This window comes from Leptodactylus fuscus, chromosome 6 (genome assembly GCF_031893055.1).
Source record: "Leptodactylus fuscus isolate aLepFus1 chromosome 6, aLepFus1.hap2, whole genome shotgun sequence".
In the NCBI taxonomy this organism is placed as follows: Eukaryota; Metazoa; Chordata; class Amphibia; order Anura; family Leptodactylidae; genus Leptodactylus; species Leptodactylus fuscus.
The window spans coordinates 132,741,088-132,813,176 of NC_134270.1; the positions used below are offsets into that span (position 1 = coordinate 132,741,088).

General features: G+C 44.0%; 1 protein-coding gene across 4 annotated transcripts; it reads right to left on the bottom strand.

Moving 5' to 3' along the window:
* Positions 1-1,989: 1,989 nt before the first annotated feature.
* Positions 1,990-29,946, bottom strand: SLC16A5 (solute carrier family 16 member 5). 4 transcript variants are annotated; one of them, XM_075277230.1, is made up of 7 exons: positions 29,777-29,946; positions 28,596-28,629; positions 21,764-21,950; positions 19,374-19,597; positions 10,081-10,224; positions 5,013-5,822; positions 1,990-4,510 (listed from the first exon to the last, which is right to left on the bottom strand). In XM_075277230.1, exons 4-7 carry the CDS (start codon positions 19,558-19,560, stop codon positions 4,287-4,289), a joined length of 1,365 nt encoding a protein of 454 aa, XP_075133331.1. In that variant the 5' UTR covers positions 19,561-19,597; positions 21,764-21,950; positions 28,596-28,629; positions 29,777-29,946; the 3' UTR covers positions 1,990-4,286. The 4 variants fall into 4 exon arrangements, with proteins under 4 accessions (XP_075133331.1, XP_075133332.1, XP_075133330.1 ...); XM_075277231.1 differs by lacking the exon at positions 28,596-28,629 and having other exon boundaries at positions 29,809-29,946; XM_075277229.1 differs by lacking the exon at positions 28,596-28,629.
* Between the last annotated feature and the right edge of the window lie 42,143 nt (positions 29,947-72,089).

The window sequence follows — 72,089 nt, forward strand, 5'->3', positions numbered from 1 at the left end:
TATGTATAGCTCTGCTGTAGTATCACATAGCTACAAATTATACCAGGTGCAGTATTTTTCCAGAATTTTTGGCATTCTCTATGGCATGTAAATCCAAGCATGCACATATCACCTTCAGCGGATCTTTAGTCATCCAATGTATGTTGTGACTATAAACATCATTTCTCAAGGACGAAAATCTGTTTGCAGCAGAAACATCATAAACCATAAGATCCTGTGACGTTCCGTTAAAGTCTACCTCAAGGCCGCTGTGAAAGAAGAGGTGTACGTACATGAACGTGTCTATTAATTCATTACACCCCACTAGTTTTGGACCGGATCCTCTGCAGTGATGGTGCATTTCACTGACCGCATGTTACCACTGTAGTCAGTGATCGTTGTAACATCCATGTGTGGGGCAAGACATGACGTCAATAGAGTATTAGAACAGAAGACCTGGACCAGAGAGCCGTGACTGTGATAGCAGGGCCTAGGACAGGTGATTATGGCTTCCTTTGTTATTTTAACTCTGCCCCTGCCTCTCGTTGATTTTCACACTTGGGTCAGAAAACCCCTTTAATTAAATGGATCCCCTCATCATATGTCCAGAATCAGCTGCTGAGTAATATGTACAGTACAATAGTTCAACTGTGAAGGTTGTAAATATATGATCACGAAAAACATTGTTATCCTAAGGGAGCGTTCACACTACCGTCAGTGTCCCACAGCTAGTGTCCGCTGCTAATGTCCGTGCAAAATCACGGCCGCAAAATAGCGCCGCGTATACGATCCACGCTCCCATTGAAATCAATGGGAGCGTATATGGCCCGCAAAAGCTCCCGCGGTGTCTACATGCCAAATTATGAGCCAAAATACATCATGTGAACCCAGCCTTAGTGGAAAAACCAGTTAGGCTGTTGTGGAGCATGAACAGATAAAATGCAATTAACCCCGAGCCCTTACACATTTAGTGACTGGGGGTGGATGGAGGTCAGAGCTAAGCCGAAGCTGTATACTAGGCTATATGTATATGCTGAATGTACGCATGGGATTGTGAAGATTGAGGCTGCAAAGACATTCCTGTGTGTTATGGGCTTTTGACAGTGTACCAGACATCATGACAAGATGGCCTCTATATTGTGCTCAGGTGTAGGCCTGAACATGTGGACACAGGGAGATTATACAGGGTTTCCCATGAGAGCATGGGAGGACCTGGCACACCCACAGAAGTGACATCACAGAACCCACATGGCAAGAAGTCACTCCCACAGGAAATGACATCGCATAAACCACACGGCAAGAAGCTACATCACTTCCTGGAGGTAGTACCCTGGAGCTGATGTCACAGGAGGCGGATACCTCGACCAACCAATCAGAGCTTGCTGTTTACTTCCTGCATGCGAATATAAAATCCTGCACATTCTGTAATAAAGGTCTCTTCGTGTGCACTGCTCAGACTAAGAAAGAGATTCTTATACCAAACATTTCTCATGTGGTATGAAATTTCAAAGTTAGCAACTTAGTCTTTGCATTTGGCCAGCCATTGTCACTCACAAGTTAGCTGCTGAACAGGTGACCAAAAAGGCCCTGTTTCTCACACAACCATTATAAGGGTTATATTCACACCTACATAATTCGGCGCCTTTAGTGAGTGGGATTGATTGTGACAATCTGCCACCGCTCCTGACGTGTGTTTTAGTAAATACTTGTATTTGCCGTAAAAGAACAATTCTGGAGGATGTTTTCTTACTATGTTGCACATTTCCTTTGTTATTCTTCTTAGAAATTTAGTAGATTGGCAACTTGGTGTTACCATTTGGGAGGCCCTAAACAGTCTGACATTGTCCAGTCAGTGCTGATGGCGTCAGACTGTATAAGGCACACCCCTTTGACAAGAACAGAGCCAGTGTCAGCACCCGGCTAAAGAGGGCAAGTACTGTGGCACAGTGATTGACAATGTCTGTAAAGCGCTGCAGAATATGTTGGCGCTATATAAGGAAACAAAATAAATAATAATCTCATATTTTTTAATATTTGTTTTCATAAAGATGACAAATTAAAGTGCATTACAATTGTATTGAAGTCTTAATCATTGGTCATTACATGAGCATATATAACATTCATTGTCTACATTCATCCACCACCAGCAGTATCTTTGGTAATCATTGTGAAACCATGGCAGCGGTATACAGTATTGTATTCTAACAATGACTGTGAGGATACGCAAACACAATACATCCTTCATTTTAATACATAAGTTTGATCTCCAGGTGGGAGCATATAGGTTATTATACTGTACGTGTCTCATACCCACGTCCAACTCTCATTGTTCACTCCAAAGAGTTGGCACAAAGAGCCGACTCGTTCGAAGATGACACTTCACTACTCAGGAGAGTTGCCCATTCTACCTAGACTATGAGGGGTCACACCTTTTTGCGGGAGGCTTCTGACATTGGCATATTCCACATTATGGACCACCATCAAACAGGGCACTGTTGCTGGTCTTGAGCTTACGGGGACAAAAAGCCAAAAAGAAAAACAGACCTGGAAAATCTCAGGACATGTACACTAGTGAGTCGAACAGGCACTCCTACAATTGTATTGTATTGCCTGACCACTCCATTGATACGGAAGTGCGAGGTACCCTTGTTTTCATGATCCTGTGAATAGGCAATAAATGGTATTGGTGGGCAAACCCCTTAAGCCGTGTTCCATGTATATTATATGACATTTATTATATACAAGAATAAATTAATTTAAATAACAGTTGTATTTCAGATTGAGATTATCCAGAACTACAAAATTGATGGGCTATCCTTTGGATGGACAGTCCATATCAGATTGGTGATCAGATCTGATCAGCAGAGGTGCTGAGAAATTGACCTGTTTTGATACAAAAGCCCATGTCTAAGGCTTGATCATCAATTTTGTAGTCACTGTTAACCCCATTAAGCGCTTTTTCAAAAAATATAAATCACTAATTTTGAATAAATTATCCGGTATTAAATTAATTTTCATCTATTTTGAGTCCTGTGTTGTAATACGGTGCTTTTTGCTGATTTGGTATTATTAAAGAGGTTGTCTGGGTAAAATTCCCATTTTCAAGCACCCTGTTAGTGTTCGTTCTATCTTCAGTTAGCCCAAGTGGACTTAAAAATGGCATCTCTGTAGGACCTGGCACATTTGGTGTTACATGGACAGCCCATTGGTACCATGCAATCCTTCATTTTACCTGCGGAGGCACTGCAGAAAAATTGGACTCTTGCTCCAAAGTTTCCCTAAGCTTATTTTTGAACATAAAGGTAAAAAAAATAGTATTGTAAAATATACTGCATATACTCTATGCTGTATTATATAACCAACACAATATTTTTATCTTTACAATAGAGGTAATTGGTTTTATCATTCTCACTAAAGTTAATTTACTTCAGGTTTACAGTACTTTGCAGTACTTTCTGGCTATGATAGTAACAGTTTAACACTGTGATATTTGTAATATTAAAGTGACCCTCTACACTTCCTTTCACTAAGCCTCATTGCACTTAGTATACATATGGCAAATACCTTATGGTTCGTATTTCTCTGTAAGGGTTTAGTTATCTGTACTATATGATTATTCTGCCCTTGCTATAATAGAAATCAGCTCTCCATATACCTCTCCTCTCCATATACTTCTTTGTGAGCCTGTGCGTACTTGTGCGTATTCATAGCAGCCAATCAGAGGAAGCAGAACTGCAGGGGGCGGGAGCAACAGTATGAACCAATGATGAGACAGAGGTGTGTCTCAGACTATGTCGGACATCTTGTAGGCACTGTAGCTAAGCTGTAGTCACAGATCACAGCTCTGCTGCCATAGAGGATAGTTAAAAACCAGTCGAGAAGCAAGATCTAAAAAAAATAAATAGTGGGCATGATCCCCTTTAGGTACTGACTTACATTTAAGTTATGAGCTCTTGACTGGACAGTCACTCTAAATAAAATAAAATACCTATGTTATCTCAGCTTATAGCACTGTATGGATTTGATCCATTTTATCCACTTGACAGTCGTCCCCAATGATAACCCAAAGAGTTACCCATTCTACATCTTGCCGCTCACTTGCATAGTTTTGGTTCTGCAATTCTACTTTGGTAAAACAAACATATTAGCTACCTGAGAGAACAACCTTTGCTTCAAGGCATTTCACGGTGCAGACCTGCAAACTGTGCAGTGCATAGATTTCAAGGATACGTCTACCGTCACAGACATCGAGGTCTATATTGGCCTGGTAGAATCCTTTTGGTGGGTCATTCTTTATGAATGGTCACTCATATTATAAAATCCTCTTGTACTGTTGGTGGGCGATAAATAATATTTTGGCGGTCAGCAGTCTCAGCAGTATCATTTTGGTTATAAATGTTCTTTTTTTTCTTTGCTTCTCTTCTGTCAAGTATGTAAGATGCCGAACACATAAAAAGTCCAGATAAGGTCACAGCAACGGAGCTGAAGTAGAAAACTAGATTATATTGACCAGTGATGTCTACCAGAAAACCTGTCAGAAGAAAACAGAAGAGACCACTGCATTAATAAAAGGTATGAATGGATATATTGGGGGGGGATAGGTGGAGTTCTTCAAGGGGCTGTCCAGGAATTGAAGCAACTTGTGTGAAGGCTGGGAGAGGTATAAAAAAAAAAAAGCTTGAACAGACATCATTTTAATTTTATACCTCCACCGGCTTCTAGATATGTTTGCCAATTCCTGGGCATCCCCTTTAAGCTAACCTTGTTGAATTTTGGAATACAGCGCCATACATTTTGTCGTGGCTAGAGATGGTACTGCAGCTTACTTATCTCTTTCAATTGAATGGAACAGAACTACGTATTGTACCAGGCACAGCCACTACAGATTTCTACGGAGCCAGAGGCTGCTCAAGCCCAAGGGTCCCTTCAGTCCGTTAATTGGCAAAGATACCAGAAGTTTGGCCTCCACCCGTCTTATACTGGCCATTAATATTACACCCTTTAATGTGATATTCACATGTAATTTTACCTACCTGCCAGTGGTGGTCCCAACAAGATTGTAATACTTTCCAGTATGGTAAAAAGTCCAAAAGCTCCAGGGAATCGCTTCATGCCAACTATATCCATCAGTACTTGAAATACAAGGGATCCAATAACACTCATGGAGATGCTATACAGGACGCAATAAATAATAAGGGACGGAAAGGACGCAGATGCTGCACACACCAGGTTGCTAAGTCCGTTCGCGATGACTGCCCCACTAAACAGGTAAATCAGCTTGCCAGAGAATTTCTGCTGCTGGGACACAAGTCCAGACACTGGACGTGCAAAAATATTAATGAAACCAATGAGTGAGAGCAGAAGTGCAGCTGTAGATTCATCTATGCCATTGCTGGTAGCATATGGTACCAAATAGAAAAGAGGCAAAATAAAGCCTAAAACCATCCAAGAGACACCTATTGTATAAATCAGGTATGGTCTATGCCGGAGAAGTAGATCAAAAGCCATGTATCTCTGTAGGCCTTTCCCACCTTCCATCTCCTCAGCACCGCTAGTGACTCCATTGGCTGATGAGGATCCATTCTTAGTAGGGGCTGATGGTAGAGCTTTAACCGGTCGCATCATAGCTCCACATACGCAGCAGTTGAGTAACACTCCACCAAAGATCATAAAGGAGCCTCTCCATCCAAAGGCCTCCAAGAGGTGTTGGGACGCAATGGGCCAGAGAGCCATGCCTATTGAGGCCCCAGCAGAGGCCAGAGAATTGGCCAAAGTCCGACGTTTCACAAAGTAGTAACCAAGTACTGTGATTCCTGCTTGGAAGGAAAAACAGAGTCCCAAGCCTGTGTGAAAAACAGAATATTTTATTATTTATAGTGCTTCGGAAAAGTTTGGAAACTATACAGACTATTTGGGTCATTTTCACATTTGTGATAAAATGCTCAGATAAACCAATGTAAAGAAGAATCGGAACACTCTAAATAGTGTCCTTCCATCTACAGTATATTAGGTGTGATTCGCATGAACAAGTAAGCCAGTTTTGCCTCTGGAACAACTGGATGATTTTGCATCTGGGTGGAGGTTCATTTACCCATGGTAGGGACAGACATGGAGACTGTTGAAAACAACTGTCACACCACTGGGACCCCATGATCCCATGTCCACAGCCTGAATGGGGGCAATCGTTGGTGCTGCAGCTTCATTCATAGTCTACGGAGGTGAGGAAGGTGGTTGAGGGTTGTACTTAGCGATCTTTGTCTATCTCATAGCGACTTAATGGAGGGCCAACGTGCAGTAATGACCGTCACACCAGTCAAACAGGGACATGGATCTTCTATTTTTATGATCAGTAGAGATCCCCACAGCAAAATAATTCTTGTTATGATTGGACAACCCCATTAAAGGGAATCTACCACCTCCCTCAAGTATATTCAACTGTCACCACCATAATAGAGAGAACATTCCAGTGATAAACAATATACCATTATTATGTATTTCACTTTTGTAGATTTGGAGAAAAACTGTGAAGTCTCATGCAAATTAGGCAGTTGGTGCACTGGGGGCGGGGCATCAGCCCTGGGAGCACTGAATTTGCTGCTCTACTAGAATGGGTGACGTCATAGTAGTGGGAGGATCAACAGGATGGTGCACTCAGAAGATGGTAGGGATCTGAGTCACAAGAGAACTGCTCCAGAGGGCTGAAGCTCCACCCCCAATGCACCAACTGCCTCATTTGCATAAGAAGTCAAAGATAATTTTCCAAACAGAGATATAACAAAGATATGCAGTTTATCACTGGAATGTGCTCTGTAATGTGGTGGTAGGAGTTAAATATACTTGTGGGAGGTGATAGACCCTCTTTAAGGTCTTCTAGCAGAGGTGTTTAATGTAGTTTATAGGCCCCAATACAATGTCTATATATTGTGAGAAGGTGACAGGCAGAGTGCTGGAGTCCAGATATATCAGCCCCAGGTATCTGACGTATGTGAGGTCCAGGGCGGATCTGGAGTAGGCCTGAGCCCAGGTGTAGATCCTTGGCTCATTACTGGGCCAGAAAAGGCTGCAGATCCTGCATTACAGGGCAGTTCCATGGAGTGAAAGGAGGTGTGTGGGTCTGTCTTGTAACCCTGAGTCCGGTGAGACTATATTGTGCTTGGTTTGTTCATGTGGCTGGTAGTAAGCCACATGTATAGTTAGGTTAACATCACTGTTTAGTTAGTCGCTCAGATGATCAGGATTTTATTTTGTTCTTGCCTGAAGTTAAGGCTGTATTTAATTTTGCTCAAGATTTATTTATTTTTCTGTTTTTTTCTACATAAACCAGTTTGCTGTATACAGTCCTATGAAAAAGTTTGGGCACCCCTATTAATCTTAATCATTTTTAGTTCTAAATATTTTGGTGTTTGCAACAGCCATTTCAGTTTGATATATCTAATAACTGATGGACACAGTAATATTTCAGGATTGAAATGAGGTTTATTGTACTAACAGAAAATGCGCAATATGCATTAAACCAAAATTTGACCGGTGCAAAAGTATGGGCACCCTTATAATTTTATTGATTTGAATACTCCTAACTACTTTTTACTGACTTACTGAAGCACAAAATTGGTTTTGTAACCTCAGTGAGCTTTGAACTTCATAGCCAGGTGTATCCAATCATGAGAAAAGGTATTTAAGGTGGCCAATTGCAAGTTGTTCTACTATTTGAATCTCCTCTGAAGAGTGGCATCATGGGCTACTCAAAACAACTCTCAAATGATCTGAAAACAAAGATTGTTCAACATAGTTGTTCAGCGGAAGGATACAAAAAGCTGTCTCAGAGATTTAACCTGTCAGTTTCCACTGTGAGGAACATAGTAAGGAAATGGAAGACCACAGGGACAGTTCTTGTTAAGCCCAGAAGTGGCAGGCCAAGAAAAATATCAGAAAGGCAGAGAAGAAGAATGGTGAGAACAGTCAAGGACAATCCACAGACCACCTCCAAAGAGCTGCAGCATCATCTTGCTGCAGATGGTGTCACTGTGCATCGGTCAACTATACAGCGCACTTTGCACAAATAGAAGCTGTATGGGAGAGTGATGAGAAAGAAGCCGTTTCTGCACGTACGCCACAAATAGAGTTGCCTGAGGTATGAAAAAGCACATTTGGACAAGGCAGCTTCATTTTGGAAACAAAAATTGAGTTGTTTGGTTATAAAAAAAGGCGTTATGCATGGCGTCCAAAAAGAAACAGCATTCCAAGAAAAACACTTGCTACCCACTGTAAAATTTGGTGGAGGTTCCATCATGCTTTGGGGCTGTGTGGCCAATGCCGGCACCGGGAATCTTGTTAAAGTTGAGAGTCGCATGGATTCCACTCAGTATCAGCAGATTCTTGAGAATAATGTTCAAGAATCAGTGACGAAGTTGAAGTTACGCCAGGGATGGATATTTCAGCAAGACAATGATCCAAAACACCGCTCCAAATCCTCAGGCATTCATGCAGAGGAACAATTACAATGTTCTGGAATGGCCATCCCAGTCCCCAGACCTGAATATCATTGAACATCTGTGGGATGATTTGAAGCGGGCTGTCCATGCTCGGCGACCATCTAACTTAACTGAACTTGAATTGTTTGTCCAAAATACCTTTATCCAGGATCCAGGAACTGATTAAAAGCTACAGGAAGCGACTAGAGGCTGTTATCTTTGCAAAAGGAGGATGTACTAAATATTAATGTCACTTTTCTGTTGAGGTGCCCATACTTTTGCACCGGTCAAATTTTGGTTTAATGCATATTGCGCATTTTCTGTTAGTACAATAAACCTCATTTCAATCCTGAAATATTACTGTGTCCATCAGTTATTAGATATATCAAACTGAAATAGCTGTTGCAAATACCAAAATATTTAGAACTAAAAATGATTAAGATTAATAGGGGTGCCCAAACTTTTTCATAGGACTGTATTTTGTGTCTGTCTTGACTGTTCGGGTCCACACCACTGCTTCTACCTAGCTAACTTTTCCACAATACCTACTGGGTGCCATTATAACTCTGGTCCTATTATGTGGCCCCTCTATATCTTTATTCCCGCCTGCCATGTCCCATAAACATTACTGATGAATTCTGGTGACACAATAGTACGCTGGCAGTTAGACAGCAGAGTTACATTCATTTCTGGCTTGGATTAATGTTCATCCGTCCTGCTTCATTTCACAGGGTATGGTGTAGCTTTCACAGCTTATTGAAGCTCCAGGAATACAGACAGTCTCACAGGAATACTGCTTCTCCTTAGGGGAATACAGCAGGTAGGTAGGAGGACAGCGTACAGGAGAGAACAAGCAAATGGCTGATGGAAGACACCGGTCTCTGGGGTGCAATTTACATGGCTAGTAAGTTAACCTGACAAGTTTTTCTTTTATCGCTATAGATTCAATATCATGTGCTGATAAATGTCATTATCTCAGTTTATTGCAGCCCGAGCGCACCTTTTTTTTTGCTACAGAGCTTCGCAGTGTGCATGACGGCTTAGCCTATGTTCACATGGTGGAATTTGTACAAGCTGAAAAAAATTCAGCTTTAGGAATTTGAAGCTGCATCTTTCTCCTTGACCAAATTTTACCGGGGAATTCACTGTGGAATTTGCAAATTCCGCACCAGCCAGGCAGAATTTTTCAACCTCACATGGGAGTTATCAAGCGGAATCCACCTGACAATTGAGCATGACGATTAGCTGAAAATATAAAAAAATCTGAATCCTATTAGTGGTGGTGTGAATCTCGGCGCCCCTGCTGATCAGCTGAGTTTGTGTGAAGCTTTGTCCCACTATACGTTGTAGTGGCTGTGCAGAGTATTGAAGATTTAGATGAGCTGGACAAAGCAGCAATAGTCTGTACAGCCAATGCTCTGTACACAACATACAGTGTAAAGAATGAAGAGAAAAGTGTTTTTTTTTAGCACAATTGGTGTGGGTGCCAAGTGTTGGACCCACACTGACCTGATTCTGACATCCTATCCTAATAAGAGACTATCAATACTGTGAACCCACAAAATCCCTCTAATTTTGTACAAAAAGTAAATCTCATAGTGGAAACCTTCCATTATGAAACACAACTCACCTCCAATAAGGCCAGCGCTTAGGTACAGGTGAATGATAGTCTGAGAGAAGGAGCTGGTGACCATCCCAATTCCACATAGGAGACCACCAATCATTACTGCTACCCTGCAGCCAAATCTTTCTACCATAATGCTGCATAATGGACCTGTATGAGAAGAAAATAGCAAGAAAATAATCAAGACATTGGTGATAGAGACGTCAAAACTATATATTAAAGACTGCGTGCAAGATATACGCCTGTAAAAAACGGATTAGATTTTCTGGCTTAATATCCTAATTAAAGGATTTTTTCATGGAGGATTACATAGAGGCCTTCTTAAATTCTACCCGATCCCTCTAATACCACCTTGTGTAATCCCCCAAGGAATGTGCAATAAAATATCTGTGTAATTATGTTTCCCTCCATAAACTGTATTAAAGGGAACTGGTCACATTGGACACACATCTATTTTTGTAGGACAACGCTCAGTATAACCTGTCATTTATACTTTTCTATCTCTGCTCAATTTGGGTTTAGGACTCCAGTGGGCGGGCCTACCTAGTCTTCCCTATACAGCTTCTATACAGTTTTTCCCTACACAATGGGGTTTTCAGATAGCATCATGAAAAGGGTTGTCCATTATTTTTTTCTAATATCTGACTGGTGGGTCCCTATGACACGGTCCCTGACACGGTCCCTATGTAGATCAGCTGTTTGGAGGATCCTCAATAAGAAGAGAGCTGCAGTAGCCGCACCCTGCCCCTATGTAGCAGGAGAATATTACAAGGCCCTTTAAATAAATGCAGTTTATAGGGCCACATCCCACAATGCAATGGCAGAGGCAAATGTATTTATCAGATGGGCAACGTAAATGCAAATGCGTACCTCCCTGCTCCTGGCAGCAGCAACAGGATAAAGCATTGCCACATAGCTTATGTTTGCTCTGTTTTTTTAACCCTTACAACCAAGCCTTAGGGGTTGTCAGAGAATACACATTATGAGTGCATTCAGACTACGTAACGCCGGGCGTGTATGAGAGCCGTACACGCCGGCATTACGGCAGACTGCCGAACACTTCCCATTCACTTCAATGGGAGCGCTCGTAAACGCCGCTGTTACGAGCGCTCCCATTGAAGTGAATGGGAAGTGTTCGGCAGTCTGCCGTAATGCCGGCGTGTACGGCTCTCATACACGCCCGGCGTTACGTAGTCTGAATGCACCCTATGGGTACATTCACACTGAGTAAACGCTAGCTTATTCTGAACGTAAAACACGTTCAGAATAAGCGGCGTCTAAAGCAGCTCCATTCATTTCTATGGGAGCGGGGATACGAGCGCTCCCCATAGAAATGAATGGGCTGCTTCTTTCACTCCGTGCAGTCCCATTGAAGTGAATGGGGAGTGCCGGCGTGTACGCTCCGGCATGAGCAGAGCTTGCCGTATACGCCGGCACTCCCCATTCACTTCAATGGGACTGCACGGAGTGAAAGAAGCAGCCCATTCATTTCTATGGGGAGCGCTCGTATCCCCGCTCCCATAGAAATGAATGGAGCTGCTTTAGACGCCGCTTATTCTGAACGTGTTTTATGTTCAGAATAAGCTAGCGTTTACTCAGTGTGAATGTACCCTATTACTGCTTTTTTTACAGTGTTTTCTTGCTGCAATTTGCTAAGTATCGCCTGAGCCTTTGACTGTTTCTGTAACTCATCTAGTTGTGGTTGGGAGAAGTGGCCACATAATAATAATAATAATAATAATGATAATACATTTTATTTATATAGCGCCAACATATTCTGCAGCACTGTACAATTTGTGGGGTTCATGTACAGATAAAAAGATACATTACAGAGAAATAGTCAGTTCACACAATGGGACTGAGGGCCCATTTCCGTAGGTGTAATTGACATGCTCTGATTTACAAAACTGCAGCGGTTTTGGAAATTTCTTCGTGTCCATTGTGTGTATTTTTCCACAGTGTGTGGAAGGGTTTGACTTTGTCAAATGTAAAACGCCACGTTTTTTTCAATTGGCGTTTCTGGCATGGCCAAACCGCATTGTTTACGCCACCTGGGCCCGTGGCCTAAAAGGGATTTCATAGAATATGATAGGCCATCAACATGGGATCAGTGGAGGGGTTCTGACACCTGGGATCCCACACAGATCATCTGGTTCCAGTGTTTGGAAGTGCACTGTGGCCACTTCACTGTATACTGTGCTGTACTTTAGGGTGCATTCACACAGAGTAATGTGGCACTGATTCTGGCACGATAATTCGGGTAAGAATCAGCGCTGCAAAACAGAATCCCATTGACTTCAATGGGTTCCGTTTAACGCTGGTAACACATTGAAATCAATGGGTTAAAAAGCCTCCCATTGATTTCAATGTGTTACGCGCGTTAAAAGGAACCCATTAAAGTCAATGGGATTCTGTTTTGCAGCGCTGATTGTTATGCAAGTTATCATGCCAGAAACAGCGCCGCGTTACTCTGTGTGAATGCCCCCTTACATAGGAGCTTTGCTTGGTATTGCAGCTCAGCCCCATTTACTGATTCAGACTGAGTCCCCACATTGTGGAAATGCAGCTTATTTTGTTGCAGATTTTGTTGCAGTTTTTTGAGCCAACGTCAAGAGTGTTACAAAAACTATGGCATATACTAAACCTTTTAAGGCTAAGGCCCCGCGGGTTCTTTGTGCAGCGCTTTTAAGAGAAAGTTCACAGAGTTTTCCTCTGCGGACTTTCTCTTAACATTATATCTACAGGAAAGCCGCCGGCGTTTCTGTAGACATAATTGACATTCTGCGATTTGCAAAGCTGCAACAGCTTTGCAAATCACAGTGTGTCCGCCCTGCGATTTCTTCCGCAAAGTGGGCATGGGATTTGCCTGAATCCCATCCCCTTTGCTTGCACTTGCAACGTCTCTGCTGCGGGCAAATCGCGGCGTTTATGTCCCGTGGGGCCCCTGCCCCATTTTACACATTTTGCTACTATATATTCTGACTGCTCCATTTCTCCTGTCTTGTATAGCAGATGAGATATAGTCCTGGCGTACGATCCACATGATATTTGCTTTTCAGTTGTTTGTGTGCTGTCAGCTAAGGTTATGTGGATATTAAAGCCATTCTTTATCTGGTTTTTAAAGGACATTTCTCACACAAAAAAAAAAAAAATTCTGGGAAAGATAAGTTCCTGAGCTGGCATCTTTTATAATTTAAAACGTACATGTTTGTGACCATTGCATCTAAAATAATGAAGCTACTTGGGAAATTGTGTTGAAATTTGCAGTTTACAGCTACTATGCACAACTTTGTGTCTCTGTGAATTCACACTACAGATTTCTTGCAAACATAATAACATACATTATGTAGGTTAGCAAGACGTAGGGAGCAGTTAGAAGTGAGTTTGACAGGATCAGACTACACAAAATGTGTTTGTAGTGTGTTACCCTGGAGACAATTTGGACCTTTAGGAATATAATGATAGGTTCTTTTTAATTCATAGGCAAAGTTGTTTTCCTTTGTAATTTAGATGGGTTAGAGCTATAAAAAATATATTTACATGTAATGATATTTGTGAAGGTGAACATACCCTACAACTATACCAGTGCTACTAGATCACAAAGGGGTCAGTCCAAATTGTGGGGCGAAAGCAACATTTGTGTACACTATAAAGATATTGGAAGTAGATATACAGTTCTGTCTGGAAACCCATGGACTGCATGGCATATGTAATTAGTAGAGATAAAGTCCTCATTCCCTGGGGCCTATTCCCTCTAAGGGGGTAACTGAAAGGGATGTGACGGCTTGTTAACCCTTATACATGTTAAAGGAGGGGTACACGTGGAACATCCCCTAGGGATTTAGGTGTCTTTCCCACCTTTTTTACTGACCAGTGGAAGCCAAAGGGACAAACATTTGCCCTGTGTCAGGTTAATGGATCCATATAGATGCTTACTGTGTACATCAGGAACCATTCCGAGTGTGCAGCCGTACACGCGAGCACTTCCCATTCACTTCAATGGGAGTGCTCGTAGAGAAAAAAGCAGCCCATTCATTTCAATGGGGAGCACTCGTATGCCGGTTCCCTTTGAAATTAATGGGATCTGCTTTATACGCGCTGATTCTGAACGTGTTTTAATGTTCAGAATCAGTCAGCGTGTCTGTAGTTTGAAGGGGCCCTTGTATATCATTGTTTCCCCCTACGCCCAACAGCAGCACAACTGGGGTAATCCTGCCCCTATGAGCTGTTAGGACAGGTGGAATATTTAATTACCTAACAGCAATTAACCCCTATAAGAGGTCAGAGGACCAACTCCCCTTTGTGTTTTTTTCTGTCCTGTGGGACAGGACAGGTGGACGGGGGAGAGGTGCTTTGGCCTCCTATAGGGGTCCCCTCTCCCCCCCTAAAGATTGTACCTTGCTGCGTGGCTCTCTCCCTGCGCCGGTCCGGGTTCCCTGCTGGAGCAAGTGGGTGTCACCTGATGGTCCCCGGGATCTTCTGCTTCCAGTATCCTGGGTGATGACCATTGTATCTAATCCTCCGCTCTGCAGGCGGCATCGCGGACGTCCGGGCGCTGCAGGTTCCGGCAGGTAGGATCCTTTTGTCTGCCGGCGGGGGCTGGGAACTACTTCTCAGTTCCCAGGTTCCGTGGACTGCTTCCGGGGAAACCACGCATGCGCAGGCCGCGCGACTAAGGTATGTGCCGCGGCAGGCTGCGCAGGATCATAGGAAACAATGAACAGCAGGTAAGCAACTGCTGTTAGTGTGTCTTCCCTCCCCCCCCCCGCTTGCTCGAAGGGGGGGCGAGTTGTTATGAAATTAGGTGGAGCTCGGACCCAGGTGAAGGGGGCGTGGCTCCTCCCCTGTCCCTCCCCCAGCCGACCTATTTAAACCCCCCCTCCACCACAGTATGGTACCTGTCGCTCCGGTTGCAGGTACTTCTGAAGCATTGCTGCCTCAGGAGAAGCTCAAGAGCTGGAAGTTCAACTGCGTGTTATCAAGGTTGGTGGTGGTGGTGCTGGGGGGAGGGGCTGCTGCTGTTGTGGCTACTGTTGTTGCTGAGGTCCGGATTTTCTGTTTTATGCTGCTTCTTTCCTCCTAGTATGTCCTCCTCATCCTCTTCCACCCTCCCTCGGAGGAAAACCACTGCGAAGAGGAGACATCTGTCTTGTGCCCGATGTAATATCCCCCTCCCTGACGCCTGTGAATACAGGTACTGCCAGGGATGTAGAGCGCCTCCCTCCGAAGCTACCCCAATCAGAGAGATGGTCTCCTGGGTTAAGGACTTTGTGTCCCAGTCCATGAGGAAAGTGGATGAGACCATTTCCCACCTCGCCAAGAGGCCTCGGTTGGAGCCTTCTGAGCCCTCCCTCCCGCCCCTAGAACGCCTTCACATCGGGGAGGTTGAGTCTTCAGAGGAAGACCCGGTGGTGGTGGAGAAGGAGGTGTTTCCCCTCGAAAAGATGGGTAGACTTTTCAGAGTCCTCAGATCATGTGATCGGGAGGCAGGGGAAGGGCCAAGCAGGAGGGCAAAGTCCTTTAAAGCTAGTGCGGACCTGGTCCAGGTAATGGAAGGCGAGTGGAGGCGTCCCGAGAAAGCATTTACACCTTCCGCTAGGTTCAGGGCACTTTTTCCTATATCTGAGTCCCAGCAGGGGGCCTGGGGACCACCGCCAAAAGTAGACGTGGCAGTTGCCAAACTATCCTGCCGCACAGTCCTGCCAGCCGAGGACGGCTCAAGTCTGCAGGACCCGTTGGACCGCCGCGTAGAGGGGTCCCTGAGGCGGGCATACTCTGTCGCCTCGTCGCAGGCCTCCGTGGCCATATCGGTTAATGAGGTGGTCTCTGCCCTACAGGCCGAACTATCTTCCCTTGCTAGGGATATAGACACGGGGGTCCACCGGGACGACCTCCTATCGGCTATGTCCGATATTAATTTATTGGTGGACCACTTGGCTGAATCCTCCAGGTCGCAACTAAGACTCGCCTCCAAATCTATGGCCCTCACCACTGTGGCCAGGCGACCGTTGTGGGTTAAACCATGGAGGGTGGACAACTCCTCCAGACTAGGGCTTTGTACCCTGCCCTTTGAGCCCGGTAGGCTCTTTGGCAAAGCCCTGGACAAAATCATGGAGGATCTGGCGGACACTAAAACTAAAAATCTGCCGCAGCCGCCAGAAAGGAGAAGAACTGCCTTTCGAGGCCGAGGGTCCTCCACCAGAGGTTTCAGGGGGCGTGGACGCTCCGCTCCCCAGGGCCGAGGTAGAGGACGCGGTACTTTCCGTGACCGTAAGAAGGATCCCTGACCCATTAGTGGTCTGCCATCCTGGGAGAAAGCGGGCCCGTCCATCTAGGGCCCCGACGCAAAGGTCCCAGGGTCCTTGGCTACATCTAGGCTCCACCGGCCGAGAGAACATCTTGCCCTTTTTAGGGCCCCAAACAACTTCATCTTTGAGTACCCGTCCAGAAGGATCTCCCTCCAGGCTTCGTGGTTTCCAGAATCTTGGGCGAAGGACTCAGGTTCATCTTCGACATAGACCGCTTCCGTCTCGGGATGCGGCTTCCTTAGGGAACCTTCAGGCCAGGTACACTCGCAGGATCTCTCATAGCTCGGCCCAGGACCTTAGATCAATGGGACGAACACCCAGATGGAAAACCTTGTCTTCAAGTTTCCACCCTCCCAGATGGCAGAATTTCAGCCTCCCCTATCTCCAGGGGAGTAGTATCCACGGGTCTTCCCCCAGCTCCCTAGTAGGGCTGGGGAGCCCTTTAGGGGGACAGAAGGCCTCTCAGAGCCAGGATCAAAGAAGACCCGTTAAGATTTTTCACGATTCCATCAAATCGAATCCAGTTCCGGGGATTCACCAGGGACTCTCCTACCTGGAGGCACCTTCTCTATGTCAAGAAGCTGCGAGTCCGGAATCGCTGTCCCTAGGGACTAAAAGAGCCTATCCAGTGAACCATCAGTGCCCGGCCATGATTGGCCCGGCAGACCCATCTTCACGATGGCAGGTCCTCGGTCAGGTTTACCTAGACCCTGTTGACCACAGATGCCTCCCGGTCCAGGGGAGCTCATCTGGGGGAGACCCTGGTACAGAGCACCTGGCGTTACCTGAAGAGAACGCGCTTACCCAGCTGGCAAGAAATTACCAGAGCTCAGGTGAAGCTTCTGACGTGGACTCCACAAATTCGGGAGTAAAGAACCAGGACGGACAGCCTGTTCACAGCCGTTTACGGTCATCCCGGACAGAGGACGAGAACCCTCTCCACGTCACCAGACGCCAGGATCCTCATCTATTTGGATCTATGTATTCCCCAGCGGCCAGCGGTTCAAATTCCAGGTTACAGTCGGTGGGACTGACTCACCAAAATGCGGAGGACCTTAGCCAGGTCATCCCCAGACCAGGATGCTCTCCACTATCCTATCAAAGGATGAGGTCTCCCCGAGGTGGATCTGATGGCCACCTCAAACGGCGCTGCAATATAGGAACGTCGCTCCCCAGTTCGGGAAGACAATCCTCCAGCGCTGTATGCTCTGTCAATACCAGGGAGGATCAGACGGAAGTGCGTCTACCCTCGTCAACTGAGGATTCGGAAGGTATTGACAAAACGCAGGCAGAACCGGAACTTGGCAAGGAAATCGCCATTCTGGTTAAAAAGGGCATGGTTCACCGTCCTCACTCTCATGAGACGGAGGAACACCTGGAGGCTTCCACCAGTGTAAACTCTGGTAACCCGGAACAGCCGGCCCTATCAAGGCCTGAACAGATGCAACCTCACTGCCTGGAGGTCAGCCAGCCTTTAGCTGGCAGAAGAGGATTATCCCAGGGAGTGCTAAGAACTTTGGCGCACTCAAGAGCAGAGTCAACTAACCAGAGCTACCAGAGGGTCGCCCGAATCTTTCAGAACTGGTGTTCGAGTAACCAGCGCGACCCTGATAGGAATGCAGTCTTGGAGTTCCTACAAGACGGCCTGGAGAAGGGGCTAGCACCTGCTACCTTGAAAGTCCAAGTCTCAGCTCTGTCCGCACTCCTGGAGACCCGGCTAGCACTAGATCCTCTGATTAAGCAATTTTTAAGAGGGGCTACTAGACTCCGTCCTCAGGTGCAGCCACCGGTCCCGATCTGGGACCTGGCCGCAGTTTTGCAAGGGCTCTGTGCGCCCCCCTTTGAGCCCCTATCTGAGGTGGATTTGAAGTACCTAGCATACAAGATAACTTTCCTGTTGGCAATAACCTCCGCCAAGAGGGTTGGTGAGCTACAAGCCCTAGCGGCCTCTGAGCCATTTATAACCTTCTTTCCAGACAGAGTGCAACTGAGGTTTGTCCCAGGATTCTTGCCAAAGGTACCCACGCCTCAGAATGTTAACCAGGCAATCGTCTTACCAGCGTTTTTTCCCTCTCCCACCTCTGAGTGGGAGGAAAGGATGCACAAGTTGGACTTGGTGAGAGCATTGCAGATTTATCTAGAGCGGACTGCGTCCTTTCGGAAGTCAGAGAATTTGCTGATCAATGTGTTTGGCCACACCAAAGGGACCAAAGCATCCAAACCAACTCTATCAAGATGGATTAGAGAAGCCATTATCTGCTCCCTACGTGCTCAGGACCTCCCGGTACCAGACCTTATCCGTGCCCATGCCACCCGAGCAGTGGCGACATCATGGGCCGAGAGACGTTTTCTTTCCTTGGAACAGATATGTGCAGCGGCTTCTTGGAGTTCTCAGCTAACTTTCGCCAAACATTATAGACTTGAGTGGCGAACAAGGGAGTCCACAGCATTTGGACATTCGGTATTGGCATCAGCTTGCCAGAATCACCCGCCCTAAGGGAAAGCGATACTTGCTAAATCCCCAGTTGTGCTGCTGTTGGGCGTAGGGGGAACGAAAGATTGTGAATGACAATCTGTTTTCCCTTAGCCCAAACAGCAGCACAAGGCTCCCTCCCTATGCTGTAATTGTACTATTTGTTTGGATGTCATATTACTTCTGTTAAATAGATGTCTAAAACTTTACTTGCTACTAACACAAAGGGGAGTTGGTCCTCTGACCTCTTATAGGGGTTAATTGCTGTTAGGTAATTAAATATTCCACCTGTCCTAACAGCTCATAGGGGCAGGATTACCCCAGTTGTGCTGCTGTTTGGGCTAAGGGAAAACAGATTGTCATTCACAATCCTTCGATATCACTGATATGTTGTGAACAGGGTCTAATGCTCAAATAATGTTAATATAATACGGTTCTTATGTACATAAAAACATATGTTTTGTACTAGGAAACAAAACTGTCCACATGTTTGTATCAGATGTGTATGAGATGCCTACCTCCAGCATGCAGTACTGCTGTAATAATGGATGGAAACCAGGAGGTCTCTGTGTTGGATGCCTGGAAGGAGTTCTGGAGATCTGTATAAAACACTCCAATGCAGGACGGAAACCCAAGAGTTAATCCGTTCGTTAGCATAGAAGCCACCAGCACCCCCCATGACCATGGCCCATCGGGGGTCTCCATTCTGAGTCTTCCCACGGGCGTCTCCCTATGGTGTAATCTGCACAATGAAAGAAGTTGTGTGTTAATCCATACCTGTTGTAAAACCATATGGTTCCTATTTTCACCAACACACTCACATATTTAGTAATACAATTGCAGGCTATAAGGCATCTGAAAAGAACCTAAGAGACAAGTGTCTGATCGCTGAGACTCCAATTCTAGTCTATGTGTCCTTGAATATTACAGGCAGAACACAGATGCCATCCTTTTTTATGGACCCAGAGACATAAATTTTTTTTAAAGATCAATCTTCTTTATGCAGACATGATAAATTGGTCAACAACCGAAAGAACATGACTGTAGACAAATAAAATCGTGTGCTATCTGTGAATAACACAGACATTACATATCTGGATAAAATGTACATATAGTAGTTGGGCCCTTACAGTCAGATTTCTGCCGTGGATCTGCAATGTCCACATCGGCACCAGGATTTATCCTATTCAATGGGGCTGATCTGCATCCGGATAATTCATGTCGGTGCTCGATGTGTGAATCTGTACCATGTTCTATGGAATTACTGCTAATGTATATCGGATTGTCATGGACGGGGAGTATTCCAGACTGATAAGCATCATGACGTTGAGTGTACATGTGTATGTGAAGAATGCTGCTATGTACTATATACTGACAGGCAGGTACCCTAAGATAATGTACAATATATAAATACTGTACACTGTAATAATGTATATGGGTTTATTTCATTCTATGTACAAGGCAGTTAAGATTCTTTATTAGGAAATGCTCCCATTATAAAACCTGAATCCAAAACTTGTAGAACAGTATAGGATGCTGCTGCTAATCTCCATGAAATTACAGTGGGTTCATTCATTCATATCAATGAGCACAAAGTATGGTAGGGCTCACTGTACTGCATTGCCCACAAGCCAAAAACTTTGAGTATATTTAAGACTATGCACCTGATGCAGTTACTATACACAAGCCTATGACCAGTGACTCAAAGCCACAGCACTTCCATACCGCCGCAATTCATGAGAAATATCCATATGTTGTCATAAGGTGAAATTGTATTTATAAGTAGTAGTACAGAATCCTCAGATTTATATAGAAATATATACTTAACTCATTTATTCATTTATGCTGTTATGTGATTGTATATATAAGGTATAACATTATTTCTGGTGATTATATATCTTATATTTCACATTACACTCTCCCCCCTCTGTATCTACATCTGTAGTTTGCATTACTCTATGAGCTGGTGGGTGGACACTAGCTATCATACACTGCTGCACACAGTGAGTAGAGGAGAATCTGCAACATAACTGTCTAGAAACAGCCAAATAATACATACAGTATACAGAGACGTACTGACATGAATAAAGTACTTTGGTTGTGATAAAATGTTTCTATTCAGCTCCAACATCAATCTAAACATCTTATTTCCTGCCCCCTCCCCTCTCCATAGACTCCTACAAAGATGAATCATTAGTCACGTGACCTTAATTCCATCTAGCGATGGATAAAGTAGTGACTGTTACAGTTAAAGTCACATCAGTAGAGGGCGAGGACATGGAAACAGCAGAAAGACATTTCTCTCTGATAGGATATATTACAAAGTTTCTTACAATCGCCTTTACTATTCCTTACAAGTTTGTTGAAGACACAGTGTCTATTCAGTTTTGTGCTCTTTCTATGCTTAGGAGTCTAATAGCCTTCCCTCTATGTGCAAAGAGAATTAGCAGTGAATCCCTGAGAAAATACATCACCTATAATGTTAGAAAATCCACAAAACAGTGAAGCAGAATAAGTATCACATCATTCATTGTGCATGTACTTACACCAGACATAGGATTGACACAACAGTACAGTATCTGCAACTTCAAGGCTAACAGACACATCCCATGATAAAAGTGAAGACAAATAGGAACTTGCGTAAAAACCTCCGCCTTGTCATGCTGACAGCTTCCACATGTACAGAGCAGCGATAGACAGCACTTGAAATACAGGTCTACCTATTACATTCCTTCCTTACTTCCTCCTCGCTCTGGTGTGTATTAAACACAGTTACCTCTTATACAGTGACTCACACACTTCTTACGACTGGATCTCCTTCTCTTTCCCTTCTTCCCTCCCTCTCCTCATTGCCGCCGTACACAGTCCACAAATACACTCTTACTGTAATTACTATAGGCAGTAGTACCTTGTGTGTCATGCCCAGGTCACCTATAGCTATGAAGCCACGGCTGAAGCCTTCCTCTTCTCTGCTATTTCTGTGATAACTGTTCTCCTCCCTCACCAGGACACACCTGTATGTCTCAGTATGACATCTCCTCCCCCTTCACCTGGATATTAGGGACACCTGGCGTCAGGTAACCGTGACACAGCATCTGCAAGGCACAAGGACATGCAATGCGTTACATGAAGTATCGGGTGCGGCATGATGGGCATCACCTCTCACACACTGCCGTCAGCTGGATGGAGAAACAGTCATTTATTCTACGTACCTGTTATTACCTGTTTTATATTTACACAAACTCTATACAAGAATAGCACATGTAGTGCGGCCAAGAAAAATTTCCATTGTGCCCTACTTTTTTATTGGGTGGTAAATGCATCAGGCCATATTCTCAGATGTAGCTGACACTGACATCTACAACAAATGCTTTCCATTATGAATAAACCTCTTAGGCCTGGTGCACCTCTGCTGATCTGGGAGTCCGCTTGGGGACCCCCCAAATGGGATACCGAACACATTAAAAAGTGGTTAGCTAAGAAACCACACGGACCCTATAGACTATAATGGGGCTCGTGTGGCTTCCGCATGAAACATGTGCAGAGAAAAGTCGTACTTACAGTACTTTTCTCTCTGCATGATTCATGTGGACACCGAGTGGAAACCACACAGACCCCATTATAGTCTATAGGGTCCGTGTGGTTTCTTAGCTAAGAGCTTTTTAATGTATTTGGTATTCAGTTCGGGGGGGTCTCCAAGTGGACTCTCAAACGGAATACTGAACGCAGATGTGAACCGGGCCTTAGAAGAACCAACACGGATGTAAAGTGTTATGCAAAAGTTTTAGGCATGTGTGGAAAAACTGTTGCAAAGTAAGAGTGCTTTTAAAGCTAGACATCAATATTTGGTGTGACCTTTGCCCTTTGCTTTCCATCAGTTCTTCTCGGTACACTTGTCTACAGTTTTTGAAGGAACTCGGCAGGGAAGTTGTTCCAAACATCTTGGAGAACTAAGCTCAGATCTTCTGTGGCTATAGGCTTCATCACTTCCAGGACTCTTCCTCTAAAGAGCGCTCACACCAAATATTGATGGCATGTAGATTTCATTCACTTCTCTTTGTTAATAGACAAAAATAAACTCTTCTAGTTCTGAAAGCATTCTTACTCTGTGACATTTTCCCCACACCTACCTGAAACTTGTACATTTGAAGACTATAGGAATTACAGGAAAGAAAAAGGCAAAGAAACACAAGTCTCTGCCTCAGTGCCGGACGTATACTGAAACATGATTACAGCATGGAACAGTAGTCCCGCGGGTACTCCGAGCATCATACATGGGCAGGACATCCCCATGAAGTCTCCCTCAAGCAGCGTAAAGTCAGTTTCTTAGAACACCCATCACCCACCTGTTGTGAAAATGTATAGATGGACTGCATCCACCATTACCACAACCAGGTAAAAATTCAGGACTGGCAACCTCACTTATTTTCCATTGATGTAGCCTTTATTTAGATTTTCAGGCCCAGAGACAACACGTGTAATAGCTAAGAAAGTTACATTTGTATGTAGGTGGCGAGACTCAACCTATATCTAAATTATTGCATTTCATGTAGAAAGATCTTATCACCGTCCCTGCCCTCATCTGCACATCAAATAGGACATGAAAGGTGTCACAAATAATTCATGATAAAAACACAATCTATATAACTGTAGGCAATGTATATAACTTATATGTATATAATAGATGCAGCTTCATGTATTTAACTACACCACCCCCACAACTGAGCTCACTACATTCATAACTGCTCGTACTCTAGACACAGAGGATGGAGTTACAAGTGACATTACTAAAATAGGAGGACGTTTCTAGATGATACAGATAGACAGGTGCCGGAATCATGTGACTATGGAACCCGTCACATACGACGCTGTAAACAAATAAAGGAACATATATGAGTTTACCAAAAAATTAGGCAAGGGATAAGGGATGGAAGAGAGAGAAAGAGGGAAAAGGGAAGGTCAACCATAGGCTTTATTGAGGGGAGGGGAGAGGGATAGCAATCGCATTCTATAACAACATCCACTCTGTCCTTGATGGAATAGTCTCTGAGCAGGCTGAGGATTTGTTACAGTGTTCTTGCTCCTAGTAAGTGTAGAACAGACCGGTTGCCTTTGATGCAGCTGTAGGCGCGGGGGTAGGTTCTGGTTCTTCTTAAAGAGACCCTGCAGGTGTTTGGAGATGTAACAATAAAGCACCATGGAATAAAACTTCACTTTTACTGTAGCAATATAAAATACATATAAACTCCTCCTGAAACAGATTCAGTTACAATTCCATAAATAGTTTAAATTACACAATCACAAATCACATGGCCAAACCTCAAACATAATGCATGCAAAAGAGTCATAAGGGCAGCTAATAAAAGTCATGCTCGGCTATGTTACCCCAAAGGCAAAAATGTCTTATTTGGCAGAGTCTGAGTACACATACCAAACTGTATAAACAGTATGACTATCAGGAAAATAAATGGTTCAATCTCATCAATTTCTCATATGTATAGCAGTCCTTCTTGTCCAATGAAGTAGGAGCGGCTGATGTCCACTGTCCAGGGCTTTATCTTGCCCTTACTAAGCCAATGTCCTCCAAGGCTCCAGCCCTTACAAGGGCAGTCCATTCTACGCTACGCGCTTCATCCTTGGTGAACGACGACTCATCAGGGGATTCTTAGTACATATGTCTAGTATAACCTCTAGTCTCAGACCACTTCCATTTTGTTAAGTTAAAGTTTTAGACTAGTATCCACTAACAGTCTGCATGTCTCCTGTGCGCAAAGGAGCCATCAACTACTGCTTCAGCCAATTATAAGGTACATGTGTTATTACAGAACAATTATTACTAATAATACATTTTATTTCTATAGCGCCAACATATTCCGCAGCGCTGTACAATTTGTAGGGTTCAAATACAGACAGAAAGATACAAAACAAAGAAAGTCATTTCACACAATGGGACTGAGGGCCCTGCTCGCAAGAGCTTACAATCTATGAGGTAGAGGGGGTGACACAAGAGGTAGCAGGGGCGGCATTGCTTATACAGAGGTCAGACAATATTGTAATAGAGGTGACTGTAATTACACAAACATAAAACTTTATGAGCCATCACTAGTGGTGTCCTGTAACATGTGGCATCATATCATGTGGGGTAATGTGGGAGCGGGGACACAGGGGGGTTAGATTTTGGGGATTCTAATTATATTATGGAAGGGTTTACATTAGAAATTGTGATAGGCCTGTCTGAAAAGATGTGTCTTTAGTTTGCGTTTGAAACTGTAGAAATTGGGAGTTAATCTGATTGTCCGGGGTAGAGTATTCCAGAGAAATGGTGCAGCTCGGGAGAAGTCTTGTATACTAGCATGGGAGGTTCTGATAATAGAGGATGTAAGTGTTAGGTCATTGAGTGAACGGAGAACACGGGTTGGGCGGTAGACAGAGATGAGGGAGGAAATGTATGGAGGTGCGGCATTATGGAGAGCCTTGTGGAGGAGGGTGATAACTTTATATTTTATTCTATAATGAATAGGCAGCCAATGTAATGACTGGCACAGACCAGAGGCATCGCTGTAACGTCTAGCCTGATAGATGAGCCTGGCCGCTGCATTCAGAATAGATTGCAGAGTGGAGAGTTTTGTGAGGGGAAGACCGATTAGTAAGGAGTTACAGTAGTCAAGGCGAGAATGAATCAGAGAGACAATAAGTGTCTTTAGTGTATCTCTGGTAAGGAAAGGGCATATTCTGGAGATGTTTTTGAGGTGGAGGTGACATGAATGTGCGAGTGATTCAACATGAGGGGTGAAGGAAAGGTCTGCGTCAAACATGTCCCCGAGGCAGCGGGCCTGCTGCCTAGGAGTTATAGTAAGGCCTGAGACTGCAATGGATATATCAGGGACAGATTTATTAGATGGTGGAAACAGCAATAGTTCAGTCTTAGAGAGATTTAGTTTCAGATAGAGCGAGGACATGATATTAGAGACAGCAGAAAGACAGTCACTGGTGTTCTGTATGAGTACAGGGGTGATGTCACGGGAAGATGTGAATAATTGGGTGTCATCAGCATAAAGATGGTACCTGAAGCCAAATCTGGCGATGGTTTGTCCAACAATTAACAATTGTTACAGCACCACCAAATCCCACCATATGGTGACATATCTATATGATACCTGTAGGTTTTCTACATCCTGTAGACAAAAGGAGAGATCTGAGTCTTATAAAATCTAGTGATTGCCATATTCACACCAGCATGTCATGGAATAAACCATCTTTCCAGCTAGTATTGTGCTTCAGGTTGTCTGGGATTGTAACATTGACCTATTATGGTAGGTCATCAATACCAGATAGGTGGGGATCCCAGTTATCATCTGTTTGTAGAGACTACAGTGTTTGGGTGAGCACTATAGCCTCTGCATTGAATACAAAGCACAACGATGTACGTAGGGACTATGCTTGGTATTGCAGCTTGGCCCCTTTTACTTGAATGGGACTGAGCTGCAAACACACTATGTAATAAATGAAAGTGAAGTTGCGGGCCTGTGAAGTGGAAGTGACACTCACCCTTTTAAACCCAACTTTTCTAACAGTTTTGAGGATTATAGTCTAAGTCACACAGTGATTTTACCAGGACTGCAATATGACTCACCACCAAAGAATAATCTGTGCCACAACAAGCTAACAAAAATGCCTTCATATTTAGTGTTAGTTATGTTACAGTCTTTAACTCCTTCCTGACATTTGCTATAATAATGTTTTTTAAATATGGCGCCCGCTCTGAAACAGAGCAGACGGCGTAATTGCCAAGTCTCCGATGTTCTATGCAGCAGTAACCCAGCAGTAATGCCTGTGATGAGAGACTGCTTCGATTGCAGGCATTAACCCTTTCAAACACCCTCCTAGTTGACCCCCTTTTCCCTAATCACAAATAAAAATAAACATTTACAAATCATATATACCCATATCCATAAAAACATGTACTTGCCCCCAACTGACTCCTTACCCAACCCCATACAGAGAAATATAAAAAAAAGTTACAGGTGTCAAAGTTTTTTCCCCAAAGTTTTGGATTTTGTTAAGATGTTAAACCATAACAAAAACTATATAAATTTGGTATCGCCGCAATCGCAGCGACCCACAAACTCCAGAAAACATGTCGTTTTGGCTGCACAGAGAACACTGTAAAAATTAAACTCATAAGAAAATGGCACAAATTTTTTTTTTTTTTTTATAAATCCCCCCATTCTAATTTTTTTTCAGCTTCCAGTTCTTCCCAATATTAAATGGTATAACTATGAAGTACAATCTGTCTCAAAAATATAAGTCCTCAGACAGCATCGTGACCAAAACTTAAGGATGATTTAAAATATCAAACTAGGTAATACTGACTTTATCGATCCCTCTGGAGCTTTGTATTGTGGCCTTCAGTGATGACGATTTAACATTGACAAGTGACTGATGCAGGTTATTACTGACCGCAACAGATACCACTAAGGTCATCGCTTCTGCCAGTGGTTGGTTACAGTGGCGTAACAAGGAATGAAGGGGGTCCCCATGACATGGCCCCCCAGCCGCCTTCCCTCCCCTGAAGACCCCGACCGACCGATTCCTCCACCCACATTCCAGCATGTACTATTATGCCCCATAGTGGCCCCTGCACACAGTATTATGCCCCATAGTGGCCCCTGCACACAGTATTATGCCCCATAGTGGCCCTTGCACATAGTATTATCCCCCATAGTGGCCCTTGCACACAGTATTATCCCCCATAGTGGCCCTTGCACACAGTATTATGCTCCATTGTGGACCACCCATGAACAATTATTATACTCTGGGGTCTTTTCAGACCCCAGAGTATAATAATCGGAGACCCAGGGTTAGATACAAACATAAAAAACACTGTTACTTACCTCTCCTGGGCTCCGGCGCACTACCTACTGATGTCAGCCATCTTCAGTGATGGAACAGACGTCACTTGAGCTGGGGCTTACATTGCGACGCATAAGGACGGAAGTCCGGCCCATGTGACGTCTGTGACGTTACCTATTAGGCCCAAAGCCTTCAGGAGGGCAGGAGAGCTAAGTAACTGTTAGGGAATAGCCAGATGATAATTCCCCAGAAGCTGCTGGTGAACCCTGGAGGGAGGGGCACAAGGGACAGTGAGCCCTAAACTGAAGCCCCCCGCTTGCCCTTCCTATTGCCAGACCCTATCCTAGGTGATAGGCGACAACCACGAGGACAATCCCTCCCTGAATACGTGAAACACAAAATGCAGACAAGACGTACAACAACAAAGGGAGGTCAGGTAGCCAGGGTTTGGTAACAAGAGAGCGATGCAGTGCCAAATCGGAGTCAAGAGAATAGTCAGTAGGAAAGCCAGAGGTCAAGGATTAGCATACAAGTAAATAACAGCAAGCGATACCAGAAAGCAAGGGCAATAACCGGCACCAGTGTGACTGTGAGCCAAGACTAAATAGGGAAGGAAGAACCCGCCCAGAACCTGACAGGAAGAAAAGCTGTCAATCACAGGCAAGACAGATTAACCACTTAATGAACAGAGGCAACCTTGGCAGAAGACGGATGTGGTGCAAATCCAATTAAGGACTAGAGCCGTGTTCACACAGTGCAACTAAAAACCTTAAGCAGATTGTCAAACTGCACACGCCTCCGGCGCCGCAGCATGCGAGCAGAGGGTGGCGCAGAGGCCCGAACAGGCAGAGATGTTACAGTAACATTGCTTTATATGTTTACGTCACCTTTTCTAGGCCTCTGATCATTATACTCGGGGGTCTGAAATGACAATGATAATGATAGTGTTTGTGGGGATCGCGGGCCCACAGCTCCACTTACCAATCCCGGCTCCTGCTCACAGCCGTCTCCGCAGAAGGAGAAGCATCAGTGGCCATGAGCAGGAGTCAAGATTGGTAAGTAAATAGGAGTTACTCCAGCAGGTAACGGCCTATTAAAAAAATAAATAAATCGGCACTGGTAGCAGCTTCCGCCAGGCCCCCTAATGTCCCGGATCCTGTGGCAGCCGCTACTGCAGCTACCCCGGTAGTTACGCCCCTGGTTGGTTAGATCTTCATATGACAATGCTGAAAGTAGTCTTTGCATCAGGACCTCTGCCAAACATGCTTCATGTACACGACTGCAGACAGTGTATGGGTCCGTAAATATAATGGACAGCTATATGACATCCACAATTTTCACGGACCTATACCCTAGAATAACCGAACTGAGCCGCATAAACAGACAGGTATAGGACTTATCCCATATTTTGCAGCTCATATCCAAGGTCTCAACACAGATTCATGAAAACTATGGATATGAATGAGTCTGTATTATATGACAGAGGGGCCTTCCAGCTCCTGAGCCACTAGATCTGGAGTGCAAGTGCTACCTCTGCACCCACCATAGCTGCATGTCACTTATTACTATTACATAATACACACTATTATTAGTAATGTTTGTCTGTAGAGATTACAGGGTTGTATCAACCTGATATCCTGGGTGTGGATATAATAACCAAACCCACTAATTACTAAAGGAGGACACGTTCTTTTATCTATGTATTGTATGAGCTATACTTTTCATGCTTTGCTCAAATTGGGGTCATAATTCAATTACAGAAAATGCCCCATAGATCTATAGACAAAGCAATGGATACACTGATATATAGATGCAAATACTATACTGAGATATATTAAAATCTTAATATTAGAAGACAAAATATTGGGCAATCTAAGCGTTAAAGATGTAACAGTTTATTAATTCCATTAAACGCATATTTAGCAGAAACATTACTCATGACTCATTACATTACACACACTGGACTCATAAGCAGATATATATATATATATATATATATATATATATATATATATATATATACTATATTAGACTAGACTTTAGAGAAATAGCACTGACATAAACTTACAATTTATATTAAGTAGAGGGAACTCATTTTACTTTTTATGTCTTCTCCAAACTTCTCACTATCTCCTTAGCCTTCTCAGTGGATCCTGTTTTTGTCTTGTGGGCCAGGACTTAGGTGCGGGGTACAGATACCGGGAATAGGGACAGATTCAGCAGCGAGGCACAAGTAGGAAAGGGGAGGAGACTCGGAAAGAGTAAAATGAGGGAGGAAAGTGGAATGGAAGGAGGGAAGATTGAGGCTTCTTAGGGAGGGGGAATGGGTACAAGCTGGACAAGCAGGATGCACAAAACTAATTTAGAGAAAATGTGGAAATTCGGGTTAGTAAGGACAGATACAGAAAAATGTACTAACAGTGCAAAACCGTGTAAAGATTGATATCAGACAGACCAACATGTAAGATCATGACACGACAGTACTACATGAATGATCTACAATCTGAAAAATTTTGCATAAGGAAACACAGTATATTGCACACAGATGTTATAGCTAAAGTGCAGGGCGGAGGAGTGTAGCAATACAGGGTGCAGAGGTAGTAATTTTTTTGCATCATGTCGATGGCAGGGTATATGATGCAAAATCCTCTTACCTGGGGAAGAGCTGGGTAGGAAGACAGCCGGCAGGTAACCACCTCCTTAAAGGGAGTCTATCATTAGACTAACTAATGGCATGTTGGAATAGCCTTTAAAATGCTATTCTACTCCTACCTTCAATTCTTTTCTTCTCCCCACCATTTCTGATAAAATCAGTTTCTTCTGTTATGCTATTTACTATCACCGAGCCCTGAGAGCGTTCCCCTTGAGCTCCAAGCACCTCTTGCGCCATAATTTTCCACCGCCCCTCAGCTCATTGTGTTCACTCTCCTCTTCTCTTCTCCGTATCTTCTGCCTTTCACACGCACTGGAAAATGGTAGACCAGGCATGCGCAGTTGGCTCTGCCCAGGACACCATTTTCCTGTAGTCCGTTACAGCGCTGTGTCTTATGCCTGCGAAAGGCAGAGGATACGGAGAACAGGAAGACGGAAATGAACACAATGACCTAAGGGGTGGTAGAAAGTTATGACGCGAGGGTGTTCGGAGCACAGGGGGAATGTCCCGGTGCTCCGCGATCGTAATTTGCATAACAGAAGAAACAGATTTTATCAGAAACAGAGGGGAGAAGAAAAGAATGGAAGGTAGGAGTAGAATAGTCTTGTCCAAAGTGACATTAGCTAAAAAGGTGTTTTTCTAGTGATGGACTCCTTTTAAACAATGTTTTAGACTGAGTACCCTCCTCATGGCAGTAGTATTCCCTAATGGCAGTCACCTTTCAGCAGGATAATACACATTGCTAAAAATATTGCTAAAAATGTTTTGGGGTGTTTTGGGTGCAGGGTCGGACTGGGATGTCTAGGGCCCACCAATGGAATTATTTCTAGGGGCCCACCATCAGGACCCTGCAGATCAGCAGTCCGAGACACGATGGCTAAAGGTAATAACATGTCCATGCTGCTAACCCACTATACCATGTGCACTACCTTAACCTACTGCTACACCTTGTATGGCAAGTGAACAGCATGTCTCCTAGAAATGTTACCATTACCTGTAGCTGCTCTGTCCTGCAGAGGTCCTGGCTGTTGTATCATCACAGATGTAATATTGATGGCCTATCCTAAAGACGTACAATCATTATTAGAAACATGGGTAAATCCTTTAAAGTGGTTGTCCACGAATTGGAGCAACTCGTGCACGGCAGGAGGTGTAAAATAAAAAGCAAATAAAAAAGAATACTCATCTGTTCTTGGTGCTCCATTGTGCGCCGCCAGTGTCCATTTGGTCTCATGCTGGCGCCTCCTTGCTGGGAGTCCTGCACCTCATGTGATCAATGAGACCAATTAGGTACAGAATTACTAGACAGGGGACAACGGGGTGCGGGGGACAGGTGAATATACTTTTTCTTTTTTTTTTTTACACCTCCCTGGTGGCCAACACAGTGATCACTCAATCACCCCATACAGTGGCCTCTTCACTGGTCCCCCATACAGTGGCCTCTTCACTGGTCCCCATAATATATGGGGAATAGTGATGGGGCCATTATATTGTGTGGGAGCAGTGATGGGGCGAACATCCTGAGCAGAAGGGGGACGTTAAAATGTTTGGGGCATATTAAAGGGGTTGTCCAGGCTTAACCTTTTTTATGGCCTATGTTCAGGATAGGCCATAAATACCTGAAGCCCCACATTGCAGAAACACGTCTTTGTCTAATACAGAAAAAAAAACAATTATGTGTTTTACAGAACCAGCAAAGTGAATGAAATTTAATCAAATTTACCTCATGCGCACATTGTAGGAAAAAAAGATGTGGAACAACCGCAAACTCTAAAATGCGTGCGCTTCTAAAAACATGGCCGGTTTCAGCTGCGCAATCGGGAGAAAGTGCGGGGAAAATGCATCAAAAGCTCAATGAAAAACACTGTGGAAAAAATACATTGAGGTTCACTGCTATTTTTTTCCACAGTGTTTTTTAGCTGCGTCTCACTGTTGGGCCTCATCCTGATCATATAATACTTCCTTTAGGGTAAGTTCACACGGGGATTTTTGGTTAGGATTTTGAGGCCGTATCTGCCTCAAAATCCAGACCAAAAAGACGGCTCAGTTCTCAGTTCAGATGGTCAGTTCTGTTTTCCAGGAGCTGGTTTGTTCCAGTTCCCGGAAAAAGAAGCGAGATGCTCATTCTTCAGGTCGTTCCGCCTCACGATTCAGCCTGAAGACACTCCCTCCTCCCGACTAGGCCCATTCATTAGGCCTAATCCAGAGCAGAGTGCGCGACCATATGCCGGTGCACTGCACCAGCATTCAGTTGAGGCTACCCAATTTTTGGTCCGGAACCTGATACCTATAGGGAAACTGCCGATGTTTCTGTAGGTATAAGTGACATGCTGCGATTTCCAAAACCACAACAGTTTTGGAAATTGCAGTATGTCCGCCGTGTGTGTTTTTCTGCAATGTGTGGATGGGATTGCACTCACAATATACCTACACACTCAGGCCTGGTTCACGTCTGCGTTCAGTAATCCATTCGGGTAGTCCGCATGGGGACCGTCCCAAACAGACTACCGAACGCATTAGCAAGCAGTGTGCAGTGAAAGCACACGGACTCCATAGACTACAATGGGATCCATGTACTTTCTGCATGGTGTCCGCATAGAACATGTGGACAGAAAAGTACTTCACAATCTACTTTCCTCTCCGCATGACTCGTACAGACACCGCACCGAAAGCACATGGACCCCATTATAGTCTATGGGGTTTGTGTGCTTTCACTGCACACCGCTTGCTAATGCGTTCGGTAATACATTCGGGGGGAAGGGGGCCCATGCGGACTCCCCGAACGGATTACCAAACGCAGATGTGAACCAGGCCTTATACATACACTCACCGGCCACTTTATTAGGTACACCATGCTAGTAACGGGTTGGACCCCCTTTTGCCTTCAGAACTGCCTCAATTCTTCGTGGCATAGATTCAACAAGGTGCTGGAAGCATTCCTCAGAGATTTTGGTCCATATTGACATGATGGCATCACACAGTTGCCGCAGATTTGTCGGCTGCACATCCATGATGCGAATCTCCCGTTCCACCACATCCCAAAGATGCTCTATTGGATTGAGATCTGGTGACTGTGGAGGCCATTGGAGTACAGTGAACTCATTGTCATGTTCAAGAAACCAGTCTGAGATGATTCCAGCTTTATGACATGGCGCATTATCCTGCTGAAAGTAGCCATCAGATGTTGGGTACATTGTGGTCATAAAGGGATGGACATGGTCAGCAACAATACTCAGGTAGGTTTTGGCGTTGCAACGATGCTCAATTGGTACCAAGGGGCCCAAAGAGTGCCAAGAAAATATTCCCCACACCATGACACCACCACCACCAGCCTGAACCGTTGATACAAGGCAGGATGGATCCATGCTTTCATGTTGTTGACGCCAAATTCTGACCCTACCATCCGAATGTCGCAGCAGAAATCGAGACTCATCAGACCAGGCAACATTTTTCCAATCTTCAATTGTCCAATTTCGATGAGCTTGTGCAAATTGTAGCCTCAGTTTCCTGTTCTTAGCTGAAAGGAGTGGCACCCGGTGTGGTCTTCTGCTGCTGTAGCCCATCTGCCTCAAAGTTCGACGTACTGTGCATTCAGAGATGCTCTTCTGGCTACCTTGGTTGTAACGGGTGGCTATTTGAGTCACTGTTGCCTTTCTATCAGCTCGAACTAGTCTGGCCATTCTCCTCTGACCTCTGGCATCAACAACGCATTTCCGCCCACAGAACTGCCGCTCACTGGATGTTTTTTCTTTTTCGGACCATTCTCTGTAAACCCTAGAGATGGTTGTGCGTGAAAATCCCAGTAGATCAGCAGTTTCTGAAATACTCAGACCAGCCCTTCTAGCACCAACAACCATGCCACGTTCAAAGGCACTCAAATCACCTTTCTTCCCCATACTGATGCTCGGTTTGAACTGCAGGAGATTGTCTTGACCATGTCTACATGCCTAAATGCACTGAGTTGCCGCCATGTGATTGGCTGATTAGAAATTAAGTGTTAACGAGCAGTTGGAGAGGTGTACCTAATAAAGTGGCCGGTGAGTGTATACCATATATACTCACACATATACATTTATATACATTCATATGCCATATATAATTCAGATATATACTTATATCAATGTATGAATACTATATATACTCACATATATACATACACTCACACATACACATTATTATAGCATACTGTATATACTCACACATACCTGTATACAAACATACAGTACTCACGCAATATACAAAACACATACTTTACACAAATGTAAACATACAGATTTTACCAAAAGAATATACTCACATTTTCCAGAAGAGTGAAGCATCGCAGCAGACTGCTCCCTGTCTTCCCCACATGCTCCGATGTGAGAGACGACTCACTGTGAGGAGGAGGGAGGAAATCCAGGCAGCAGGGACTAGACTTCATAGGAAAGCAGCCATAGCTGCTGCAGGTAAGTGAAGGAAGAGGCCATTAGCTGATGCTGAAGCTGCACATGGTGTCCTACGATATGTATTTTCCCTATATATCAGGAGGACACCATTCACAGCTTCAGCATCAGCTAATGGGGGCCCGTGTGTGTTGAGGCAAATGCATTGGTCAGGTAAACGATCAGGCCCCAAATATTGCATCTGCTTTGGTAAAATGAAAACTTTCAGTCAGGGCTCGGGGCCCACCGGGGAATTCACCGGTTCCCCCGGTGGGCCAGTCCGACCCTTGGGTGATATAAAGAACATAACAAGTCTGATCCATGAAGGCCCGACCTCACATATTACTGTACAGAGTTAACATTACACATTATTGAGTTGACAGTTTTATGGCTGATGTGTGTGTGTGTGTGTGTATATATATATATATATATATATATATATATATATATATATATTAAACATATTAAATATATGTTAAATAACCAATCGCAGAAGGCACGTGTCATCAGCCATCTGGGTGCAGTCAGCATTGTGGAAGGCACGATGGATCCACACAAGTATGCATCTATCCTTGCGGACCATCCTTGCGAAATGTTTTTCCTCAGGATGATGGCATCTACCAGCAGGACAATGCGACGTGTCATAAAGCTCACATGTATGTACGTGGCTCGAGAAGCACCAGGATGAGTTTACCGTACTCCCTTGGCCAGCAAATTCCCTGGACTTGAACCCAATTGAGAATCTGTGGGACCACCTCGATCGGGTTGTTCGCGCCATGGATGCTCAACCACGTAACCTAGCGCAGCTGGCCACGGCAGTGGAGTCGGCATGGCTCAATATCCCAGTGAACATCATCACAGCATCCCCTCTCTTCCTGCACGTCTCGCATAGGTCTGCTCTATGAAAGGTGGTTATTCTGGATGTTGACAGGTGGTCACAATAATGTGACTGGACTGTGTGTATATATATATATATATATATATATATATATATATATATATATATATATCATATCTGGTGTGCTGCATACAAAAACCATGGACCCTCTAATGCACTGCAGTAACTAACCCCTAAGAGCTAACAGTAATCCTTTATTTCATTCATATTGAGAGAAGAAGTCTTACAGTTTTAAAGGATGCCCTGTGAAGTCTTTGCTTTACTACTACCTGAATGCCTTCTGGGCACACAACAGTCCTGACATATGAGGCAGGAAGGTCACTCTGGACATGTGTGTACTAGCAACAATAAGCATACAGAAAGGCTTGCCAACAAGTCTATCCTAGCCATGGCAGAGAGGTAAAATGAGGTTAAAGAGTCTGCTGGCGCTGTATTATATCACAGGGTATGCCATTATGCCGTCAGTAATTGTGGACCATGGTATAATCTGGTTAGTAACCTAAATATATAAAAGTCTGTCTCAAACAGTCTACAGAAATACTGAATAAAGTGGCCATACACATTAGATAGCTGGCGGCCGACCCCGCTATACATATACATGATTGATCAAATATACATGTATTTCATTGCTCCAAACTTTCTGAGGCCCAAAAGAGGGATAAGATATACTGCCCAGAAAATTTATACATACACCACACTGCCAACCCTGCCTATACCCTTTTGGCCCTGTGTAATCCCGTCCAGTCTCTTTGTGTTTCCAAATAGTATAATGCCCCTTTAAGTGTCCCAACACAGAATAATGCCCACTTAGTGCACCCATAGAGTATCATGCCTGCTTGTGGTCCACACACAGTATCTTGACTCTTTGTGGGTCACACAATATAATGTCCCCCAGTGACCTCCAACATAGGATAGTAACTCCTTGTTGCCCTCACACAGTATAATTTCCCCCTTGTGGTCCCACACAGTATAAGAAGAGTACAATAGAACTTTATTCATTCCAGTAGTTAAATTTATATGCCATGATATAATACTATATTTTAATATATGACAAAGACTCACATAAAACAATACAATACATACACAAATTAAAACATTCCTCTTCCTCCCCTCAACTCCTGCTGAAATGCGCTATGTACCCCACTATATACCCCACTATATACCCCACTATGTACCCCACTATGTACCCCACTATATACCCCACTATGTACCCCACTCCTTCCACAGACGGTTGTTAAATAAATTAATGGTCATATGATGGACACAAATTGATTCTGGTCCTGTTGTGTTGTCCATCATTTGTCGAATAACAAATTCCTGACTGCATAACCTTTTTCTTCTATGATTTTTTTACTGAAACTGCGATGGAGGCTCCTAATATAACTTATAACACTGATGTGAACACAGTCTTACAAGACTTCTGAAAGCCTCAAAAACATACAGGGGCAGTTTTCCGGCGTACATTCATACATTAGCGCTCAGACAGGACGCTATATTTTTGAAGCTCCTGCTCAATAGTATGTGCCTGGAAAAGCAGATGGGGCTTTGCTTTATGAGCATCATTTCTTGTTTTATTGTCATCAGCCTGCAAGTATAGTCCTGGTGCTTGATGTGAAGACTTTAAGGTTTAAATTGTTAGTTTATGCTTAGGATGCAAATGTTTTTGTTTTGTTTTTTCCCATAAATTCCAGACAAATCCTCAGATTTGTCAGGCGCACCTAAAGATATTACTGTCAGCCATCCAAATTGTATTATTCTGCCTAGCTTGCAGAATACAGACCTAACACTTTACATGTATAGGTATACTATGTAGAAGTATAATATCAGTATTTTAACGATACCTTAAAAGTCTTTGTGTTAAAGGGATTGTCTCATGTAGACAACTTCTGTCCATATACCCTATTACGCCACATGGTTATCATGCAGGGGTCCCTATATTTGCCAGTTTAGAGTGCTGGACAGTTTTAGGAGCTCCCATTCTAACACAAGGGAGATCATACATCTTAAATGGCTACCAGTTAATACTACATACTGTAAGGGTAATGCATAAGGCTCTGTTCATACTGTGTGCACCAAAAATTCCTGATGTATACCATAAATGTATAGACTTTCAGAACTGTATGCTAAAAATATACATCTACACAAAGTAATGTCACCATGACTCTGCAGAGAACTATCTACTGTACAGGCAATTCTTTTGTTTCTTTGCTTTATCTTAAATGGCTGCCACATTCTACTGAAATACCAAGACATTGTCTGAAGGTGTCTCTAAAGAAATGCCATAAAGCTTGTCTGTGTACATAGCTCTAGTCTAGTGATTAGAGATGAGCGAACAGTGTTCTATCGAACTCATGTTCGATCGGATATTAGGCTGTTCGGCATGTTCGAATCGAATCGAACACCGCGTGGTAAAGTGCGCCATTACTCGATTCCCCTCCCACCTTCCCTGGCGCCTTTTTTGCTCCAATAACAGCGCAGGGTAGGTGGGACAGGAACTACGACACCGGTGACGTTGAGAAAAGTAGGCAAAACCCATTGGCTGCCGAAAACATGTGACCTCTAATTTAAAAGAACAGCGCCGCCCAGGTTCGCGTCATTCTGAGCTTGCAATTCACCGAGGACGGAGGTTTCCGTCCAGCTAGCTAGGGCTTAGATTCTGGGTAGGCAGGGACAGGCTAGGATAGGAAGGAGAAGACAACCACAACAGCTCTTGTAAGAGCTAAATTCCAGGGAGAAGCTTGTCAGTGTAACGTGGCACTGACGGGCTCAATCGCCGCAACCCAGCTTTCCCAGGATCCTGAATGGAATACACTGTCAGTGTATTCCCGTATACCCGATATATACCCCCGATACCCGTTCCAACGGTGTGCCCCCCCACCTTCACCCCAGAAATACCCTGCAAGTCCCCTAGCAATAGAATTGGGGCTATATACACCCACTATTTTTGCTACTGCCATATAGTGCCATTGTCTCACTGGGAATTCAAAGAATATATTGGGCTTACATATAACTTCAATTCCAGGGAGAAGCTTGTCAGTGTAACGTGGCACTGACGGGCTCAATCGCCGCAACCCAGCTTTCCCAGGATCCTGAATGGAACACACTGACAGTGTATTCCCGTATACCCCATATATACACCCCAAATCACCGTTCCAACGGTGTGCCCCCCCACCTTCACCTCAGAAATACCCTGCAAGTCCCCTAGCAATAGAATTGGGGCTATATACACCCACAATTTTTGCTACTGGTATATAGTGCCATTGTCTGACTGGGAATTCAAAGAATATATTGGGGTTACGTGCACCCACAATTTTTACTACTGGTATACAGTGCCATTGTCTGACTGGGAATTCAAAGAATATATTGGGGTTACGTGCACCCACAATTTTTACTACTGGTATACAGTGCCATTGTCTGACTGGGAATTCAAAGAATATATTGGGGTTATAAATACCCTCATTTCTTGCTACTGGTATATAGTGCCTGTCACGGAGCAAAGGTATACGTCTTCCTCCGGATGGTCTTTTGAATCAACAGGGACGCAAGAGGTCGGGAGACAACAGCAATTTATTGTAATCCACAAAGTTAGTAGCCGGCGGCGGTCACATCAACCGTAATAACAATAAGTCCACAGAAGTCACAATCCAATGATAACTTTGGTTCCTTGGTCCTGTAACTAAATTCTGGCTCTCTGCAGAGCTGTGCACAGGCCGGCTAACACATACTAACTGCTAGCTACAACTATATACTAAGACTGTTACTTCCTCTATCTGTGGGTGGGGAGGGCTGAGTCACAGATCCTTCCCCCCTCACCTATACCAAGGAGAGCAGACTCCCTGTCTCCTGTGGACAATGCACCGTCCAACATCTTCTTGGAGACACTGATCAGATTATCTCCACCCATTGTCCTCACTGGTCCTCACTAGTTAGAGGTATTTGCATACAATGTGCTAACACACTAGACCCCAATCAGCCAACTACACATTGATGTATACAACAGGTTAGAGAATACATTCCACATGAAATATATATTACACATTGCCTATAGTATAGACTCTAACCATCCCGTGACAACCCCTCCCCCTGTCAAAACATGTGCATGACACAATTGGCCTACACAGGTAAATTGGGGAATGCACATCAGTCTCTATAGCTCATATGTCCTCCTGCCGGGATAACCCATCTGCGTTCTGGTGTTGGTTCCCTCGGCGGTACTGAATGGTAAAGTTGTAGGTTTGAAGGGCTGGCATCTGGCAGAAAATCCGGTCGATCCATGTTGGCGTCTCTCTGAGCTTGGCTTCGGGTCACTGCTCCCACAAAGTGGCACTGTAGATTTCCAACATCGTTGCCTAACAGAACATCGGCCGGCAGCCCGCTCATCACACCAATTGTGCATCGTTTTGGTCCATAACCATAGTCGAGTTCCACGGTAGCTTTAGGAATACGTCTTTGAGTACCCCCTGCCAACTTGATAGAAATGCCAGGGCCCTCCTCTAGGGCCTCGGGTCGCACAACTCGGGGGTCCGCTACCGTTAGGAAAGCTCCCGAGTCCCGGAATCCAACAACTGTTCGGCCATCCAGTAGGACCTCCTGCAAGTGCTTCCTCTGAAGGTTTGCGGGATGTGTGGCGGAAGGCTGAATCCCATAGACCCCTGGAGGTGGAACAGATGTGTCATTCATGGAGTCATCTGGAAATGGGGCCAAACTTTCTGTCCTAGGAGTGGTTCCCAGGTAGTGAATAGGCCGGGATGCCACGGTGGCCCGTGCCCCCATGTTAACAGGGCAACTAGCTTGCAAATGTCCAGGCCGCCCGCACCCAAAACATCTGCGCTCTAGCATTCTTCCAGTAGGTCGTTGTCTAGGGACAGGGTTGTTCATAGCTGGAGGCCGATGGGCTGGGACAGGGGTAGAGGGGGAATTGTAATCCTGAGGCCGGGCACGAAAGGTGGTTGGCTGGCTGAAGGGTGTCTGGCGGACTGTGGTAGTTTTCCGCTCCTCTGCAAACAACCTCTTCCACTGCGGCTTGATGGTCAGGCCCTCATCTGCAAGAGAAGCAGCTTGCTCAACTGTGGCTGGGTTCCGTTCCAGCACCCACTCACGGATCTCAGCGGGGCACTGGGAAAAGAACTGTTCCTTAAGTATGACTTGGAGGATCTTATCGACTGTGACAGCCTCCTCTCCTTCTAGCCAGCGCTTGCATGCTTGCTTCAACTTGTGGGCGAACATGTGGAAGGAGCTTCCCCCATTGTAAGACAAAGAGCGGAACTGAACTCGGTAGGTCTCTGGAGTGACTGCATAATACTTCTGCACCGCTCTTTTAATGGCCTCATAGTCCCGCTGATCACTAGGGTCCATGGCTCTGAGAGCTTCCGCAGCCCCATCTCGTAGGTGCCCCACCAGATACCGGACCCAATCCTTCTCTGGGACTTCCATCAGGCGGCACTGGTGTTCGAAGTCCTGAAAATATCCATCAACATCCCCAGCCGCTTCCTCAAAGGTCTTGAAGTGTTTATGGGAGACATATGGTGGTTCTCTCACTGTTGGGCTGGGGGTCGACGTTTGATTATAATTCCTCATAGTTATCTCAGCCATTCGCATTTCATGCGCCATTCTTTCCTTTTCATACGCCATTCTCTGTTCCTCCTTCTCCGTTTCCTGAGCCCTCTGTAATGCTCTACTCCTTTGCTCTGCAGTTGCTTCTAGCCCCAGCACTGCCAATTCCTCCTCATACAAAACAACCCATCTGCTCTTTTGGGTCTGTACCTGCCACTCCTGTATCTCTCCAGTCTCCTGGGGGCAGCCCTCCTCATGGTCGCTTTGCAGGGTCATCTCCTCCAGTGCCTCGATCAGTTGCTCTTTCGTTCTTCCCTGGTAACTCAGGTTTTGTTCCCGGGCCCTTAATTTTAGACTTGCCATAGTCCAGTTCCTGTATTCTGAGGTTGTGGCTCCATTAATCGCTGGGCTGCTGTAGTCCATCTCGCTGTCCGCTGTTGATCCCACCACTGCCAACCAGTTGTCACGGAGCAAAGGTATATGTCTTCCTCCGGATGGTCTTTTGAATCAACACGGACGCAAGAGGTCGGGAGACAACAGCAATTTATTGTAATCCACAAAGTTAGTAGCCGGCGGCGGTCACATCAACCGTAATAACAATAAGTCCACAGAAGTCACAATCCAATGATAACTTTGGTTCCTTGGTCCTGTAACTAAATTCTGGCTCTCTGCAGAGCTGTGCACAGGCCGGCTAACACATACTAACTGCTAGCTACAACTATATACTAAGACTGTTACTTCCTCTATCTGTGGGTGGGGAGGGCTGAGTCACAGATCCTTCCCCCCTCACCTATACCAAGGAGAGCAGACTCCCTGTCTCCTGTGGACAATGCACCGTCCAACATCTTCTTGGAGACACTGATCAGATTATCTCCACCCATTGTCCTCACTGGTCCTCACTAGTTAGAGGTATTTGCATACAATGTGCTAACACACTAGACCCCAATCAGCCAACTACACATTGATGTATACAACAGGTTAGAGAATACATTCCACATGAAATATATATTACACATTGCCTATAGTATAGACTCTAACCATCCCGTGACAGTGCCATTGTCTGACTGGGAATTCAAAGAATATATTGGGGTTACGTGCACCCACAATTTTTACTACTGGTATACAGTGCCAGTTTCTGACTGGGAATTCAAAGAATATATTGGGGTTACAAATACCCTCATTTCTTGCTACTGCCATATAGTGCCAGTTTCTGACTGGTAATTCAAAGAATATATTGGGGTTACGTGCACCCACAATTTTTACTACTGGTATACAGTGCCATTGTCTGACTGGGAATTCAAAGAATATATTGGGGTTATAAATACCCTCATTTCTTGCTACTGCCATATAGTGCCAGTTTCTGACTGGGAATTCAAAGAATATATTGGGGTTACGTGCACCCACAATTTTTACTACTGGTATACAGTGCCATTGTCTGACTGGGAATTCAAAGAATATATTGGGGTTATAAATACCCTCATTTCTTGCTACTGGTATATAGTGCCATTGTCTGACTGGGAATTCAAAGAATATATTGGGGTTACGTGCACCCACAATTTTTACTACTGGTATACAGTGCCATTGTCTGACTGGGAATTCAAAGAATATATTGGGGTTATAAATACCCTCATTTCTTGCTACTGGTATATAGTGCCATTGTCTGACTGGGAATTCAAAGAATATATTGGGGTTACGTGCACCCACAATTTTTACTACTGGTATACAGTGCCAGTTTCTGACTGGGAATTCAAAGAATATATTGGGGTTACGTGCACCCACAATTTTTACTACTGGTATATAGTGCCATTGTCTGACTGGGAATTCAAAGAATATATTGGGGTTACGTGCACCCACAATTTTTACTACTGGTATACAGTGCCAGTTTCTGACTGGGAATTCAAAGAATATATTGGGGTTACAAATACCCTCATTTCTTGCTACTGCCATATAGTGCCAGTTTCTGACTGGTAATTCAAAGAATATATTGGGGTTACGTGCACCCACAATTTTTACTACTGGTATACAGTGCCATTGTCTGACTGGGAATTCAAAGAATATATTGGGGTTATAAATACCCTCATTTCTTGCTACTGGTATACAGTGCCATTGTCTGACTGGGAATTCAAAGAATATATTGGGGTTACAAATACCCTCATTTCTTGCTACTGCCATATAGTGCCAGTTTCTGACTGGTAATTCAAAGAATATATTGGGGTTACGTGCACCCACAATTTTTACTACTGGTATACAGTGCCATTGTCTGACTGGGAATTCAAAGAATATATTGGGGTTATAAATACCCTCATTTCTTGCTACTGGTATATAGTGCCATTGTCTGACTGGGAATTCAAAGAATATATTGGGGTTACGTGCACCCACAATTTTTACTACTGGTATACAGTGCCAGTTTCTGACTGGGAATTCAAAGAATATATTGGGGTTACAAATACCCTCATTTCTTGCTACTGCCATATAGTGCCAGTTTCTGACTGGTAATTCAAAGAATATATTGGGGTTACGTGCACCCACAATTTTTACTACTGGTATACAGTGCCATTGTCTGACTGGAAATTCAAAGAATATATTGGGGTTATAAATACCCTCATTTCTTGCTACTGGTATATAGTGCCATTGTCTGACTGGGAATTCAAAGAATATATTGGGGTTACAAATACCCTCATTTCTTGCTACTGGTATATAGTGCCATTGTCTGACTGGGAATTCAAAGAATATATTGGGGTTATAAATACCCTCATTTCTTGCTACTGGTATATAGTGCCATTGTCTGACTGGGAATTCAAAGAATATATTGGGGTTACGTGCACCCACAATTTTTGCTACTGGTATACAGTGCCAATTTCTAACTGGTAATTCAAAATGCGCAAGGCTCCCGGAAAGGGACGTGGACGAGGCCGTGGGCGAGGTCGGGGGAATGGTTCTGGGGAGCAAGGTAGCAGTGAAGCCACAGGGCGTCCCGTGCCTACTCCTGTGGGGCAGCAAGCATTGCGCCACTCCACAGTGCCAGGGTTGCTTGCCACATTAACTAAACTGCAGGGTACAAACCTTAGTAGGCCCGAGAACCAGGAACAGGTCTTGCAATGGCTGTCAGAGAACACTTACAGCACATTGTCCAGCAGCCAGTCAGACTCTGCCTCCTCTCCTCCTATTACCCAACAGTCTTGTCCTCCTTCCTCCCAAAATTCCCAAGCTTCACAGAACAATAACCCCAACTGTCCCTGCTCCCCAGAGCTGTTCTCCGCTCCTTTCATTGTCCCTCAACCTGCCTCTCCACGTCACGATTCCACGAACCTAACAGAGGAGCATCTGTGTCCAGATGCTCAAACACTAGAGTCTCCTCCATCTCCGTTCGATTTGGTGGTGGATGACCAGCAACCCACCCTCATCGACGATGATGTGACGCAGTTGCCGTCAGGGCATCCAGTTGACCGGCGCATTGTGCGGGAGGAGGAGATGAGACAGGAGTTGGAAGAGGAAGTGGTGGATGATGAGGACACTGACCCGACCTGGACAGGGGGGATGTCAAGCGGGGAAAGTAGTGTGGATGTTGAGGCAAGTGCAGCACCAAAAAGGGTAGCTAGAGGCAGAGGCAGAGGTCAGCAGCTTAGGCGAAGCCAGGCCACACCCGGAATCTCCCAAGATGTTCCAGTTCGTACCCAGCCCCGAAAAACTCCCACCTCGAGGGCACGTTTCTCGAAGGTGTGGAGTTTTTTCAAGGAATGCGCCGAGGACAGATATAGTGTTGTCTGCACAATTTGCCTCTCGAAATTGATTAGGGGCTCTGAGAAGAGCAACCTGTCCACCACTTCAATGCGCCGTCATTTGGAATCCAAGCACTGGAATCAGTGGCAGGCAGCAACGGCAGGACAAAGGCCGCTTGCCGTTCACGCCACTGCCACTGCCTCTGCCACTGCCTCTGCCTCTGCCACTGCTGACTGTGCTGGCGATGCACTCCAGAGGACGAGCCAGGACACCACTTCATCTGCCTCCGCCACTTTGTTGACTTCTCCCTCATCCTCCCCTGTTCCTGTCTTATCTCCTTCTCCTGCACCATCAAAGGCACCATCAGGCGCTTCTTTACAACAACCCACCATCTCTCAGACATTGGAGCGGCGGCAGAAATACACTGCTAACCACCCACACGCGCAAGCCTTGAACGCCAACATCGCTAAACTGCTGGCCCAGGAGATGTTGGCGTTCCGGCTTGTTGAAACTCCCGCCTTCCTGGACCTGATGGCAACTGCGGCACCTCGCTATGCCGTCCCTAGCCGTCACTACTTCTCCCGGTGTGCCGTCCCCGTCTTGCACCAGCACGTGTCACTCAACATCAGGCGGGCCCTTAGTTCCGCGCTTTGCACAAAGGTCCACTTGACCACCGACGCGTGGACAAGTGCATGCGGACAGGGACGCTACATTTCACTGACGGCACACTGGGTGAATGTAGTTGAGGCTGGGACTGCTTCCCAAACTGGCCCGGTGTACCTCGTCTCCCCGCCTAACATTCCTGGCAGGGACACGAGAAGAACACCCCCCTCCTCCTCCTCCTCTACCGCCTACTCCTCCGCCACCGCCTCCTCCTCCGCCACCGCCTCCTCCTCCGCTGTTAGATTGACCCCAGCTACGAGTTGGAAACGTTGCAGCACTGGCGTTGGTAGACGTCAGCAGGCTGTGCTGAAGCTGATCAGCTTGGGGGACAGACAGCACACTGCCTCCGAGGTGAGGGATGCCCTCCTCGATGAGACGGCAATATGGTTTGAGCCGCTGCACCTGGGCCCAGGCATGGTCGTTTGTGATAACGGCCGGAACCTGGTAGCAGCTCTGGAGCTTGCCGGACTCCAACATGTTCCATGCCTGGCCCACGTCTTCAACCTAGTGGTGCAACGTTTCCTAAAGAGCTACCCCAATGTTCCAGAGCTACTGGTGAAAGTGCGGCGCATGTGCGCCCACTTTCGCAAGTCGACAGTAGCCGCTGCTAGCTTAAAATCTCTCCAGCAACGCCTGCATGTGCCACAACACCGGCTTTTGTGCGACGTCCCCACACGCTGGAACTCAACGTTTCAGATGTTGAATAGAGTGGTTGAGCAGCAGAGACCTTTGATGGAATACCAGCTACAAAACCCTAGGGTGCCACTAAGTCAGCTGCCTCAGTTTCACATCCATGAGTGGCCATGGATGAGAGACCTTTGTGACATCCTACGGGTCTTTGAGGAGTCCACAAGGAGGGTGAGCTCTGAGGATGCGATGGTGAGCCTTACAATCCCGCTCTTGTGTGTTCTGAGAGAATCCCTGATTGACATCAGGGATAACTCAGATCACACAGAGGAGTTAGGGATAGCATCCGATCCGTCACAGCTGGAGAGTAGGTCCACACATCTGTCCGCTTCACTGCGTTTAATGGAGGAGGAGGAGGAGGAGGAGGAAGAAGAGTTGTCCGATGATGTGATGGTGATACAGGAGGCTTCCGGGCAACTTCGAATCGTCCCATTGTTGCAGCGCGGATGGGTAGACATGGAGGATGAGGAGGAAATGGAGATTGAACTTTCCGGTGGGGACAGAGGAGTCATGCCAACTAACACTGTGGCAGACATGGCTGAGTTCATGTTGGGGTGCTTTACAACCGACAAGCGTATTGTCAAAATCATGGAGGACAACCAGTACTGGATCTTTGCTATCCTTGACCCCCGGTATAAAAACAACATCTCGTCTTTTATTCCGGTAGAGGGGAGGGCCAATCGCATCAATGCTTGCCACAGGCAATTGGTGCAGAATATGATGGAGATGTTTCCAGCATGTGACGTTGGCGGCAGGGAGGGCAGTTCCTCCAGTAGGCAACCAAGTTCTCACCGGTCCACACAAACGAGGGGCACACTGTCTAAGGTCTGGGACACCTTGATGGCACCCCCTCGCCAAAGTGCCGCCACGGAGGGTCCTAGTGTCACCAGGCGTGAGAAGTATAGGCACATGTTGCGGGAATACCTTTCCGACCACAGCCCTGTCCTCTCCGACCCCTCTGCGCCCTACACGTATTGGGTGTCGAAGTTGGACCTGTGGCTTGAACTTGCCCTATATGCCTTGGAGGTGCTGTCCTGTCCTGCCGCCAACGTCCTATCTGAGAGGGTGTTCAGTGCAGCCGGTGGCATCATCACTGACAAGCGCACCCGTCTGTCAGCTGAGAGTGCCGACCGGCTCACTTTGATAAAAATGAACCACCACTGGATAGAGCCTTCATTTTTGGGCCCACCTGTGTAAAGCACCCCAACATGAAACTCCATGTCTGTACTCAACCTCTCCAATTCCTCCGCATCCTCATACTCATCCACCATAAGCGTTGCACAATTCTGCTAATACTAGGCTCCCTCCACCCTGATTTCCCCCAACTCTGCTGGTTAGAGGCTCCCTCCACCCTGCTTTCCCACAACTCTGCTGGTTAGAGGCTCCCTCCACCCTGATTTCCACCAACTCTGCTGGTTAGAGGCTCCCTCCACCATGAATTGGTCCAAACTGGGCTGTTTAGCGGCTCCCTCCACCATGAATTGGTCCAAACTGGGGTTTTTAGAGGCTCCCTCCACCATGAATTGGTCCAAACTGGGCTGTTTAGAGGCTCCCTCCACCATGAATTGGTCCAAACTGGGGTTTTTAGAGGCTCTCTCCACCATGAATTGGTCCAAACTGGGCTGTTTAGAGGCTCCCTCCATCATGAATTGGTCCAAACTGGGGTTTTTAGAGGCTCCCTCCACCATGAATTGGTCCAAACGGGGGTTTTTAGAGGCTCCCTCCACCATGAATTGGTCCAAACTGGGCTGTTTAGAGGCTCCCTCCACCATGAATTGGTCCAAACTGGGGTTTTTAGAGGCTCCCTCCACCATGAATTTGCCCAAACTGGCCTGTTTAGAGGCTCCCTCCACCATGAATTGGTCCAAACTGGGGTTTTTAGAGGCTCTCTCCACCATGAATTGGTCCAAACTGGGCTGTTTAGAGGCTCCCTCCATCATGAATTGGTCCAAACTGGGGTTTTTAGAGGCTCCCTCCACCATGAATTGGTCCAAACTGGGCTGTTTAGAGGCTCCCTCCACCATGAATTGGTCCAAACTGGGGTTTTTAGAGGCTCCCTCCACCATGAATTGGTCCAAACTGGGCTGTTTAGAGGCTCCCTCCACCATGAATTGGTCCAAATTGGGGGTTTTAGAGGCTCCCTCCACCATGAATTGGTCCAAACTGGGCTGTTTAGAGGCTCCCTCCACCATGAATTGGTCCAAACTGGGGTTTTTAGAGGCTCCCTCCACCATGAATTGGTCCAAACTGGGGTTTTTAGAGGCTCCCTCCACCATGAATTGGTCCAAACTGGGGTTTTTAGAGGCTCCCTCCACCATGAATTGGTCCAAACTGGGCTGTTTAGAGGCTCCCTCCACCATGAATTGGTCCAAACTGGGGTTTTTAGAGGCTCCCTCCACCATGAATTGGTCCAAACTGGGGTTTTTAGAGGCTCCCTCCACCATGAATTTGCCCAAACTGGGCTGTTTAGAGGCTCCCTCCACCATGAATTTGCCCAAACTGGGCTGTTTAGTGGCTCCCTCCACCATGAATTGGTCCAAACTGGGGTTTTTAGAGGCTCCCTCCACCATGAATTGGTCCAAACTGGGGGTTTTTAGAGGCTCCCTCCACCATGAATTTGCCCAAACTGGGCTGTTTAGAGGCTCCCTCCACCATGAATTGGTCCAAACTGGGGTTTTTAGAGGCTCCCTCCACCATGAATTGGTCCAAACTGGGGTTTTTAGAGGCTCCCTCCACCATGAATTGGTCCAAACTGGGGTTTTTAGAGGCTCCCTCCACCATGAATTTGCCCAAACTGAGCTGTTTAGAGGCTCCCTCCACCATGAATTGGTCCAAACTGGGGTTTTTAGAGGCTCCCTCCACCATGAATTGGTCCAAACTGGGGGTTTTTAGAGGCTCCCTCCACCATGAATTGGTCCAAACTGGGCTGTTTAGAGGCTCCCTCCACCATGAATTGGTCCAAATTGGGGTTTTTAGAGGCTCCCTCCACCATGAATTGGTCCAAACTGGGCTGTTTAGAGGCTCCCTCCACCATGAATTGGTCCAAACTGGGGTTTTTAGAGGCTCCCTCCACCATGAATTGGTCCAAACTGGGGTTTTTAGAGGCTCCCTCCACCATGAATTGGTCCAAACTGGGGTTTTTAGAGGCTCCCTCCACCATGAATTGGTCCAAACTGGGCTGTTTAGAGGCTCCCTCCACCATGAATTGGTCCAAACTGGGGTTTTTAGAGGCTCCCTCCACCATGAATTGGTCCAAACTGGGCTGTTTAGAGGCTCCCTCCACCATGAATTGGTCCAAATTGGGGTTTTTAGAGGCTCCCTCCACCATGAATTGGTCCAAACTGGGCTGTTTAGAGGCTCCCTCCACCATGAATTTGCCCAAACTGGGCTGTTTAGAGGCTCCCTCCACCATGAATTGGTCCAAACTGGGGTTTTTAGAGGCTCCCTCCACCATGAATTGGTCCAAACTGGGCTGGTTAGAGGCTCCCTCCACCATGAATTTGCCCAAACTGGGCTGTTTAGAGGCTCCCTCCACCATGAATTGGTCCAAACGGGGGTTTTTAGAGGCTCCCTCCACCATGAATTTGCCCAAACTGGGCTGGTTAGAGGCTCCCTCCACCATGAATTTGCCCAAACTGGGCTGTTTAGAGGCTCCCTCCACCATGAATTGGTCCAAACTGGGCTGTTTAGAGGCTCCCTCCACCATGAATTGGTCCAAACTGGGTTTTTTAGAGGCTCCCTCCACCATGAATTGGTCCAAACTGGGGTTTTTAGAGGCTCCCTCCACCATGAATTTGCCCAAACTGGGGTTTTTAGAGGCTCCCTCCACCATGAATTTGCCCAAACTCTGCTGGTTAGAGGCTCAATCCACCCTGATTTTCAAAACAAATGTTGGTGCCAACCTCAACTTACTACAAGGGCCAAATTCACTGCTGGTGACAAGCTCTCCTCACTGCAAGTGCCAAATACACATGTTTCAAGGTGTTTTCCTACTGTCAGAAAGGTGGTATTGAGTGTGTAAAGTGTGTAGTTGTTAGGCTGTGATGTTGGGGTAATAGAGGGTCTTTGGTGTGTTAGATGCCCCCAGACATGCTTCCCCTGCTGTCCCAGTGTCATTCCAGAGGTGTTGGCATCATTTCCTGGGTTGTCTTAGTGGACTTGGTGACCCTCCAGACACGGATTTGGGTTTCCCCCTTAACGAGTATCTGTTCCCCATAGACTATAATGGGGTTCGAAACCCGTTCGAACACACGAACATTGAGCGGCTGTTCGAATCGAATTTCGAACCTCGAACATTTTAGTGTTCGCTCATCTCTACTAGTGATATACTGTAGGATGATCTGTATGAAGTGAGAATCTACCTTTCATTGACATTTGATTTTACAGTGAGCAAATGTAAATTCTACATAGCTTTACCTTGTGCAATATAGAAGAAAAATATTTCTGTTGACCCTATTATAGATCTACTCAGGTGAATGGGAGCTGAAATGAAATAGCAGAGCAAGGGCAGTACACCAATACCATATATATATACGGTATATATATATATATATATATATATATATATATATATATATATATATATATATGTCTTGGCCAACCCCTTTAAGAGAAATACTGTCCAATATGGTGCCCTTATAGAGCTATATAGTGCTCACATAGAGCAACATTATGTCCACACAGTGTCAAATTATTCCTTGAGTATCATAGATTGACTACATAGTGCGATATTTGGTTCTACAGACACCTACAGAGTATATATAGTACCAGACCGAGCCCACATGTAGCAATGCCCACCTCATTCCAAACACTATCCAGAGTGCCATAGTTTTCTGAGATAAATAGTTCACTAACCTCATTTCTATTACTGTAACACAGTTATAGCTTTTACACATCCATACGTAGCAGCTCCCCCTAGTGGTGAATCCAGGCAGTCATAATGTTATTATTTAAAACATACCTGATATTTCAGAATACCCTGTCACATCATATTCCATAACAAACAACTCCACTTTGGGCCATTATATGATTATCAGGCATGTTCGCCAGTTTCCCCCTCTGTAGACTCTATTTCTAATTCTGCTCTGACATCTCCCATACACTGCTCACAGATAAGATGATAGCATATCTCTATCCTAAGCCGCTGGGGTTTAGGATTCTAAACATGCCATTTGTCCCCTGATTTTTGCACTATATGAGAAATGAGTCCCTAACTCATGTCTATTGAGGGCAGTATGTATGGGCCCAAAATCAGGTGACAGGTTCCCAACTACCCTCGTATCTGTATTTGAGATCTAAACTACAGCTCTGAGGAATATGTTGGCACTATATAAATAAAATTTATTATTATAAACTAAAAACATCTGTGAACATATGCTGTACAAATAATGTGAATCATTCTCTGTTATACTGTGTTCACATCTGCAATGGTCAGTCTGTTTTTCTGCTTGAGGATCTGGTACATAATAGACACCAATGGACCCCAAAAGATCCTGTTGACTATAATGGGGCCACGTCAGGATTCCATTGAGGTATCCATGCTTGCAGCACTTTTTTTTAGGATATCTGATGGAATCTGTGCCAGACACTCCTGCAGTTGTGAGCGGAAGTGTACGTACTCTGAGAATTTCCGTGTATATATCCAGTATATGTGTATACAGTAAGTAAGAGACTGTTGAGCAGTATTACAACTTCTACCAGCTAAATACTATGCTGATTATGTCTTCCTGAGGCGAGGTATGCCAGTAATCCAGTGCTGGATTTCTGTGCTAATACTTACATTTTTATGCGTGAACGTCATCTCCTAGTCCTTATTAACCCATTCCTTGGCATAATATTTACTGACCGCGACTAGGCTTACAACTGTACTGTACTGTACTGTGGCTACAACTATATGAACTTCCGTTTCCTCCAAGACTGTCTTGTCCTATTAAAAGCCTGATTCATGCATAATTAAAAGGTTTCTATGCTGATACGCCAGCGAAACAGAGTGCTATACATACTCTTATGTCCTTAGGGCCTAATATTGTCCTAGGTGCCAATCACAAGGAGTGTAACAGCAGGGGACAAAGTGCTCTCTTGTAAAATTTACTGTCTATATAGATCAGCGTTTCCCAACCTTTTTAGACTCTGGGCACCCCTGGAAAATTTCATCGGAGCATCCCTACCAAATGATTTTTAATGAGTTTTTGGATTTATAGCTGGAACCTAAATTTATTTCACTAAATTTAGAAAACCTCAACAAAAAACACATCAAAATAGCATGCATTTTTTTTACTGATGCATTTTTATTGCAACTATAGCTGTTAATGGACCCTTAAAGACACACTATCCTATACTTCCCATCCACCACATATGAAAATTTCCCTTTTCCCAGCACCAGGTTCCTTTAGTGGTCCGACATAATATTATATTCCCCAGTGACCCAACATACAGTGTGTATTTCTCCAGTGGCTCAACACAGCATAATACTCCCCAGTGCCCCCAACACCTAATAATGCTCCCCAGTGGCCCCTAGACACCTATTAATGCTCCCCAGTGCCCCTAACACCTATTAATGTTTCCCAGTAGTAGCTATGTTTCAAAGTGTCCCCCAGGGCACTGGTAGTGAACACTTACCAATGGCTTAGCACTTAATGGAACACTTACCCATCCTCATTCCCGGGAGCTCTGCTGCTCTTATCTGCAGCTCAGTGCATTGGGTCTTCACAGGGTATCACTAGAGATGTCTGAGTGACAATGCAGGAAGACTTTCCTGCTCCACTGTTCTATTCAATCCCTCGGATGCTGATGTAATTGAGAGAAGAAATGCGGCACCCCTGGAGGGTCTCTGCACACACCCCTACCCAGTTGGGATTCACAGATATAGAGATATAAACTGCATAAAAATCTTAGCAACTTTATAAATATGTTCCTTTACTCATTCTGTACTGATCCTACGATCACTACATATGAGATACCTGTCGCTTTGATCATCTGACAGCTGTTTCACTCAATGTCTTATACAAATGCAGGTTGTGCGTGTTCTCAATAGGGTCAGGGTAGTAGGCCACTACCAGAATCATCTGGCCGTAGGGTATCTCTCCTGAGATCAACAGATCTGCATATTGAGATCCAACACGCCCAACACTTCTGTAACGTGTTGGAGGTTCCTTGACTGTTCCAAATTAAATCAGATCAAAAAGCTCTATTGTGAATGGGCAATTTTACATCTTGTATTATTGTCTTGACATGTATTCACAATTCTGTATTCTGGAAATATGTGACAGACTTTATAGTCTATGGGGTCCGTGGGTTTCCGGAGGTACCGTATTTTTCGGACTATAAGACGCACTGGACTATAAGACGCACCTAGGTTTTAGAGGAGGAAAATAGGGAAAAAAATTTTTGAAGCAAAAAATGGTAAAATATTTAATATATGGGAGTTGTAGTTTTGGAACAGCTGCAAGGCCACATTGACAGGTGACCCTGCAGCTGTACGGGGACGCATAGAGTGTTTTTTTTTGCGGGGCCAGAAGTACTTTTTAGTTATACCATTTTGGGGAATATCTATTGCTTAGATCACCTTGTATTGAAAAACCCCCCAGTGGTTTATGATATATGATTTTCTACTTTTATATATATATTCTAGGGACAGGAGGTGATTTAGAACTTTTATTTATTTCATATTTTTAAAGCTTTTTTTTTTTTTTTTTACTATTTTATTCCCCCCCGGGGGCTTGAACCTGCGGTCACTTGATTGCAAGTCCCATAGATGGCAATACAACTGTATTGCCGTCTATAGGACATTCTGTCTATTAGTATTACGGCTGGTCATAGACCCAGCCGCAATACTAATACAGCAGTGACAGGTCTGGGAGCCTCATTAGGCTCCCGGCTGTCACCCGAACAGGTCGGCTCCTGCGATATCGCCGCGCAGGAGCCGGCCTGCAACTTCACAGGTACGGGGCCGGTGGGGACCGGCCCCGGGGGAGAAGGGGCCACCGATACTGACCCGGCATCTGCTGTACTAGAGAGGCGGATGCCGGCGAGGGATAGACGCTGGCACATGTGCCGGGGCCTGAGACATCGCTGCCCTGCCCTGCATGAAGCCAGCGGCGGGGGGACGGAGGAGCGGAATAGCATCACTCCTCCTGCTGCTGGCTTCATGCAGGGCAGAGGAGCGCAGCGATGTCTCAGGCCCCGGCGTCTATCCCTAGCCCGCATCCGCCTCTCTATTACAGCGGATGCCAGGCGCCACATTCGGCCTATAAGACGCACCCTTCTTTTCCCCCCAAATTTGGGGGAAAAAAAGTGCGTCTTATAGTCCGAAAAATACGGTAATTGCTTTATTATGTGGATTAGGTTTTCATTTTGGGGGACCCAAGCGGACCTCTGAACGGAAACCCATGCGCAGATGTGAACCGGGCCATACAGGGCTATCTAAAGTATATGTCCACCCCTGTATTTTATGAAAAATGAAACAACTTTGCAATAGGTCTTACATACCAATTTCCTACAGTAATGTTCCTATTGCTCCTCTCCAGAATATGCATCTCTGTGGTAACAGACTACAAACAAATTCTGTGTTGTCTGATCCTGCAGTTATATTCCTATCTGCCTGGTACTTCTAGTTATTCTACCAAAACAATTTTGGAAAAAGGTAGGGGCAAATTGAAGATTGTATGAACAAGTCTTCAAACACGAGCATTTGATAATGTAGAGATTCCATGAGTATAAAGGTCCTACCTCAGCATGGATATAATAGTGCAAATTACTGCTCTATTTCTATATTTCCTACTTAGCATAACATGATATGACCTTATATATGTTACTTCACTAATTATACTGAATATCATACTATAAATTAAGCAAATGAGAGAACATTACATGAGAACTTGACTCTTAGAAAGCTTCAGTTGAAATTTTATTTAGCTGCATAGTTCTAAAAACAGGTCACGTCCTTGGCCAACGTAGGGTGACAGCCAGAAAAGATTAGATATAGTAACACTAATGAAATTACTTGGCATTCAGTGTATGGGGAATTTTTTATTTCCTACTACGCTTATTTAATCTTCATAGAAGCCCTATGAAGATTTAACATTTAACACTTAGCTAATAAAAGGACGAACTAAGAAACTGTACAAGGAACTTTGTTAAATAGCTAATGAAAAGCATTTGTTGAAGGGATAAAAACCCTAACCCTAAAAGAATTTTGCCACAATTGGTCCCCCCTGCTGCTGGAACCCCCCAAATCACTAGAACAGGGGCCCTGAGTCCTGCGATAGAGTGGAGCCATAGTTGCGAATATTTTTGTTTCTCTTTCCGCCATAGTTCTATGGCTCAAGCCATTAAAACCGCCATCAGAAAAAACTGGCACCTTATAGAAAATGACCCTGCTTTAAAGTCTATCGGTCAGAGTCCAACAATAATAAGTTTTAAAAGATGTAGAACCATAGGTGATTGTATAGTGTCTAGTAGTTACGTCCCGGTCACTGATAACTGGACGAGCAAAAGCTTACCTAAAGGCAATTTTAAATGTCATTCATGTTCATTTTGTCAATTCAATTCTGAGTTTAAATACTGTAAATTGGGAGGACGAAGTAAATACGTAGTGTATGTTATCCTTTGTCCTTGCGGCTTTTTTTTATATAGGAAAAACTATTAGAAATGTGAAATATGAACGAAAGGGAACATTTTAAATCTGTTGAAACAAAAAAACGATCTCAAAGATTCATTGACCATATTAATATGATACATGGGGGCGATGTTAGCTGCCTTAAGTTCGCAGGCTTACTTAAACTTAATCCATCATATAAAGGACGTGATCTAAATCGATATCTTCTACAACAAGAGGCTAGAATTATTATAGCAACGGATGCTACAGGACCTTTGGGTCTTAATGACAAGTTAGACATGAGCGTGTTTTTGTGTTATATTTTACATAGTACCTCATTTTATGGATAATTTAGAAAATAGTAGTGTATTGTCGTTCTATGATTCAAATTTTCCACTGTAATTGATTTATTAATATATACCCATATATATATAAAAATTCTCTTTTCACATGTTTAAAATTGCTGTTCTATTAGAATTGTTTTTGTTCTAATTTCCCTATTCTGTTCTATGGAGCCAATAGGCTTCCATCTGATTGGCTGTTCTACTTTTGTGAAGTTTTCATTCAGGTCCGCTTCATACTATTTTTTATAGTGGGAGTATCTTATGGTAGGTGCTATTTTGATTGGATAGTTTTTCCCTATCTATGAGTCGGCACTCATCCCATTGGATAACATTAGTTCATTCATAAAATATATCACGTATTTCTCATGGGAGGAGCATAAGATTGGCTCCTTCCTTACTGGCTGGTGGTTTCCTTTTCATGTGTAGGCTTGTTTTCAATTGGTTTAGAGCGTTCTACCTGAAATACATGCTTTTTTTGAAGACGCGGTTTGAAGATGCGGTTTTCACTCAGGTCCACCAGTTTGGACACTCCCATTATGGGAGGAGCTAAATGCTGGCCTTATTTTGATTGGCCCAAATAGTTTTCTATCTCTTAAGTTATAAAGTTCAAAGGTTCTGGGCTCTTTTTAGATTAGTTCTAAGTTCTTTAACAGCTTTTACACAAGGAAAAAGTTTAATGAAGTAAAAAATAAAACGTAAGGAAAAGTAATAAACAGGGACAGAATATTTTATATATTCTTTTTTGTCACCATAGAATTGTTTTTATCGGAGGTGTATTCTTCTAGGTTTAATTGTGTTATAGCTAAGAAAGAGTTAATCAGCTTTTTTCAATTTGATCGTTGTGTGTTCTGCTATAAATAGAAGTTGGCACACCCTGAGGAGTTACTGAGCTTGAAAAAGTGCAATCTAGCATGAAACGGCTGTCGCTCAACTCAGAGTGGGCCTCCTCCCGTGCTAATGTATTTTTAACTTGGACTATGAGAAATAAAGTTTGAATTTTACGCATCTGGGTGAGTGCCATGTATTTTTCTACTTGTTCATCAATTTTCTGATGATTTTTTCTGCTTAGAGCACCACCTGTTTATGCGTTTTTTGTTCATCCCCATACAGACTTTTAGTTGTTGTATGAGTAGTGCCACCTAATCTCCTATTCCACCATAGTTGCGAATATACCCGTTAGCTCTACAGCCCAGTTCCATATTTGGCTATCTCCATCCAGGGGTGGTGTTACCCTTCATGTAATCGAAACAATTGCATGAGGTCTAGTTAACCCTATACCTATTGAAAGTTTTACAAATTGGATTATTCAGTTATTAATGGCCAAATTCTCATCTCTCCATTAAGTGGGCATTAAGGAGACAGTATACTGTGTGCAGTGGCATAACTAGGAATGGCGGGGCCCCGTGGTGAACTTTTGACATGCCCCCCCACCAATGCCGAAGATCCCGACCGACCCATAGTGACCCCTGCACACAAAGTATGATGTCCTATAGTGGCCCCTGCACACACACAAAATGATGCCTCATAGTGGCCCCTGCACACACAGTATGATGCCCCATAGTGGCCCCTGCACACAGTATTATGCTCCATTGTGGACACCCATGAACAATTATTATACTCTGGGGTCTTTTCAGAGTATGATGATCAGAGACCCAGGGGAGAATACAAACATAAAAAACACTGTTACTTACCTCTCCTTGGCTCCAGTACACTCCTCGCTGATGTCAGCCATCTTCAATGACGTACAGGATGTCACGTGATCCGGGGCCTGCATCGCGATGCATAAGGACACATGCCCTGGTCATGTGACATCAGGGACGTCACACAAGTAGGCCCAAAGCCTGCCAGGAGAGGTAAGTAAATTGGGCCCATTACTGTAATGTTAGGTAATGGCCTATTAAAAAAAAAAAAAAAAAAAAGTAAAATAACGCAGTGGTAGAGGCTGTCGCCAGGCCTCCTAATGCCCCGCTTACTGTGTACCCCGGTAGTTACGCCCCTGACTGTGTGTAGGGGACAGTATTAGTGGGGGCCCAAATATAACTTTGCTTGGAACCCCCAAAATGCCAAATCAGCTATTGTCTGGATCAGTTCCACGCATATGCTCAGCCACTGCGTCATTCACGGTTCTCCTCACTGCAGTTGAGCGGGGTTTGGGACCCTTGTTTCAGTGACCGTGGGAAACCACTGGAGGAACATAGTCTCTTTCTCTAATTTGTTTGTACATTTTTTGTTGTCTAATTTCTGTACATGGTTAGGAGGACAGCCATCTTGTTCTGAGCTGTGAACATCAACTTCAAACAGATTCATTTTATAGCAGCTACAATGGCCTTCATCACCTTTTGTCATCCTGTGTTATATCCTCAAGATTTCCGATAGAAATGGTATCTTCCATTGTAACCAGGCCTCTGATGATAATAAGATAACTGCTGAGAAGTGATCTCTACAAAACAGGAAGTCCTTATTGTGAGGCTCCAGTTAATGGATTGTCAATAGTATTTTTATTTATTTCTTAATATAGATGGCGATATGGAAAAATAAAAAAAAACCAAATACAAGTAAAACCTAAATTGTAAATTAGCAAAAACCATATTAAAACCCCTTAACATATTGGTGCCCACCTGGACGAAATGTCAAATTAAGAAAAGCCGCTGTCTCCTGGGGTCACCAGTTGTACGGGAAGGGGGATGATAATTTCAGGGTGTGATCTTCCTTCCTGGTGTTATTTGCAGCTTTCCTCCCGCCATGTTCAGAAACAGAGAATCAAAAAGTAAAATATATTATTCTGCTTCGCCACTTTGAACAAGTTCTGTGCCCTGAATACACTAATAACATTGAGCTTTGAAATGATACATGATACCAAAGTCTACGCTCTATGGGAAGGATTTAAAGTCATGACATACTTGGCAGTGAAAGGGTTAAACAATAGAATTTTCTGATAAGTTCCCTTTTACCCACTCGATCCTTCTGGTGACAGATTAACTTTTAACGGAAGTTTCATAGGAAAGGTTTCCAAAGGTGAGTATGATGGATTTCTAGAAAACAGGACCCGTAGATAACAGAAAACTAGGATAATAAACTCATTTGTGATTTATGAGACTGTATTATGTACAATGCTGAGAAAGAGGATTTACCCTTTCCCCAGTTTCTTCTATTGTTCCATATTGGCCACACTTGAATGTTTCATCTCTTCACACTACTAGACAAAGACCCAACTAAACACAAATGGCTGTTTATGATGATGGTTTTATTTATTGGAAAGGAAAATTGCTGTTGAGCCCTACCAGGCTCTGTGAAAAAAAAAACTGCCTCTGGGCTACTAAATCAACTATTTGGCCAAATTCACCTGACAATGGAGTTCAATGCCTCTTTCCTTACTGAGATATGATCATTGCCAGAATTGATGAATCTAAGCATTCTTACATCGAAACGATCTGGCAAAGTTAAACAGCTGGAAGGACTCAGAAGGAAACCACAATATGGCAGGTTCTAAAAGATTTCAAAAACAAATACGAAAAAAGTCACCGTACACTTGCATCGGGCCTATGGTTTCGGGGTGCCCTCAAATCCGGGCACCAGACTTTCTTTCCAGGAGAGCTCCACTCACAACTGTATTGGCGATGCAGTTGAAGCCTATGACAGAGCAGGGAGCAGTAAAGTCCTTGCTCTGCCATAGAATTCTTAAAGTAATGTCCTGGCACAGCTGATGACGTGACTGCATCGCATCACCTTCGCCGGGCCCGGACTTGGACCAATCAGAGTACAATAACAGGAGAAGATGTTAGCGGCTACAGTCATCGGGGAAATGCGGTAAGGTGAGTATAGCTTTTTTTTTTAAAGTGTTTTTAAAGACATAGGGAGCAATTACAACTGAGAGGGCACTTATATCTGAACATGGACATATTATTTATAAGGGAGTATTATCTATAGTGAGAGAACTATTATTTTTAAGGAGGGCTATTATAAGGGAGGAACTATTATTTATAAGGGGCTATTATTAAGGGGAAATATTATAAATATTAGCACCCTTAAAAATAAAAGTTTTCCCCTTATATACAATAGTTTCCCCTTAAAAAAGCCCCCATAATAGTTCTCCCTTATAAATAATAGTCCCCCTGTATAAATAATAGTTCCCCATGAATATTAGTTCCACCTTATAAATAATTGTTCCCTTCTTTATAAATAAAGGGGGATTATTATTCATCATAACGGGGGGGGGGGGGGGAGACTATTAATTATTAATGGGAACCTTATTTATAAGGCGGCATTATTACATTATTATTTAATAATAATATATTATTAATATAAGCAGCGATTATTTTTTATAAAGCAAGGAACCTTAGCCCACCCTTTAAATAATAGTCCCTGCATATAAATAATCACCACCTTATGATTATTATTGATAAGGGTATAGTTCACTGTGAACAGGACATATTATTTATAAGAGGGCCACTTATATTGTATGGGGCCAATAAAAAGGAATTATACTATGTGGGCGCCATTTTAATTTGGGTGGGTCAGGTATGTTTAACTGGTGGTGATGGGGGGATCCATTATGAAACCTTTGCACTGGGCCCACTAATGTGTTAAAACAGCCCTGGTTGAAAGGGTTACAAAGCCATCGCCAAGGTTCTGGGACTCCAGTGAACTACATTGACAGCCACTATCTACACATGGAGAAACCATGGGACAGTGGGGAAATTTCCTTGGAGTGGCTGGCCTACCACAGATTCACCAAAAGCACTTGGACAAGTCATCCAGGTGGTCACATAAGAATAACAGGCCTTGCTTTTTGAAGAGATTGAAGTTCAGGCAATTACTGCGGCCTCTTTACTGAAAACCAAGCACAGCACTGGACATTGTATAGACACTGTACTTAGTTCTGTCACACTGAATCATTTCAGTTGACAAAATAGAAGAACTTGGGTGGGGACCAACTTTTCCTCATAGCACTGTAATTATTTGTCCTCTCTGTTCTATTGCATATGTTTATACCTTGACTTGTATTATTATAGGACATCTTCAATATAGTAGGCCCTATGCTCATGAACAGGTGCATTGTCAGTGTGCTAGCCGTGTTACCACACTGACCCATTATATTCTAATTGCCTTATACACACGGCAAGTGCAAAACTCAACACAGGTCCTACCCAGTACTGAAGGAAATTAGACAGCCTGTGGAGGTCCAGGCAGCTCATGGATATCATCCCTGTGCAGTCCATTCTGTTCAACCAAGGGCCGGTGCATGCACATATTCTTGCCCTTGTAGCTTTGGCTTGTTCAGTCGATTTTCATACTTGCATGAACTCTGTGACTTACCTCCAAAGACATGGAAATAGTTCTAGATTCGTGAAGTCCACACCAGCAACTCTGGAATTGACTTGATGTGCGTTCTGCCAACTCAACCATTTGTGGAAGGAAACTCTAAGGCCACATGCACATGACCGAGTGTGCATCCGAAGTGGGGACAACTTTTCAGAGGAATTTGCTTGGATGATAGTTCAACCAACCAACAATCTTGCCCACCAAATAACACACACAACTCTATGTATGATGAGGAGGGCCTTGGAAATATTTACTAACATATTTTAGTATATTTGCTACCCCTGCCCCTCACCTCTTCATAGACAAAAAAAAGTAGAAAGTAACTCTGCCTGAAAAGTGAAGAAGGAAAAATATTTCTTTAATAAGATGTATTACAAAATTTAATATATTAACCTGTACTATTGAGTTATGGACAACTGTTTCTAACTGGAAGTATGGGGTAGGTATTGAACCATATGGCAAAATTCTGAATCTGTCCAACCAAATAATGGGTGGCAGGGTAAGGGTTTCTCCCCTCCAACCACTTCATATTGACACTGATTCTCTGCATCTAATGCCAAGCACCCAGAAGTACCCAAATTCACTTGCTAAATGTTACATACTGAAATGTCATACAAATACTAGATATTACCAAAATATGTTATGCCTCCAAGCCTTATGAGAGTTGGCATTGCATTTCCATGGCAAGATACAAGACATTCATCATGTAGCAGAAGAATGCCACGACTAGTCCTAGCTTATCATTTGTTATAATAAATACTATAGATACCAATATTCATAGCAGAGGGAGTACCACATTACACAGATAGCCAGCAGTTACTTATTGGCATCATGAATCACTCACACTGTATAGAAGTATGCCAACATTTCTTGGCACTGCCAGCCCTACTATTTTATATTGCATTTTTCCAGCCATAGGGAGCCTTCACACGGAGTTACGCTCCACTCATTCTGAATGTAAAACTTGTTCAGAATGAGCGCGTAAAAACCAAATCCCATTGATTTCTATGGGTGCCGGCATACGCGTGCTACCCATTGAAATCAATGGGAGGCTTATTTCCCTATTGCTTTCAATGAGATATGCACGTATCACATTAAAAGCAATAGGGAAAAAAGCCTCCCATTGATTTCAATGGGTAGCACACTTATGCTGGCACCCATAGAAATCAATGGGATCTGTTTTTTACGCGCTCATTCTGAATGAGTTTGAATGAATGAGCGGAGCATAACTCCGTGTGAAGGTTCCCATAAAATGTCAGATTGATAGTTTACAGCTGGACATATTGTTAATGTTTTCTACTTGATATGAAGTTTTGCAATTCCGAAGTTTATGTCTTAACCCCTTACAAGGAGTTTGTCATCAGAAGTCAGTGTATCAATCCAGTACCGCAGATAGATAGGTTAGGGTCACCTGAATCAAATGGTGTTTTTCCCTCGGGAATTGGTGCCAAGATGTTGCTGGTTTTGAGTGCTTTGGAGCAATGTTGGTGTTGCCATTTATCTCATTTTTATGACAAAACCAGTGATATCTCCGCTACATAGACCCCGATTCACAAGGTGAAACTATTTGATTCAGGTGACCCTAACCTATCTATCTGCAAGCTGAGTAGATATGCTGGGTTCTGGAGACAGACTCGCTTTAAGGACATAAATAATTTGAGTCTTTAAGATTGAACAACATTTTTTATATTTTTATTGACTCTGGTTTTGTCAACCAAGATGTATGATAACTTTTTTTTTGTTGGACAAGTTTTAGTTTTATTTGGGGTAATTTTATTGCTTAACTTCCATTCATACATATTTTGGGAGCAAGGAAAAGGCACCAGCAATTCTAGCTATCTTTATCCATGTCCTTATTGCATTCATAGTGTATTTTAGTTATTTTATTTTAATTACTTATATAGAGTTTTCTGTGGGTCAGTTTTGACATATCCATCTTTCTTACCAATTTCCCCCTATTTTTTTAATTAATTTTTTTAGTGTGTTTTTTATTTTATTCATCTAAATTCCCCTTTTTTTGTTCCATTAAGAGACTAGACTCTATGAATTTTTTTTTGATCACTATAAAGCATTTTACATATGGCAGACCTGGAGGCATGGGCCCATGAGAGGTGTCCTTAGTGGGGAACCTGAAAGATTGCAGGTGTAGGGCTAAGGCAGGGATAAAGCAAGCTCAAAAAACAATCCGGAGTGCTGTTCATTTTTCATAGGCCATTTCCTGCCATGCCAAAATTCAAAATCACCCCATAGGGTGCATTGGTAATGACTGAGAGCTCAGCCCTGGCTGCTGCTCTCATGATCACAGACCTTGCCTGTGACGGATATATCTGTTACATAGCACCAATGGGTTAACCTCTGACGTCTCCTATTAATATGCTATGATACAAAATAACTATATACATCTACAAATGATTCAAAGCACGTCTATGCTTCTCTGATAGTAAGAGATGAGCTGAATACTGAGAATATAGAATTATTACAAATGAATGGGGAGATAGATCACATATATAAACCACAGACAGAAAAATGTCTTACTGACACTGGCAGCTGGTACACATTGCTCAACTTCCACATGCCCTCCATGAAAAATTACTTTGGAAACAACAGGGAACAAAGCTTTCATTGTGGCCACTGATATTTGGCCTGCAGATATACTGTATGCAGCTAAACTAAATCTGTACACCCTCAATAGCCGTCTGCTGAACTTCCATTCATTACACAGCTATACTTCCCGACTCCCTCATATACATGCATGCTCAGATCAGCTGAGAATACATGTGTGGTCATAGAAGAGAGGAATAAATCACGGCCTCAGATGGCAGCTCCTCAAGTGTGAGAGCAAAGAATCAGACATATTGGATTCCATCAAGACTGCGCCTCCTTTTCCTGCTGTTCAGGGGGCTGACAGGTGCTCCTACTAAAATTGGCTGACTTAGCTCTTAGGCCTGGTTCACATCTGTGTTCAGGCCATCTTGTTCTACTTTCCACATGAAAAATGCGGAGAGAAAAGTCCTGCAAACAGCACTTTTCTCTCCGTATTTTTAGTGCGGAAACTGAGCAGAAACCACACAAACCTCATTATAGTCTATGGGGTCCGCGGGTTTCCTGAGGTAACCGCTTTTTTTTAATGCAGATTAGGTTTCTGTTTGGGGGTCCCCAAGCATACTCCCTGCATGGAAACCCGAACGCAGATGTGAAACGGGCCTGAGACTTACAGGGACATTAAGCCACAGTGTGAGTAGGCTGGTTGTTATGTATAGTCACATGGCTAACATTTTGTAGCTATTTTAAGACAGAAGCCCTATGCAGGTCAAGGAGAGAGACTGTCATACAGTATAGGTGGTGCTTACATACCCTGTTTCCCTGAAATTAAGACAGTGTCTTATATTAAATTATCTTCCGAAATATATGACCTGTTTTATTTTCAGGGGATGTCTTATGCAGCGGCTGGAGTGGGGGACAATCGGCAGTCATGCCGGCACTTCCTTAGCGGAGCGCCAGCATGACTGCCAGTTGTAGGTGGTCCAGGAGGTGAAGGGGGGGGATGTCTTATTTTCAGGGAAACAGGGTATTAGTAAAAGTCAGTACATGTAGTCCCATTTCCTATATATTGAGTAAAATCAATTTCAAGTACTGGAAGTCCCCTTTCAAAAGGTTTTCGAGCCTTTAGATATTGAGAGAATAGGTCATCAATATGAGATTGTGTGGGCCTGACACATCAGGGTCCGTACCACCATCATTCATCTGTTCACAGCAACAGCTAATGCCAATTACACGGTGGACAGAGCTTAAAGCGACTATAGTGACTATGCCAGATTACCGCAACTGAGCTCTTAGGCAGCGTTCACACTGCCGCTTCTGTCCACCCTGGGGTGTCCGCTGTAAACCCCGGGGAAACGGACAGCAGACTGCTTGCAAGCGGTCGGCTTTAAAACCCATTTATTTGAATGTGTTTTAAAAAGGTGACCGCCCGTGAGCGTTTTTAGTCTCTTCGCCTGGAAACCGTTTTTTTTTTCAGCGGAGACAAAGTTCTGCATGTAGGACTTTGTGACCACTGAAATAAAATGGTTTCCAGGTGGAGAGGCTGAAAACGCTCACGGGCGGTCACCTTTTAAAACCCTTTAAAATGAATGGGTTTTAAAGCCAACTGCTCACAAACCGTCTGCTGTCCGGTTTCCCCGGGGTTTACAGTGGACACCCCAGAGCAGACATCAGTGGCAGTGTGAACGCCGCCTTAGGCTGCTGTGAGCAGTTGATCAGTGGGGGGCTGAGTGTGAGAACTGATACTGATGACCTAAAAACTGGTCAACCCTTGTAAGCCTGTCTCTCCCTCACATTTTCTAAAAAATATTTTGTTTATACGGTGCAAACTATGAAGGAAAGATAAGATAGATAATATAGATAAGATAGATTCCTACAAGAAATGTTTTATACTTAAATAGCATTATTATAACTGTTGTATTCTAATATGAGACAGAATTGGAGCACTAAAGTACATGCTGTACATATGTATTATGGTATTGTGTGTATGTGCTAGTATTCCTTAACAAGTAATATTGCACCTACAGAAGAGTTAGTTATACCAACAAATTGTCATTGGTTCCCCAGTTATCATGAAGTTCTGAACATTTTATGCTGTAGACAGGAAATAAATCAGAAGTTGTTCAGCCGCATTCTTTAAAGCGGGTTATTGCTTTTTATATGAGATGCTATGATCCCTATCACACATTCCAAAGGTCTTTTACTGATATTAGGTGTATGGAAATTTTGCTTTACATAATTCAAAAACCGTATACAATTTCATCAATTTAAAGCTACATTTTATATAAAATGTGCAGTAACTTTGTGAAATACTGTTTTATATGGTTTTTGAGTTGCTTCACTAAGTCTTCAACAAACTTTGTATACTCAAATAGTATAAGCTCATATGAAAAATAAACACATATTATCAGAAAAAATGGGTATTTCTTTCTTATTGGACCATTTTCCTCCTACTTCCCTCCCTACTTAACTCTGCAATTGCTTTGAAATCCCTGTTGAATCTGTCTTTATCTCCAGAGACAGACTGCACCTCACTGAAGCATCAAATTACAGCTGCCTATAGAGAGGAAAGAGAAGACAGGAGGACGTGAAGAGAGGCAAAAATACATTTTCAGATCTCCAGCTGTACCCAATACATACGTCCAGGTCAGCGCCGCACCTCCCATGAGGCGACCTGAAGCGTCCGGATTGGGGAGGCCGCTGGTTCCCTTTGGTGGCGAAAAGGGCAAGTTCACCCCTGGTCCAGGTGTATCTTTTATTTTGTGCTTTAGTCACATCAGTAATCTATACAATTTCCTACATGGATGTGCTTATGTTATGTCCCGGTGCTGCTCGTCCAATTCCCTTTAATAGTCCTTGCAGACCGAGATGGTATGGACATTTGCATATAAGGTAAAGAGTTTCCTCCCCCTTCATTCTATATTACCAGAGCCAGCACACAGGGGGTCTATTAATGCGCCATCTTATAGATGTTTTTGTGAACTACACCTGCCTATACTTGCCATTGTAATTTGAGTTGCCAATGTGAAGGTGTGTCCATTATGATCAGGTGGCCTTCAGGACCAATCAAGCTCCCTTGACTGGCCCAGAGGAGGAGGAGTTACAGCCCCCTCTAGGGGGGTTGGGGACCTTTTGTCTCGGTCCCTTTGTGTGAAGACAGCAGTAGAGCAGCACATGGAGAGCTGAAAATGGCAGCCAAGTCTGAGAGCACTTCCAACAGAGATGGCTTTTCCTCTGTACTCAAGATTCTCCTCAGAGAGTGTTTTCCTCTGAAGCTCCAAGCCTGCAATCACGAAAAGTTGATGGACCTGTTTTATCCATACATCTGGGACTTCACACGTATCTCTCTATTCAAGTAAGTCTTTGGGACAAATCTATATTTAAGAAGCCCATAGATAGTCTGGCAGAAATTGAGGGTCTCCCGCTGCTGAAAAAGTCTATTCCCTCTTCTACATACGTGTACCCAGTTTGTTGTGGACTAACCCCCTGGATACAGGCCATCTTTACAAGTATATACAAGTTTAACTACCCAAGCAACTACTAATTAAACTATCCAAAGCATTCCTGCTCTAAACTCTATCACCTGCTCAATTGGACACTACCTACAAAGATCGCTGTATTGTATGTGAAGAATTACTCCATATGTACATTTGTATTACGTCATCCTGCGAGTAAAAGAGCAATGGCTACCCCCGAGACCTGGTTGTCTGTTGTCATTTGTGAGATATCAGAGTGGGGGTGGGTAGTCGGGGACATCAAAAAGGAGATTTTGTGCACATTTGGGACCCAGGGATCCCCTGAAAGCCGGCCACATCTGATATATTACCCGTGATACCAGCCCTGGCCCTCCTGAGTGCTACACTTATGTACTGAGAGAGCTAAGGAGCAGGATCTACTATTTTCTCCATGTACAGTCTATGGGAGACATGTTAGCAGCTAGTCTCTACCCACTAGCTCGGGGAAATCTAAGAATTAGAAGACCCATTCAACTGCTGAAAATGCAAAATACATATACATATAATGGCTAGAAATTACTCCTCATGTGTACAGACATGTTGGTAGTAGCATCTGAACAGAAAAAATTTGGTGGCAATAGTCTCAAGAGTGTATTAAAAAATACAAGAATCAATTCTAACCCCACCTATCCTGCTCCCATGTTGTCCAGATCCCTGCTGTCGTGTATTTCCAGGTCCCATCTCAAAGAATGACCTGCTCAGCAAGGGTCAATAAGTAGAGGCCGGCAGGGACCTGTTCAGACTTGGGGATCGGTCAGGAGAGTGTTGCTTCTTTTATTATTTTTACCTGCCGGAAAACTCTTTTAATAACAAATGTCATTTCTATCTTTCGGGAGACTTTGCACCTCAACCTCTATTGCATATCTTAAAATACACAACATCTGCTCAATGTGATAAGTACCAGTCATATGATAAGAAGCCAGTCATCCACTATAAAGTATTTTAAAGTAAATGGGTACAAAGTACATAGGAGACCATGCATGGATGGGTATCAAATGGGCTCCATCAGATTGTACTTTGACCCTGTTATTTAGAATACCGAAATGAAGCACTATCTCCCCATAGATGACTCAGGCTGGATTCACACCTGCATTGGACTCTCCGTAGGACACTTCACTGAACATTCTGCTTAAATTCGGCAATTTCTTTCCACCGGTTTCAGTATAAAACCAGTGGAAACCCGGCAGACCCCCTTATAATCTAGCATCAAAAGTTGCAGACGACTGCACCCACATTTTCATCTAGGATACACAGATCAAAATTGACTGCAACTTTTTGTTGAATCTACATTGATACAGCAGCCTGTTGGGGGTAGTAATAGCTGCGTTCAAGGTGGTAAGAATCTCTGCCAGATCCTCAGGGCTCATGTAGTGCAGAGGTAACCTTCAGAGTATATGATGATGGTTTGCATGTCCTAGTGGAAAGGATCCCTGAGTCTGATGGTGGTGGAGTACCCATGATGGTGAATGCTAGATTAAGACTCAGGAGACAGTGTTGCAAATGAGGAAACAATAGAGGGCTTAGGTACTTCCATTGAGGTTGGAGCTGAGTTGTACATTGTTGGCCAAAAGTATTGGAACCCCTGCAATTCTGTCAGATAATACTTGTGTTCTTTCAGAAAATGATTGCAGCACAAACTCTTTGGTATTAATATCTTCATTTATTTTGCTTGCAATGAAAAAAACACAAAAGAGAATGAAAAAAAAGTCAAATCATTGATCATTTTACACAAAACTTTAAAAATGGGCCGGACAAAAGTATTGGCCCCCTCAGCCTAATACTTGGTAGCACAACCTTTACACAAAATAACGGCGCACAACCGCTTCTGGTAACCATCAATGAGTTTCTTACAAGACTCTGCTGGTATTTTAGACCATTCTTCTTTGGCAAACTGCTCCAGGTCCTGAGATGTGAAGGGGGCCTTCTCCAAACTGCCATCAAGAGATCTCTCCTCCTCCCCCACAGGTGTTCTATGGGATTCAGATCTGGACTCATTGCTGCCACTTTACAAGTCTCCAGTGCTTTCTCTCACCACCATTTTCTAGTGCTGACCTGAAGTGTGTTTTGGGTCATTGTCCTGCTGGAAGACCGATGACCTCTGAGGGAGACCCAGCTTTCTCACACTGGGCCCTACATTATGCTGCACAATGTGCTGGTAGTCTTCAGACTTCATAATACCATGCACACGGTCAAGCAGTCCAGTGCCGGAGGCAGCAAAGCAACCCCAAAACATCAGGGAACCTCCGCCATGTTTGACTGTAGGGACCGTGTTCTTTTCTTTGAAGGCCTCTTTTTTTTCCTGTAAACTCTATGTTGATGCCTTTTCCCAAAAAGCTCTACTTTTGTCTCATCTGACCAGAGAACATTCTTCCAAAACGTTTTTGGCTTTCTCAGGTAAGTTTTGGCAAACTCCAGCCTGGCTTTTTTATGTCTCTGGGTAAGAAGTGGGGTCTTCTGGGTCTCCTACCATACAGTCCCTTTTCATTCAGACGCTGACGGATAGTACGGGGTGACACTGTTGTACCCTCGGACTGCAGGGCAGCTTGAACTTGTTTGAATGTTAGTCGAGGTTCTTTATCCACCATCCACACAATCTTGCGTTGAAATCTCTTGTCAATGTTTCTTTTCCGTCCACATCTAGGGAGGTTAGCCACAGTGCCATGGGCTTTAAACTTCTTGATGACACTGCGCACGGTAGACACAGGAACATTCAGGTCTTTGGAGATGGACTTGTAGCCTTGAGATTGCTCATGTTGCCTCACAATTTTGCTTCTCAAGCCTTCAGACAGTTCTTTGGTCTTCTTTCTTTTCTCCATGCTCAATGTGGTACACACAAGGACACAGGACAGAGGTTGAGTCAAGTTTAATCCATTTCAACTGGCTGCAAGTGTGATTTAGTTATTGCCACCACCTGTTAGGTGCCTCAGGTAAGTAACAGGTGCTGAGAGTTCCCAGCAATTGTGCCATGTCCAATGTGGATTAAAGCATAATATTTATATATAACATCATTAAGAAGTCCATAGTGTAGCGGAAAGTGATGTTAAACCTACGCGTTTCGGAGAAAGCAGCGCTCCTTAGTCATGGCGTGTATCTGTACAAAGTGGACTGCGTTATATAGACAACTAAAAACAAATGAAGAAACAAGTCAGTTCCGTCTACACACAGACCGAAATCATGATTAAGTCAATTAGGACAGATAAGACACAAGGCAGACATCTCAAATTAACAACAAACATATTCAAGATAAACATAATGGTATAACCTGAAGAAAATATATGCATACACAGATATTGAATAAATATATATATAGTATCCGTTGTTATTGTTGGTTTTTATCTAAGAGAAACTCAAAAAAATATATGCGATCAATACAGGGTATTGCTAGTGCTTGGTTCCCCTGTGCCCTTAACATAGATGGCGATTTCGGGCATTCACGCATGCGTAGTAACAGTCATGCCCTAAGTCAAAACGGCCTGTGTGGGTGTTGTGCGCATGCGTGTCTTGCGAAAGATTAAAATCATGGGGCTACCCCAAGTGGAGCCTAGACAAGGCTAGAAGGTTAGTTGACAAAAAGCATAGATCTGATTTATTGGAAAACAAACTCCATACTGCAGATAAATCTCAGGCAGTTTACTTTTCCACCAGCTACAGCTCTGATGTCAAATATATTACCAACATTGTCTGCAACAACTTACCTATATTAAACCAAGGTAAAACATTGTCAGATATTTTATCTAATGGCTGCAAATTCATTGCCAAATGAGGCAGAACACTAGGAAATTGGCTGTCTCCGAGCCTTCTCTCATCTAAAAAATCTTGAAAATCTGAAACTTGGCTCAGTTTAAAAGGTTTTTACGAATGCGGCTATTCCAGATGTCATATGTGTAAACATGCATTCAGAACCAATACGTTTTGTGACAGTTGATTTTTACATGACTTAAGCATTAATTCTTTTATAACATGCAGAACTGATCACGTAATATATATGATAATCTGTGTAGAATGTGACAAACAATACATTGGGTGCACTAGTAGAGAACTTAAAGTGAGGATCTCCGAACATATATCTAGTTGCACCAATATGAAATCCATACAAGTCACAGGAGTATCCCAACATTTCAGGAATATACATGGAGGGCACGTTATATCCCTCAGATTGTGTGTATGCATATATTTTCTTCAGGTTATACCATTATGTTTACCTTGAATATGATTGTTGTTAATTTGAGATGTCTGCCATGTGTCTTATCTGTCCTAATTGATTTCATCATGATTTCCCTCTGTGTGTAGATGGAAGTGACTTGTTTCTTCATTTGTTTTTAGTTGTCTATATACAGTCCTATGAAAATGTTTGGGCACCCCTATTAATCTTAATCATTTTTAGTTCTAAATATTTTGGTGTTTATAACAGCCATTTCAGTTTGATATATCTAATAACTGATGGACACAGTAATATTTCAGGATTGAAA

What these genes read in the sequence shown, in the direction of transcription:
- SLC16A5 (XM_075277231.1), bottom strand. Translation starts at nt 19,560, where the DNA reads ATGGAGACCCCCGATGGGCCATGGTCATGGGGGGTGCTGGTGGCTTCT. An exon ending in AGCAGTACTGCATGCTGGAG is followed by an intron (nt 10,225 to 19,373) that starts GTAGGCATCTCA and finishes CTTCTCATACAG; the next exon opens with GTCCATTATGCAGCATTATG. An exon ending in AAGCGCTGGCCTTATTGGAG is followed by an intron (nt 5,823 to 10,080) that starts GTGAGTTGTGTT and finishes TTTTTCACACAG; the next exon opens with GCTTGGGACTCTGTTTTTCC.